Source organism: Triticum urartu, chromosome 7 (assembly GCF_003073215.2).
Source record: "Triticum urartu cultivar G1812 chromosome 7, Tu2.1, whole genome shotgun sequence".
NCBI lineage: Eukaryota > Viridiplantae > Streptophyta > Magnoliopsida > Poales > Poaceae > Triticum > Triticum urartu.
In genome coordinates, this window is record NC_053028.1 from 277,489,885 (window position 1) to 277,561,135 (window position 71,251).

The 71,251-nt window shown below is 46.7% G+C and overlaps 4 protein-coding genes and 1 long non-coding RNA gene across 5 annotated transcripts; 3 read left to right on the forward strand and 2 right to left on the reverse strand.

The window, feature by feature from the left end:
- Window positions 1–12,550: 12,550 nt before the first annotated feature.
- On the reverse strand, window positions 12,551–14,039 carry LOC125521612 (actin cytoskeleton-regulatory complex protein pan1-like). The gene is made up of 2 exons (XM_048686671.1): window positions 12,918–14,039; window positions 12,551–12,819 (listed from the first exon to the last, which is right to left on the reverse strand). Exons 1-2 carry the CDS (start codon window positions 13,431–13,433, stop codon window positions 12,745–12,747), a joined length of 591 nt encoding a protein of 196 aa, XP_048542628.1. The 5' UTR covers window positions 13,434–14,039; the 3' UTR covers window positions 12,551–12,744.
- A 1,791-nt stretch (window positions 14,040–15,830) lies between these two features.
- LOC125520724 (ER lumen protein-retaining receptor erd-2.2-like) lies at window positions 15,831–19,636 on the forward strand. Its single transcript, XM_048685714.1, has 6 exons — window positions 15,831–16,234; window positions 17,856–18,055; window positions 18,292–18,432; window positions 18,516–18,596; window positions 19,143–19,267; window positions 19,344–19,636. Exons 1-6 carry the CDS (start codon window positions 16,012–16,014, stop codon window positions 19,390–19,392), a joined length of 819 nt encoding a protein of 272 aa, XP_048541671.1. The 5' UTR covers window positions 15,831–16,011; the 3' UTR covers window positions 19,393–19,636.
- A 26,187-nt stretch (window positions 19,637–45,823) lies between these two features.
- On the forward strand, window positions 45,824–48,817 carry LOC125521913 (E3 ubiquitin ligase BIG BROTHER-related-like). The gene is made up of 7 exons (XM_048686973.1): window positions 45,824–46,168; window positions 46,255–46,543; window positions 46,634–46,698; window positions 47,484–47,525; window positions 47,671–47,792; window positions 47,879–47,987; window positions 48,412–48,817. The coding sequence occupies exons 1-7, from the start codon at window positions 45,983–45,985 to the stop codon at window positions 48,463–48,465; spliced, it is 867 nt and encodes a 288-aa protein (XP_048542930.1). The 5' UTR covers window positions 45,824–45,982; the 3' UTR covers window positions 48,466–48,817.
- Window positions 48,818–59,919: 11,102 nt separating this feature from the next.
- LOC125523077 lies at window positions 59,920–63,053 on the reverse strand. Its single transcript, XR_007290097.1, has 2 exons — window positions 62,694–63,053; window positions 59,920–60,824 (listed from the first exon to the last, which is right to left on the reverse strand). It is a non-coding gene; the product is annotated as an uncharacterized LOC125523077 (long non-coding RNA).
- A 6,740-nt stretch (window positions 63,054–69,793) lies between these two features.
- Window positions 69,794–70,540, forward strand: LOC125523505 (chaperone protein dnaJ 11, chloroplastic-like). The gene has a single exon (XM_048688534.1). The coding sequence runs from the start codon at window positions 69,905–69,907 to the stop codon at window positions 70,328–70,330; it is 426 nt and encodes a 141-aa protein (XP_048544491.1). The 5' UTR covers window positions 69,794–69,904; the 3' UTR covers window positions 70,331–70,540.
- Window positions 70,541–71,251: the final 711 nt, after the last annotated feature.

Below are 71,251 nucleotides of genomic sequence, written 5' to 3' on the forward strand. Positions count from 1 at the left end.
TTCCACCCTTTACCAAGTATATAGATGCATTAATTAAATAAGATAAATTGTGATATCCCAACAAGTAAACATGTTCCAACAAGGAACAACATCTCCATGTTCCAACATGGAACAAACTTCAATCTTCACCTGCAACTAACAACGCTATAAGAGGGGCTGAGCAAAGCGGTAACATAGCCAATCAACGGTTTGCTAGGACATGGTGGGTTAGAGGTTTGACATGGCAATTTGGGAGGCTAACAAGCAAAAGGTAGGCATCGTAGCATTGGCATAGCAAAAGAGTGAGCAGAGCATACTAGCAAGCAAAGATAGAAGTGATTTCGAGGGTATGGTCATCTTGCCTGAGATCCCGCAAGGAAGAAGAACGAGTCCATGAAGAAGACAAACGGACGAGTCGAACGATCCTCACAAACACGACGTTATCGGAACCAACCCGAAGAAGCAACACCGGAAAGAAGCAAACAACATAGTAAACAACCACACTAACATGGCATGATGCACAACGAGTATGATGCATGTCCGGTTTAATGAAACATGGCATGGCAAAGTGCAACAAACAACACTACAAATTAAGTGGAGCTCAATATGCAACGAGTTGCATATTGACGAAACACCACGACACGTTATTTAGTTTGATCTCGTTTATGTACTCAACAATATTAAATGTTGGTTAACATGGCAAGAGGGTGAAGCAAAGTAAAACTACCTATCTAGTCAAGTTTAAATGAGGCTGGAAGCAACGAACAACAATTCCGAAAACTCCTCATGAGCATAAATTAGGTTTGGTAATGTTCTTCCCTAAACAATATTTTAGAGTTGTTAAACATGCAAGATGATGCCACCATGTTAAACTAGGCAAAATTCTACCCCATTTACATATAAAGTTTGTTAAAAACGGAGCTACGGTTATTTAGTTATGAATTAAATCATTTTAGCATGGCATAGGGGCAAATATATGCAAACAGCATCTTAAATATTTTAAACATGGGTGAAAATGACATATTATGAAACTAGATGCAATTCTAAGCATTTTTCATATTAAGTTTATTTTAATACGATGCATCGTTTGTGAGTTACAATATGCATGATCATGAAGGGGTTTTCTGTAAAACAACAGTCTCTGGATAATGTCTAAAATCACAGGCAAGGAAAAAAACACATCACGGGCCGAAACTACTGGGCGCAGGACATTAGCAGTAGCCGAATGGGGCCAAGCCCAAGCAGGAACAGAGGAGGGGCGTTGGGGATCTGCTCACCATGGGCCAAGGCCCGGTCGGTGAAGAGGGAGGCCGGCAGGGGGCGACGCTGGGCCTGGAGGCGGTTGAGGTCTGGGCTCGTCCCGCTCCTCGATCCCGCCTGGATCGAGCAAGGGGGTGCGGGGGCCGCGGTCAACGGTTGAAGGGGAGGTGGCCCATGTGCGTGTGGCGGCGGATCCGGGCATGGGGAGAGGCGTGATGCAGCGGGGCGGCGCTGCTTGGTCTCCGGCGGCGACGGCAGACCATGAGGCGGGGCGATTGGGTCAGCGCGCAGGGACAACGGAAAAACGGCGCGGAGGACGAGAAGAGGCGCACACGGGAGGGGCTCCATGGGTCTTGGGAGCGTGCCCGAGTTCAAGCAGCGACGAAGAAGGGGAGGTTCGAGGCGCCGGGGAACCACGGCGCTGGGGCGGATCCAACCGGAAAAGAGGTCGGGGACGACGAGGCTGGACGAGGCCCACGCTCGAGGTGGTGACGGGGAAGACGGCGCGGGTCGAGGTTGTTGCAGCTGGGGCTCCGGACTGCTGCTTCTTGGGTGGCCGGCGACCACCAGCGCGAGGACGACGAGGAACACCGGCGAGCTTGCTCCGGGACGAGGCGGATCAGCGAGAGGAGACCGACGCGCGAGGAAGGGGCTCAGCTGCAGGAGAGGCCCGGCTGGGCAGCTCGTGGAGGAGGGATCAACCAGAAGGCAGGGGCGGCAGCGACCTGAGGAAGAAGGAGGCGCTGCGGGGATTCAGGGCGGCTCGGATGTAGTGGTTGGCTCGCTGTGGAAAACGAGGGAGCATGGGTGATCTGGATCCCGAGGAAGATGGTGGCGACGGTGGGATGGATCCCTAAAATTTAGGGATTTGGTCTGAAATTAGACTAGGGGTGGACTATAAATATACCTCACGGATTAGGTTAGGGGCTATCTTGACCCTATGATCGCAATCGGACGATCGCGAATAAAATAGCTAGGAAGTCCAAATAAGAAAACGGTGACGTTTTGTAGATGTTTGGGGATGATCTGGACACAACGGTGGCGACAGTCCGGGTCGGGTTCGGGACAACTTTCAGACGCGCGCGAGGGGGCTGCGGGCTGACGAGAGAGGTTAGGTTGGACCTGGCGGGGGGGGTAGTGAGCTATGTAGACGGTCTCGCACTGAGAGAAGAGAAGAGAGGGAGGCCCGGCGACTGTTTCCGGAGACCGAAAACGTTCGACGTTAGACCAGCTATATTGCCGCTATAGTTAATCGTTGGGGAATCAAACGATCTCCGAATGCGATGAAACTTGACAGGCGGTCTATCTACACTATAATAAGACCACACTTCAACTCTTCATCCCATTCCGAGAACATTTCCCGGCCACTTATAAAATAATATTTTGGACATGCCGCGGGCGCGTGCAAGTGTATTTGGGCTCAGAACGGACAACAGACGGAACAAGGAGGCCGGGACGGATGCAAGTTTTGAAAACATGATGATGCAATGCACATGATGACATGACAAGATGCAACACGCAAGCGAAAGACAACACAACAACAGCGAATAACTGGAGGACACCTGGCACATCGGTCTTGGGGCGTTACACTTACACATAGGAACATGTATAAGTCATGAAGAAAGCAATAGCAACATACTAAACGATCGGGTGCTAAGCTAATGGAATGGGTCATGTCAATCACATCATTCTCCTAATGATGTGATCCTGTTAATCAAATGACAACACATGTCTATGGTTAGGAAACATAACCATCTTTGATTAACGAGCTAGTCAAGTAGAGGCACACTAGTGACGTTTAGTTTGTCTATGTATTCACACAAGTATTATGTTTCCAGATAATACAATTCTAGCATGAATAATAAACATTTATCATGATATAAGGAAATAAATAATAACTTTATTATTGCCTCTAGGGCATATTTCCTTCAATATTTAGTAAGTGCTTGAACGAACCCTTAATAAAGGGGACAGCAAAGAAGCCGGCTAACAGAATTATGTCTGCAGGTATGCTGACGGGTCGTCCCGCGGAGGAGATGCCCGGGTCTACGGGTGATCTTCTATCCGAGCTCTCGCAACTGCACGAACAAGTTCGACAGGTGATGCATGGTATTGCCTAGGCCTTGTGGCCATCCGTCTCCCTGCTAGAAGGCGTTGGAGAGCTTGTGGAAAAGCTCAAGGGAGCACGGCGACGCTTCCGATTATGGAAGATATCTGCCTGCCGTCAAGGTGCCAGGAAAGCCTGGGCCATGGTGAAGACGCGGTATACCAAGGCTGACCCAAATCACATGGCCGAGGTCGGACCTGTGGGGCCCGACGGGAAAGAGATCCCCGTTAGCTTAGTCTAAGGCAAGTAGAATTAGCCGCAAAGTATTCCCAATAGGATTGTAGGCTAGACCGCCTGTTGGATGGTATAGAAGAGGAATTTAGCCAGTCTACATGACTATGTAATTAAAATGACATGTATAATGCCTTCTAGCCGGATTGTAGATCATTTGTCATGGCGGACCTTTTCGCTTCAACCTTGGGACCCGATAGTCCGGAGTGTATCCGAATACCCGCTCAGTTATATAAGAACCGGGGTATGCATGGAGACCAGGTGTAGGGGTCCTTAGTGCTTGAACAGACAAGTGCCCAACTAGTTATGTTATATTACATGGGTAGTAAGAAACATCTTCCAGGGAGAATAGTTCCGTTAAGGGTTCCTTTCCCTGGGTACGCATGCCCTAAAATGCATGTCCGGACTGCGAGAGGAAATGCAGGAAAAAACATCTGGGGGCACATATGGAAAATAAATAAATCAAAATCATCTTTTGTTCACCGACCGAATATTCCCTTAAGAACGCTAGCTTTCGGCTTCACCCAGTCTGAGGTACACATCCGGCTGACCCAGCAGTAACAATCGCAGAGGTGCTCCCCTTATGCCCTAGCCGAATTAACGGGAACGTAGGGCATAAATACAAGAGCCAGGCAACCCAGCTTGGCCAAAACTTAAGTCATATCGATGCATATAATGGCGAAGAAAAGGTACGTGTGGAAGAATAACACATGTGCTGGGCATGAAGCCCAGATGGATAATTAAGCTTCTGTGTAAGAAGCCCCCAGGTATAATGAGCGCGGTTAGCGCATCCATAATGTGAAAACGAGGCACAAGCTGGCCCTTGAAGGCCGTGAGGAAGAATAAAAGAAAGAAAGAGAAAAAAGACAGATAATATATTCAAAAAATGGACAGAGGAAGGAGACAAACATAGAGTCCGGCGCTAGGCGTAGAATCTTCGGAGCCTGGCTGCGTTCCATGGGTTCGCCTCAAGTCGATTATTCGATGCATCCCGCAGACGGTACGCTCCACCGGTCAAAACTTGGTCAATAATTAAGGGACCTTCCCATTTGGGATCGAGCTTGGACTTTTTCTTCTCCGGCAGGCGTACAACTAATTCGCCAATGTTATAAGTTTTGACCCGTACTTCTCTGCTTTGGTATCTGCGAGCCTGTTGTTGATAAAATGCGGAACGGGCTTTTGCCACGTCGCGCTCCTCCTCTAGGGTGTCTAGACTGTCCTGCCGATCGAGCTCGGCTTCTCTTTCTTCGTACATGCGCACTCGAGTTGAGTCATGAATTATGTCACAGGGTAGGACTACCTCTGCGCCATACACCATAAAGAAGGGTGTATATCCAGTACTATGATTCGGCGTGGTCCGCAGCCCCCAGAGTACGGAGTCGAGCTCCTCTACCCAGTGCATGTTAGACTCCGTTAAGGACCGCACTAATCTGGGTTTAATGCCGCTCATGATAAGACCATTTGCTCGCTCAACTTGGCCGTTGGTTTGTGGGTGATAGACGGAAGCATAATCGAGCTTGATGCCCATGTTGCTGCACTAGAGTTTTACCTCGTCGGCCGTGAAATTTGTGCCGTTGTCAGTGATGATGTTGTGAGGGACGCCATAACGGTCTACGACCCCGGATATGAAGTCTATCACCGGTCTGGATTCGGCTGTCTTAACAGGTTTGGCTTCTATCCATTTGGTGAATTTATCCACCATGACCAGTAAGTATTTTTTCTTATGGGTTCCCCCTTTAAGGGGTCCAACCATGTCAAGCCCCCAGACCACGAAAGGCCAGGTAATGGGGATTGTTTGGAGGGCGATGTGTGGCATATGGCTTTGGTTTGCAAAAGGCTGGCAACCGGCGCAGCGTTGGACCAAGTCCTGTGCGTCTGCCAGGGCCGTCGGCTAATAAAAACCTGTACGGAAGGCCTTCCTTACAAGGGCCCGGGCTGCGGCGTGGTGGCCGCCAAGTCCGGCGTGAATTTCTGCCAAAAGCTTCCGCCCTTCCTCTTCGAAGATGCACCTTTGAAGGACTCCGGTAGTGCTTTTCTTATATAGCTCTCCCTCGTGGACCCTGTAGGCTTTAGATCGCCGCACTATGCAGCGTGCCTCATTTTGGTCCTCGGGAAGTTCCTGCCTAGTTAGGTAGGCCAGGAATGGTTCTGTCCTCTAAGTGCATGATCCAATTGGAGTATGTGTCGTACTCTTTAGGGAGTTTGGCTTCCGTCCATTCGGCGACAAAGTCAGCCAATACTTGCGATTTAATGGCTCGCCGAGGTTTGTATGTTATGTCGAACGGGAGGAGCTCAATGGCCCATTTGGCAATCCGGCCCGTAGCGTCGCGGTTGTTTATAATATCGTTAAGTGGCACTTCCGAGGCTACTGTAATCGAACACTCTTGAAAGTAGTGTCGCGGCTTCCGGGATGCCATGAATACCGCATAGGCTATCTTTTGATAATGTGGGTACCGTGATATGCATGGAGTGAGGACAGTGGATACATAGTATACCGGTTTTTAAAGAGGGAATTTATGTCCGTCAGCTTCTCGTTCGACGACGAGCACTGCGCTTACCACTTGATGAGTTGCCGCAATGTACAACAGCATTGGTTCGCCAATGTTTGGCGCGGCCAGGATTGGGTTGGTTGCCAGTATGGTTTTTATTTCTTCCAGTCCACCTGTGGCAGCGTCCGTCCACTCGAAGTGTTCGGTGCGCCGAAGGAGGCGATAAAGGGGTAATGCCTTTTCTCCTAAGCGGGAGATAAAGCGGCTTAGGGCCGCCACACATCCAGTTAGTTTCTGGATTTGTTTGAGGTCCGTTGGGATAGCCAACTATGACAGAGCTCGGATTTTGGTCGGATTAGCTTCAGTCCCTCTACTGGAGACAATGAAGCCCAGGAGCTTTCCTGCTGGTATGCCGAAAACGCATTTTTCCGGATTGAGCTTGATGTCGTATGTTCGGAGGTTGTCGAACATGAGCCTTAAGTCATCTATCAGAGAGTTGACGTGTTTGGTTTTAACGACCACATCATCTACGTATGCCTCTACTGTTTTGCCGATCTGTTTCTCCAGACATGTCTGGATCATGCGCTGATATGTTGCGCCGGTGTTTTTGAGCCCAAAAGGCATTGTGTTGAAACAGAAGGGGCCGTATGGTGTTATAAATGCCGTTGCATCTTGGTCGGACTCCGCCATCTTGATTTTCTGGTAGCCGTAGTATGCGTCGAGGAAACACAGTGACTCGTGTCCTGCGGTAGCGTCAATTATTCGATCAATGCGGGGGAGGGGGAAGGGATCCTTTGGGCAAGCCTTGTTGAGGTCCTTGAAATCGACACATAGGCGCCAGGATTTGTCCTTCTTTGGTACCATCACCAGGTTTGCTAGCCAGTCCAGGTGTTTTATTTCTCTAATGAATCCGACCTCCAATAACTTGGCTAGTTCCTCTCCCATGGCTTGTCTCTTAGGTTCAGAGAAACGCCGAAGAGCCTGCTTGACCGGCTTGAATCCCTTTAGGATATTGAGGCTGTGCTCGGCCAGCCTGCGTGGGATTCCTGGCATGTCTCAGGGGTGTCAGGCGAATATGTCCCAATTTTCACGCAGGAAATCACGTAGTGCGGCGTCCACGGCGGGGTTTAACTGTGCCCCGATGGAGGCTGTTTTTGTAGGGTCCGTTGGGTGGACTTGGAATTTGACTATTTCATCCGCTGGTTTAAATGAGGTGGACTTGGATCTCTTGTCAAGTATTATGTCGTCCCTATCCACCATGGAGCGTAGCGCAGTTAATTCCTCGGCCGAAAGGGCTTCGGATAATGCTTCGAGGGCCAATGCGACTGTTTTATTTTTGGCGCGGAGTGCTGTGTCCGGATCACTAGCGAGAGTGATGATTCCGTTGGGTCCGGGCATTTTGAGCTTCATGTACCCATAATGGGGTATGGCTTGGAAGATCGTGGACGCCGCCCGTCCTAGAAGGGCGTGATATCCACTACTGAACGGGGCCACTTGGAATGTAATTTCTTCGGACCTATAGTTCTCCGGCGTGCCGAATACCACATCTAGTGTGATTTTCCCAGCACAGCGTGCTTCCCGACTGGGGATGATTCCTCTGAAGGTTGTGCTGCTTTGCTCAATGCGGTTCCAGTCTATTTCCATTTTTTGAAGAGTTTCCTCGTAGATGAGGTTTAATCCACTGCCGCCGTCCATGAGTACTTTGGTGAGTCGAAAGCCGTCCACAATTGGACTGAGGACCGGCGCAGTTGGTGCTCGAGCAGTTCGGAATTTAGGTTCGTCACTGGCATTGAAGGTAATAGCCGTGTCACTCCATGGATTCATTGCTGCTACGTGGCAGATTTCGGCGAGGCTGCGGAGTGTTCGCTTGCGCCTATTATTTGATGCGAAGGTTTCAAAAACTATTAATACCGTATTGTTATCCACGGGATGGTGCTCTGTGGTATTTGGGATGAGAAGATCCTCACCACTTTTGGCCACCTGCCGAAGTATCCAACATGCTCTAAGGCTGTGCGTTGGTATGGTATCCGCTGTGCTATGAATTTTGCAGGGTCCGTTAAGCCATCCCTCCAATACGGTTCCATGCCCTGTAGAGGGTTTTTGCTTCTTTGTAATTAACTCCGGTGTCTTATGATAGTGCACCCTTTTACCTCGGACTGGGTGTATATTCGGAGCCGGATTATCCCAAAATTTCGTTTCGGTTTTCGAGGCACTTTCCATCGCACAGTACTTTCGTACTATGGACGCCAAGTCTGCGAAGCGTGATATGTCACGGCGACTTATGGCATTAAGGATTCCCTTGTCTGTGCAGTTATTGCAGAAAAGTGAGACTGCATCTTCCTCGCGGCAGTCCTTAACCTTGTTCATCACAAGGAGGAATCTGGCCCAATAATGATGTACTGTTTCATGGGGCTCTTGCCTGATGTGGGAAAGATCGTTTATGTCTGGGTGGGTGGGTGGTTTTGAGTCCGAACCCCTACCCGATCTGAGACCCAGGGGCCGAGGAGTTTCCGATCTTGGAAGTTCGGATTCCGGGATGTTGCCCGATGAGTCTGGCCCGTTGCCTGAATCTAGGTTCAGGGTTTGGGTGATGTCCTCCCGTAAATGGGTATCCGGCTTGGAGAGCTCAGGAATTCAGACATAGTTAGTCCTCAAGATAGAGGAGGAATCGCCGCATTGTTCCTCCACCACCGCAACATGATGGGTGACCGATGGAGAGTTAATCTCCCTTTGATCGGGTTTAAGCCCAATCCGATCATAGTCCATAGCGACTCCCAAGGCGGCGATGCGATCCAAGAGCTCGTTTAGGGAAGAGAGCTCCATTGGATCCATCTGCTCGGCGAATTCCGAGCCGACGTGGAGGTTGTTTTCGATGACCCGAGAAGTCATCGTCGGTGCAGCAGCCGAACAGGCGGTCATGACGAAACTGCCTAGCAGGAGAGTTTGGCCGACAGCCAGGGCTCCCCCGGCGGCCGGCGGTAATGTTGTTTTTAACAACGAGATGAGGCATCCTTCCTTATGGCGACGTCACAGATGAACTCTCAATGAAAGCAGCAATGTCGATGTCAAAACCGGCGGATCTCGGGTAGGGGGTCCCAAACTGTGTGTCTAAGGCGGATGGTAACAGGAGGCAGGGGACACGATGTTTTACCCAGGTTCGGGCCCTCTTGATGGAGGTAAAACCCTACGTCCTGATTGATTATTCTTGATAATATGAGTAGTACAAGAGTTGATCTACCACGAGATCGGAGAGGCTAAACCCTAGAAGCTAGCCTATGGTATGATTGTATGTTGTCCTACGGACTAAAACCCTCTGGTTTATATAGACACCGGAGGGGGCTAGGGTTACACAAGGTCGGTTACAAAGGAGGAGATATATATATCCGTATTTCCTAGCTTGCCTTCTACGCCAAGTAGAGTCCCATCCGGACACGGGACGAAGTCTTCAATCTTGTATCTTCATAATCCAACAGTCCGACCAAAGGATATAATCCGGCTGTCAATATGCTTGAACAATATGCTTGAGTATTTAAGCAAAAATAGACTATTTCTTTGAACAATATAGAAGTCGAAATGTCCATGCTATAAAGAAAGAAATATTATATGGCATGTTAGGCAGCATTCCACATCAAAAATTCTGTTTTTTATCACTTCCCTACTCGAGGACGAGTAGGAGTTAAGCTTGGGGATGCTGATACATCTCCAACGTATCTATAATTTTTGATTGTTCCATGCTATTATATTATCAATCTTGGATGTTTTATAATCATTTTATAGTCATTTTATACCATTTTTTGTTACTAACCCATTGACATAGTGCCAAGTGCCAGTTGTTGTTTTTCCATGTTTTTTACATCGTAGAAAATCAATATCAAACGGAGTCCAAATGCCATGAAACTTTACGAAGAATTTTTTATGGGCCAAAAGGAACACAACGGGCCCTGGCTGCGCCTGGGGGGTGCCCTGAGGAAGGCACAACCCACCAGGGCGCGCCAGGAGGCCCATGCGCGCCTTGGTGGGTTGTGCCCACCTCGGGTGCCCCCCGGACCGCCTCTTTGCTCTATAAATACCCCAATATTCCCAAAACCCTAGGTGAGTCGACGAAATATTCATCCAGCCGCCGCAGAGTCCAGAACCACCAGATCCAATCTAGACACCATCTCAGATGGGGTTCACCACCTCCATTGGTGCCTCTCCGATAATGCGTGAGTAGTTCTTTGTAGATCTTCGGGTCCGTAGTTAGTAGCTAGATGGCTTCATCTTCCTCTCTTGATTCTCAATACAATGGTCTCTTGGAGATCCATATGATGTAACTCTTTTGCGATGTGTTTGTTGGGATCGATGAACTTTGAGTTTATGATCAGATCTATCTTTCTATATCTATGAAAGTAATTGAGTTTCTTTGATCTCTTTTATGCATGATTGCATATAGCCTCGTATTTCTTCTCCGATATTTGAGTTTTGTTTGGCCAACTTGATCTATTTTATCTTGCAATGGGAAGAGGTGCTTTGTAGTGGGTTCGATCTTACGGTGCTTGATCCCAGTGATAGAAGGGGAACCAACATGTATGTATCGTTGCTACTAAGGATAAAATGATGGGGTCTATCTCTACATAGATAGATCTTGTTTACATCATGTCATCGTTCTTATTGCATTACTCCGTTTCTCCATGAACTTAATACACTAGATACATGTTGTATAGCGGTCGATGTATGGAGTAATAGCAGTAGATGCAGGTAGGAGTCGGTATACTAATTTTGGACGTGATTCCTATGTAATGATCATTGCCTGGATATCGTCATGAGTATTTGAAGTTCTATCAATTGCCCAACAGTAATTTGTTCACCCACCATTTGCTATTTTCCTCGAGATAAGCCACTAGTGAAACCTACGGCCTCCGGGTCTCTTTCTCATATTATTTACCTTTGCAATCTATTTTTCTTTGCATTTATTTTCAGATCTACTAAACAAAAAACCCAAAAATACCTTGCTGCAATTTATTTATATTTATTTATTTGGCATTCGATCTATCAATATACTACAAATTTACCTCACGTACGTTTGCCTATCTTGAGGCGCCGTACCCCAGAAGGAATTGACAACCCCTTTAACACATCGGGTTGCGAGAAATTGTTATTTGTGTGCAGCTGTTGTTTACGTTGTGTTGCTTGGTTCTCCTACTGGTTCGATAACCTTGGTTTCATATCTGAGAGAAATACCTACCACCGATGTGCTGCATCATCCCTTCCTCTTTGGGAAAATACCGACGTAGCTTCAAGCGACATCATCCACCCTCCCCCGTTTGACCTCGCCGTCAACACTCGCCGCAGATGCTCGCCATCGACGCCTGCAAGAAAAAAAAAGGTTGTAAAAAAGAGCTATCTGCGGAGGCCCCCATTGAATCATTTGAAAAAGGTGGTTCCAGCAAAACAAGGCACGGTTGTAGCAAAAATTGTTGGTCCATTAAAAGAACGAACTCCGATGGAAGCAATTTTTGGGGCTACTTCTAGCAAAATAAAGATATGGTTGTAGCAAAAATTTACTCGTCCAGCAAGAACAAACTCCGATGGAAGCAATTTTTGGGGCTACTTCTAGCAAAATAAAGATATGGTTGTAGCAAAAATTTGCTGGTCCAGCAAGAACAACTCTGATGAAAGCAATTTTTGGGGATACTTCCAGGAGAACACTCCGCCAGTTCCAGCAAACCTGGTCCATGGTTGCAGCAGCACCCGGCCAAACTCTAGTCCAACTTGCCATGGCGACCTCCGTGGCTCGTCGAGGTGAACCCCCACAGCTTTCCGCCATCACTGGTTCCAGCAAAACCAGTATGTGGTTGCAGCTCTCACCCCAGCCAGTTGTAGCATTTGCGTGCTCCATCGTCAAGCCTGCCGGTTGAGGTAGTAGCTCACCGCTGATGCCGGGATGTAGTCACTGACGTGCTCGCCGTAACTTCTCGCCGTCGGCGCCCTGAGCAGCGAGGAAACAGCTGTAGATGGGAGGGATGTCGGGGCTATGGGGGAACGTCGCAGGGAGCGTGTGGAGGTGAAACGAGAGGAGGAAGATGAGAATGAACCGGAAAGGGATGAATAAGGTTGGATGCGGTTTGCACGGGCCTACGTCGGGGGAGACGTGGCTATATGTGTGTGGGTGTTGTGCGTGACGAGGCACGAAGTCGGCCCAGCGTTCGGCCGGCGCGCTGACGTAAAACATTTCCCTAAAAATTAATAATTTCTCGTTGCTGCCCTTAGCAGTATCCGTGGCATGCCAACCACTCAAGGAATATTCTACTCAATCTGACAGGCTAATGGCTGACACACGGGGTAGTTGGTTTAGTGAGAGGGCATGAGATTACATCAGAACTCAAATACCACAATCCGTCGTATTCACAGAACAAACAAGAGTAGTAGTATTTCTCAAAGAGCAAGAGAATAGATACTTGAAGAAATTAGAAAAAATCACACAGAAGGTGCCTTCATATTCTGAGTGGCAACCATGACGCGACAGGCGCATTATGAGATATATTATATAATTCTTGGCATAATAGACTAGATTAGTTTGAAGTTTTTATATTTGAGCACAGTATAATAATAGATGCTCGTATACACGCCCACACACTTATTTTATTGGACTTCCTCGTATGCTGGATGAAGATTTGACCATGCGCGTGACCCAGCCGATCAGTACGCGCTAATTAGCCTGAACCACGCGCGTCCGTGTTCCTTGATAAATATAGATGATAACATCATATTTATCTAGACAAAATATATAATATAGTTAGTAATTAATAATGAAAAGGAGACATATAACAACATAGCTAGTTACTCATTTTATAAAGTAACATCACACATACCAAAACAATACTCCCTCCATCCGATGAAAAATGTATATATAGAAATTTTAGTACAAGCCGTGTGCTCCCGCGCGGGCGGCCCGGAAGAAACCCTAGCCGATGTCGACTCCTCCACCACTCATCCCCATTCTCCTTCAGCCGCCACGTGAGGGCATCCCCGAGCAAAGCCCGTGCGGTGGCGGCAGGGACGGTGTTTCCCTTCCTCTCGTCCGGGCGTGGCGGCGCAGGGCGTGATCTGGCGGCAGGGATTCGCGCGCGACCTGCGGTGGCACAGTGCGGCGGCGCGGGCGGAGGAGACTCGCGTGCGTCCAGCGGTGGCACAGTGCAGCGGCGCGGACGATACAGAGACACGGGGGGCTGGTCGCCCGAGGAACCTGCCGCTGCTGTCCATGGGAGCTTCGGCGCCAGATCTGGCTCCTTGGGGGCGGCGGCTACCCCATCCGACGGTCCCATGGCTACGACGGGGCACGACGGAGCGATGTAGACGTGCTGGACAGCGTACCGCTCTGGCGGCATGGTGGCCTGGGTGTGCTGTCTTGCTTGATCTGGGCAGATCCTCTGCTTCAGATCTGGCTTCTTGGGCAGCGGCTCGCACGGCCGTAGGTCATCGGGGCTGCGGCTGGGGGGTCGGCGGGGTCTGTTGTGGTGGCGGTTGAGTGTAGTGGTTGGCGGAGAGGGATTGTGTGCAGGCGGCGGCAAGGTCCTTCCTGACTCCGGTATGTGTAGGTGCTCGAGGTAAGCGATTGTGGCTTCGGACGCCTTCTTCTGGACGTAACGAGGACGCTCACTGTGGTCCGGAAGCTAGGTAAGGAGGCCTGCGTTGCCAGACTCGGCGGCTGGCCACGCGGAGAAGAGGAGGATGGGATGCTCCAGGCGGAAGCCTGTTGTCGACCTTGTCGGCCACAATGACGATGACGCCTTAGGTGCGCGCTGGGAGTTATGCGCCATTTGCAAAACTACCTATATGTGGCGCCTGAAGCGCCGAGTAGGAATTGCGTGACATTTGTGCCGAACTGCACGTTTCTAGAAAAGTTGTAATCTCTAGAACATTTTCTTGAGAATTTTTTTCTAGAACATTTAACCAGCCATGAAACAGCTGCACGTTTATGAATCTTTTCTAGTATTCATGAATTTTTTTCTACGCGTTTGAGAAGTTCATGAATTTTAAAAAGTTTACGAATTAAAAAAATAGTGAACTGAGAAAAGTTAACGGTTTTAGAAAATGCCGGCGAAGTACAAAAAGTTCATGAAATACTAATAAGGGCACGGATTTTTAAAAAATTCACGAATAAGAAAATGTTCACTGAATTGAAAAATGATCATGCATTTGAATGAAAAGTTCACGAATATAAACAAGTTCATGAATTTTAAAGAATAAGTTCACAAACTTGAAAAAGATCACGAGTTTGCAAAAAAAAGTTCATGAATTTGCACAAATTCGCTATTTAAAAAATCATGAAATTGAAAAAAAGTTGACGAATTTGAAACAAGTTCATGAATACAAAAAAAGGTCACAAATTTGAAAGAAAAAATTGCGAATAAAAAAATGTTTAGTAATTTAAAAGAAAAGGTTCACAAATTTGAAAACAGTTCATGAGTTTGAAAAGTGGTTCATGAATTTGAAATATGTTTGGGATTTTTTACAAACTGAAAAAAAAAGTTCACGAAAATGGGAAAATGAGAGAATGGAAAACGAAACATAAAAAGGAAAAAAAAACTAAGAAAACTCGGTCAAAAGCTTTTAGAAGTTTCACAAAACCGGCAGGAAACTTCTAGAATCCTCATAAAGCCTGATGGTGTACATGGGCATGGGTCGGCCTATTTTCTATGCAGGTGCGCGCTGGGAGTTGTGCGCCATTTGCAAAACAAACTATATGCGGCGCCTGAAGCACCGAATAGGAATTGCATAGCATTTGTGCCGAACCACATGTGTCTAAAAAGGTTGTAATCTGTAGAACATTTTATTGAGAAATTTTTTCTAGAACATTTAATCAGCCACGAAACTGCTGCACAGGAACAGCAATCGGCGCAACGCTGAAATTGGGCCACTAAACAGAGGCTGGCGGCACACTGCGAGAATGGACGAGACGCAGCAAGTAAAAAACGCTCATTGTCTTCGGCTGTCCACAGCGAGCCGCGCTGGGCACGGCATGGCACACTGGTGCCGCGGCCGACGGCGACGCGCCTCCCCCTTCACACGGCGCGATGAGGCGGGTGGTGCGGTACACCGGCCCGTCCGGCACGGCTACGTATACGTACGACAATCCGCGGCAAGCTGGCCAAGAACCGGGCCCCGGATGACAGACAGCGCGTTGGAGTTTTGTACTAGCTCATCCATTGGTGGAGGTCGCCGTCTCGCCAGGCTCCGCACTCCACTCCACGAGGTCGGTCCTCGAGGCCTCCGTGCGGTGCGAGTCGCCGTCGTCGCGCCCTCCCCACTCCGCGCTAGGTCCTCGGGGCGCATTAACAATTCCAACACGCTCAAGTCAACACACCGGATCGTTCAGCTCAGCCGATCGGTTCAGGTAGATCGGTCAGATGGCTTAACCCGGCCTACTCCCATCGAATCGACCGACCCACTCGCCACGCCGGACCCCCCACCTACGCGAACCAAACTCGCACCAGTAGGAAGCATATCCTCAAATGCAAATACGGATTAATTGCGTTTATTCTATTGCCTATCTATCTATCCATTAATTGGAAAAAGGAGGCGAGTTATAATACTACCAAAATCTGCTATGAAGCGGTGACTCATCAAAGCAAAGATAAGCATCGCATTTATCCTACGTTTCCATATACTAGCAACCTGCCTCAAAAAAAAAAGGTAACCTGCCTGATCTCCCGAGGCGACGACACGAAACGGTTGCAGCTGCACCAAACCCAGCCCGACCCGTCCGGGCCTTTACTCCACCACCACAGTATCAGTACCGCACCCATCCATCCTCCTCTCCTGCAAAACCAAAGGCCAGACCCAGACCCAGACCGCTCACGCCGCACCGCACGCGCTGCACGGGCACCCAACACAAGCCCTTCTCCGATCGTGCTCTCTCGCCGCCGGTAGCAGTCTAGCAGAGCAGCGGGGAGGAGCTCCGAGATGAGGGCGCCGCGGAGGCCGATGGCGGTCGTGCTCAGCTGGGTGCGGAGGCAGCCGCCCAAGGTCAAGGCCTTCCTCGCCGTCGTCGCGGGCATGACCGCGCTCGTCTTCATCCGCTTCATCGTCCACGACCACGACAACCTCTTCGTCGCCGCCGAGGCCGCGCACGCGCTCGGCATCGCCGTGCTCATCTACAAGCTCACCAAGGAGAAGACCTGCGCTGGTTCGCTCTCTTCTCTTCTGTTGCCCCCTCTTTCCCCAAAGCTATCCTCTCGATCCGTCCAGCTAGCTTCACTTCACCGCGGTCTGATCTGATTTTTCCAAAGTTCCTTCCTTTCTGGGTCACCTTTGTGCTGAAAACATATGGATTTTTTTCTTTCCTTTTGGAATCATGAACCTGATTTATCCTCGGACCTAGGTACTTCTGTTCTTTTGTGGGGGTGAGGCATATGAAATTATTAATCCACTGTTTTGCTATGAGAGGTAACTGTTACTTGGACACTGTCTGCGACTTACGCTGCGTGGTGCATTGCAAGGAAGTGGAATATTACTACTCCGTACATGCTGATTTGGGGAACGCTGAAATTCTTGTGTGGTCATTTCGCTGAATGTGTGCAAAGTGAGCAAAAAGCATGTTCCTGTTCCATCCAACTGCCCTGCCCCGTTCGCGTGTCTGTAGCTGCATCTGTGTACTTTAGAGGCCCTGCTGCGAAATGCAGGCAATTCATGCTGTATGCTCGTTCTATGAATGTGGTTCCATAAGATTCTAGCAGATTGTTCTGATCAGTATGGTGTATGTGATAGTGCATAAAGTGTTTGTTTGGACCATTTCATCTCTTGGCGCTTCAGTCCAGTCCCTACTGGAACACCTGTCTCTCTCATGGACTTGCTGTTCGTAAGAAACTTTCCTGCTTTATTTGTTGGAATGACTTTGTCCCTAGATGCTATTTTGATGAAAAAAGGGTCCGTGGATGGTACTATTTGCATGAGAAGAAGAACCAACAAACATGTTGTTCATACAACATCAGCATCATTCCATTCTTGTAATTTGTGTTTCTGATCCTTATTAGGAACATATGTGTGCCCCTTTTGTTCTTCGCCTGTTTAAGATGCATGTTTTCTTTGCGGAAAGTGAGCTCCTTTGTTCTTCGTCTGTTTAAGATGCATGTTTTCTTCGTGAAACGAAGCAGCTCAAGCAGAGCTAGAAACGGAAGCCAAAGCAGCAGCATCTTCCTTCTTCTAGACAGTGAGCTAGGAATTTTTAGTTGATCTGCTCTTATGTTTGCTGCTGGGGTTTAGGTAACTGTGGCTATTAAGAAACATGAACCACTCCTCTTTTTTTTCTGCATGTCACTAAAGGATTTCGGTTTTTCTTAGTGTGTCTGCTGCTCATATTGCTGCCTGTCTTTTAGCTGTTTGAATGTTATGATTAGGTTTCTGTTTCATCACCTGATACAAGATACAAGGAAATTTCTATGCTCAAGCTCTGAAAATTTTGTATACAGCTATGCACATGGATAATTTGTATGGTCACAGAATCTGCCTTCTCACATATCTCTGGTACTTTACATTGTATAGAGGTTGCGTCATTTAATTCGGATCGGAGGGAGTAATAAAGTTTCTTACATAATGGAATCTATGTACCATGTTTTCATTAACAAGAAACTGGGTCTCTACTGATAGTGAAGTGCATACAGATGACTGATCTGCTGTAATAAAACACACTAACTGCCATATCAGTGTGATAAACTTGCTTATTTTTTCTTTGGTGTAGTTTGATCGTGACAATTGCTTTGTAATCTATATACATGCTCTAACTTCCCCTCTTTCTTAAATTCTCGCAGGACTTTCACTCAAGTCTCAGGATTTGACAGCACTGTTCCTGGCCGTTAGGTTGTACTGCAGCTTTGTTATGGAGTATGACATCCATACAATACTGGATTCAGCTACACTAGTAGCTACTCTTTTTGTCATTTACATGATTCGGTTCAGACTGAGGTCAACTTATATGCTGGACAAGGACAATTTTGCATTGTACTACGTGGTAAGAATTCAACATCTATAAACTATAAAACTGTGAGGATTTAGGCCATTAGACATTAGTTGATTAGGGAGTCTTATTTCCTGGTTGTATGTTGTAGGTCCACAAGATGTCAGTATCACTTTTAGAAAGAGTTGTATCTTTGCCCCTTGTGGTAGCTAGTTTTGCATGTTAATCTGTTTATCTTGTGAACTTCCTCTTATTGCCGCCAATACCAACTCACTAGACTTACTGTCCAGGTTGTACCATGTTGTGTGCTGGCATTTATTGCTCATCCTTCGACATCACATATCATGATCAATAGGATCTGCTGGGCCTTCTGTGTTTACTTGGAAGCTGTTTCAGTGCTGCCCCAGTTGCGCTTGATGCAGAATACAAAGGTAACTGTTAAAACATACATAGGCCCTTGGATGCAGAATTGAACGGTCAAATTTATCTAACTTTAAGATATGTTTTTGAGCAGATTGTTGAACCATTCACAGCTCATTATGTGTTTGCATTGGGAGTGGCAAGGTTCCTTAGCTGTGCACACTGGGTCCTTCAGGTTCTTTACTCTATCTTTTTCTTATTTAAAATGTGCAATTTTAGTCTCTGTTACGCCAAAGCGCCAATACAAACTGCCTTCTGACGACACATAATGAAATATTCCAAAAGAGTGGTAGAAAGTCCAGATACTTTGGTGAACAAAGCAGAACAGTGAAAACATAGTTTTACTACACATAAAATAAAATGGTATCTCTCACTGATGTTTACTGTTTACACCATTAAGTAGAAGTTCACATAATCAAATGTTTTTATTGAGGTAAATTTTCCATTTGTTGCCATCATGACCACCCATGTTCATGCCTGATTTAACATATCCTAGGAAATCATAATTTTACCTAGTTGCATGTTGGATGGTATCGGTATCTTCTCAGTGTCTGCACACTTGGCTGCATCATTGTTTAAGAAATATGTTACTTTTAATGCATGGAATAATAGCATGCTTATCCATGGGGTTTGAAAATATAGTAGACTATATCCATGTTGCAGAATTCATTCATGACTGTGTGGGTCCATCTAAACCAAGTAATGGTACTCGCCTTTTTAGGTCTTGGATACTCGTGGCAGATTATTGACTGCTCTGGGCTATGGCTTTTGGCCATCGATGGTTCTCCTCTCTGAAATCGTCCAGACGTTCATCCTTGCAGATTTCTGCTACTACTATGTGAAGAGGTACATAATCTTAGCATCTGCTATCACTTTGGCAAACCGTTTAACATGTGTTAACCAGTGAATTGTTGTTGTGCAGTCTTGCTGGTGGACAACTAGTGCTGCGACTTCCTTCTGGGGTGGTGTAAAATCTGCATCATGATGGACAACTCATCTGTTTGGTGCTGTGTCTTACTGTTGAACAGTGGCTCTGCTTCTGGCGCCCAACCTTCGCTCTTCCCATGTGGGATGGATTCAAGAGTCTTGTTTGCCTTTTCTTTTTCAGTTATAAACTGTTTGGTGAAAATTGTACCAGAGACTCTTGGTCGTGAAATGTAGGCTGTTGAGAATACTATCTATAGCTGACTATTTATCCAGACTAGTTTTCAAGTACTTGCCTCCTTACATGCTCAGTCATCCCAGTTTCGGATTGGGGAGGCCATGAGATACTCGCTTTTCGATGGTCATGTTCTCTTTCATTTGTGTTGATCTTGGTGTTGCAGCTCTGAGCATTGGTTCCAGCTGAGCCAACATCTCCAGTTTTTGTATGGGCTGGCGTGGATTCTGCTGAATTCGCAGTGCCGTCAATGAAACTGAAGAGTTGTTGTTCAGGCTATAGGTTGGTCATCGGCGGGATTCGTCTTGTTTCACTGAGAAAAGGTGTGATTTTGCTTAGTTTTATCTGTCAGTGCAATTTTTCCTAGTTCAATCTTTTGTCAATACTCCACAGTTTCATCACTAAGAGCAACTCCAAAGGGCCGACCCATTTCGTCCGTCTGCTCCGTTTGGGTCGGCGCGGACAAAAATGGCGGCCCAACACGCCGACCCAAACCCAAATCGTGTCCGCGCCGACGCATTTGCGGCCCAAATTTGCGTCTCAAATGCGTCGGCGCGGACGCCGAACGGACGCTTCGCGCGCCTTCTCGCTGTTCGCCGCATCCCCACATGGCGGTCGTCCAACTACCCGCTGCCCACACGGTCAGCTTAATTTATGACGATGGGCCCACGCATCAGCAACGGCGCTCGTTCTTTTTTAAGCCGACCGTGCGGCGGGATCGTCCTCATCCAAACTAGCCGTCCCCATCTGCCCACCCTTGCTCCCTCGTCGCTGGCAAACCCTAGCCATCGCAACCACATCGACGATGGGCCTCTTCTCCGGCGCCAGCGGCAGCAAGGCCAAGGGCAAGTCCCCCGCCACCCCTTTCCCCTCCGAGTTTCTCCCACCTCCGCCGGCGCCTCGCCGGCAGAGGCAGCGCGTCAACGTGCTAGTGCACCAGGCGGAGTGGCACTGGCAGAACCGCCAGCCGCTGCCGTATCCCGACGTGACGCTGCCGCACGACTGGCATCTGGATCCAGATAGGATCCCAGTGCCGGCGGCGCCGCGGTCGGCTCGTGCTCACGCGGAGGAGGTGCGGCCCTGGCGGGCGCTGCTGACGGCGGAGCAGCGCCGCGACTCCGCCTACGCAACCGACTCGCCCAACTGGGCGAGGTGGTTCGCCTTCGAGCACGAGGAGGCGAGGCGCCGGGGCGTGCGCGAGGTTGACCGGAGGCCAACGCCGTTGGTCGTCCGCGAGGAGGACCAGGCGGCCCTTGCGGCCGTCTACCGTGAGAGCGAAGAGGACGAACGGCGCAGAGCGGAGGCGGCGGAGGCGAAAGGCAATGGCGGAAGCCCTTGCCCTCTCCGCGGCGGGCGACAACATGGTGCCGCTGGTGGCCCCGCCGTCCCCCATCAAGCTGGAGCCGCAGCCCGAGCCCGAGCCCATCGCGCGCTTCTCCTGGAATGGAGTGGTGCGCGAGTGGGTGTCCGCACCACCGGTCTGGCTGGGGGCGACGCCGGCGCAGGAGCAGACCTACCTCGAGATGTGGCGCCAGCGCCGGCTGGCAGAGGAGCGCCGGCAAGGCGAGTACGAGGAGATGCTCGAACGCGACCTCGAGGAGGAGGCGCGCGAGGCCGAGGAGGAGGCGCGCCAGGCCGCGGCTGCACAGGCGGCCGCACAGCCCCCCGCTCCGGCACTGCCTGCGCCGGCACAGCCCGACATGGCAGCGCTCTGGAACACGATGTTCGCCTGGGCCGGGCCGGCGCCGACGCTCATCGAACTCACGGACCCCGAGGACGACGACGCCGCCGCCTAGGGCAGCGCGCCGCCTCGTAGTTTAGGCTGTTTTTATTTTTTAAAATACAAATGTGGACGCGTGGACTCTCGCTGGCCTTCGTGGCCGGCTTTAATGTTTAATTAATGTAGTTTTCCTTTTTTTAAATATGCATGCGTTCATTTTTTTTGGCGCCGTCTAAATGGGTCGCAGGCCAGCGTTGGGCGCAGATGCCGACCCAAATGCGGAAGCGGGCATCCGTGTCCGTCTGACTGACCCAAACGGACAAAAAGCGGACAAAATCGACGTCCGTTTGGGTCGGCCCGTTGGAGTTGCTCTAACAGCTTCAATGATTTCAACATTTTTGGCAAGGTTTGGTGGTGGTAATCTTTTAAGGCATCTTTTATTACCCGCCATACATTATAAATCCCGTGGTGTTAAAGAGTATGGGCACGATATGCTCTTCCATTTTATTTATGAGATCAGAACGCCCAGCTGCCCCTGATGAAACGGCAAACTTAACCTGCCGTGCACATCAGATGATGCAGTAGGATTCGTCTCCCTGCTTGCAGTTGAGGTGGCGGAAAACCAGTCCATGCCAACACCTCGTCGAGAATATTAAATCCATGGCGCAGCTGTGCAAGAAACCGACGAGATGGCGCCGATATGTACTTGCAATGCAATCCAATGCTTTACTTGCCGTGAGCAGGACGGCTGCTTCTACCTTGCCGGCCGGCAAGTTTGAAGTCCGCGTCTCCGCGAGACGGCAACGCTCGTCTTGCGTTCCGTTTCAAACATCTCGCCACGATATGCATAGTCACGGACGGCGAGGATCTTAAGTTGTCATAGTCAATGATGATGATGGTTAAAACTTCCAAGGAAAAAACTTCAAATTGGGATGGCAATCCTCCCGATACATAGGGCCAGTTTTTTTCGGCGATTTTCTCAGAATCACCCCCTCACTAGCTTCTGACAGAATCGCCATTTCATTTTTTTTATAATCCTATTTAATTAAGATCTAATTAGCTAGGATTGTAAAAAACATATGAAGTGGTGATTCTAGAAGAAACTGGGGGGGGGGGGGGGGGGTGATTCTGGTAGAATCGCTGAAAAGAACTGGCCCATAGTCACGGACGGCTGCTCGCGAATCTATACGAAGTACTCCCTCCAATTCTTTTTAGTCTCAATATAAGTTTTGTTTAAAGTTAAAGTATCTCTAATTTAACCAAACTTATAGAAAAAAATATCAACATTCATAGTACTAAATCAACATTCGTAAACAAGGGAGGGAGTACATACAGTCTAAATCAAACATGTCTATATGCATTTGATTTACAAAAGAGTTAGAGCATTTTATATTTATGAACGAAAGGAGTACATATACCAGTAAAAACTACTAAAAAACTAATCACTGGCAGGAGGATGGGGCTCTCACAACTTGCTTGACATCAGGCGCGCTGCCACCTAGATCTTCTCTGTCTGACCTCCGGTCCTGTAGCTGCGACCGGATCCGAAACCCCGTAGCGGCCTCTATCCACCCCACATGTTGCCCAAGCTTCACCTTCGACTTCGGCGTCACCCCGTCTCCTGGCAACTCCAGGCGTTTACTACATTAACGCTCCGACGCTCCGGAACGAAGCTGAGGTTTTGTCATGGATGCGCCTTCACGCATGCTGCCAGCCGCGTCAGTTATTCTATGCCCCCGCCAACGTCTCCGCCTCCACGCTCGTCGTGGCTGTCCTACTCACTCATGGAGGTCCTACCCCGCCATTGGAGGATGACGGGTGATGCACTCGCACAACTTTGCCTACGCCGCCTTTCCACCCCCGATCCGGCCACCGCCTAGGTACCCTCCTCCCTTGCCGACGTCGTCCGTGATGGACACCATGCATGGCAAGTGTTCGGCGAGATGCCATAGCCATTTTTTTTACGGTCTCATTGTTTACTTTGAAGCTAACACAGTGGATTCAGATGAGGAGTACTTCTACGCCGAGTTTATGGATTCATCCTTGTCAGACGATGAAACGACGATGATGAGCGCGATTCTTGAAGACATGGAGCATGTTCTAAACTTCAAGGCTTAATCGAAGAGACATCGGGTGTTGAACTAACAGAGGCAAGGGACATATGATGTTGTACGTTGACTACTTTGCCCTTGATGCGCTAATTGAAACCTATTTCCATCGTCAATTTCAGATGCAACGACATGTGTTTGAACACATCTACCGAGTTGTTAGGGCCTATGTGTGACGCCCCCGATTCAATCGTACACTAATCATACACGCAAACGTGTACGATCAAGATCAGGGACTCACGAGAAGATATCACAACACAACTCTACAAATAAAATAAGTCATACAAGCATCATATTACAAGCCAGGGGCCTCGAGGGCTCGAATACAAGAGCTCGATCATAGACGAGTCAGCGGAAGCAACAATATCTGAGTACAGACATAAGTTAGACAAGTTTGCCTTAAGAAGGCTAGCACAAACAGGGATACAGATCGAAAGAGGCGCAGGCCTCCTGCCTGGGATCCTCCTAACTACTCCTGGTCGCCGTCAGCGGGCTGCACGTAGTAGTAGGCACCTCCCGAGTAGTAGTAGTCGTCGTCGACGATGGCGTCTGGCTCCTGGACTCCAACGTCTGGTCGCAGCAATCGGGTAGAAGGGAAAGGGGAAAAGAGGGAGAAAGCAACCATGAGTACTCATCCAAAGTACTCGCAAACAAGGAGCTACATTACATATGAATGCATTGGTATCAACTGGAATAAGGCTATCATATGTGGACTGAACTGCAGAATGCCGGAATAAGGGGGGATAGCTAGTCCTTTCGAAGACTACGCTTCTGGTAACCATCTTGCAGCAGGAGAAGAGAGTAGATGGTAAGTTCACCAAGTAACATCGCATAGCAAAACCCTAACCATTGATCCTCCCCTCCTCGCCCTGTGAGAGAGTGATCACCGGTTGTATCTGGCACTTGGAAGGGTGTGTTTTATTAAGTATCCGGTTCTAGCTGTCATAAGGTCAATGTACAACTCCAAGTCTTCCTGTTACCAAAGATCACGGCTATTCGAATAGTTTAACTTCCCTGCAGGGGTGCACCACATTTCCCAACACGCTCGATCCCCTTTATCCGGACACACTTTTCTGGGTCATGCCCGGCCTCGGAAGATCAACACGTCGCAGCCCCACCTAGACCAACAGAGAGGTCAGCACGCCGGTCTAAACCTAACCGCCCAGGGGTCTGGGCCCATCGCCCTTAGCACACCTGCACATTGCGTGGGCGGCCGGAAGCAGACCTAGCCTAGCAGGCGTTCCAGTCCAATCCGGCGCGCGCCGCTCAGTTGCTGACGTCACGAAGGCTTCGGCTGATACCACGACGTCGAGTGCCCATAAATGTCCCCGCGTAGATGGTTAGTGCGTATAGGCCAGTGGCCAGACTCAGGTCAAATACCAAGATCTCGTTAAACGTGTTATCTTGAAATAACCACGAACGCCCACCAGGGCCAGGCCCACCTCTCTCCTAGGTGGTCTCAACCTGCCATGTTGCTCCGCCTCAAAGTCCCACTCGCGGGTACTCCTACGAGCCGACCCGTCTTTGTTCACCACATGTATCATATATAAAGTATATAGTATATACCCGTGATCACCTCCCGAGTGATCATGGCCCGATAGTATAGCATGGCAGACGGACAAGAATGTAGGGCCACTGATGATAAACTAGCATCCTATACTAAGCATTAGGATTGCAGGTAAAGGTAACAACAGTAGTAGCAAGGACAGGCTATGCATCAGGGTAGGATTAACGGAAAGCAGTACCATGCTACACTACTCTAATGCAAGCAGTATAGAGGAGAGTAGGCGATATCTGGTGATCAAGGGGAGGGCTTGCCTAGTTGCTCTGGCAAGAGAGAGTGGTCGTCAACTCCGTAGTCGTACTGGGTAGCAGCGGCGTCGGTCTCGGTGTCTAGCGAGAGAAGAGGGGGAAGAAACAATAAATATAATGCAAACAAATGCATGACGATGCATGACATGACAAAGCGTGATGCTAGGTGTGCCCTAACGCGGTACGAGGTGGTACCGGTGAAGGGGGAAAACATCCGGGAAAGTATTCCCGGTGTTTCGCGTTTTCGGACAGATGAACCGGAGGGGGAAAGTTGCGTGTTTGGTATGCTAGGGATGTTTGGCGGACGAACGGGTTGCGTATCCAGGTTCGTCTCGTCGTTCTGAGTAACTTTCATGTTGAAAATAATTTAATCCGAGTTACAGATTAAAAGATATGATTTTCTAAAGATTTTATTAATTTCTGGAATTTAATTAATTATTTAAATTAATTCGAAAATGAATTTATGACATCAGCATGATGTCATGCTGACGTCAGCAGTCAACAGGGGTTGACTGGTCAACCTGACAAGTGGGTCCCATTGGTCAGAGACACATGTTAATTATTCAAATTTAATTAATCTAATTAGAATTAATTATGGGTGGGCCCCACTATCATTGACTGATTAATTAATTAATTAATTAACAGTTTAATTAGTTTAATTAGTTGATTAGCTTAATTAATCAAAATTAATTAAGTTAATTAATTAATTGATTAATATTTTATTATTATTACTTTTTGTTTCTTTTTTTGTTATAAATAGCACAGGGGCATGGGCCCCGTTCGTCATTGGGCCAAAGACTAATTAGGTGGGGGTTAAGTTAATGGGGATTAGCCCCCAAATTATTGGACCGGGCCCAGCGATAGTGGCCGGCGGCCACAGCCCGCACGTAGCCACTGGCCGAGGCCAGGGCGCGGCGAGGCCGGCTGGTCAGCGCGGCCGCGAGCAGGAGTGAGCAGGGGGGCGGGGTGGGGGGCAAAGCTGGCGAGGAGGGGTGGTTGGGGCGCCGCTGCCGGCGCTAGCAACGGTCGGAGGCGGGCTCTGGAGCGGAGCTCCAGCGGGGCTAGGCAGAGCAACTGATGCGGAAGCAGCGGCGCAGCTGGGTGGAAGCAGCGTAGCATGGGGGCGCGGTCTCACGCGGAGGGCGTCGACGAGCGGCGCTCGGCGGCAAGGACGGCAGTGAGCGGCAGCAGCTGCAGCAAGCATCAGCGCAACAGCAATCTTCAGCGGCAGCGGTAGGCGCTAGCAACGGCGAGCGAGGCGAGGGCTGCGGCAATGCGCGAGCTGGCACGCACGGGGGCACGACCAGGGAGTGTCCAGGGTGGCCAGGACGCAACGGGAGCACGGGCACGACACGGTGACCGCGGGCGGGGGAGAGAGGAGAGGCCGGGGGCCTCACCCGCGTTGGAGGGACGACGGGCGCCGTGGCTTGGGGGAAGCCGGTCGAGGGAGAGGTCGGGGAGGTCCATGGCGGGGACGACGCGGCGGAGCAGGAGGCAGGCCGGCGGGGTAGATGACGAGGTGGAGGCGGCGGCGTCGCGGCGAGGTGCGACGGCGGCGGGGCCGGGCGACATGCGGCGTCGGGCAGTGAGCGACGAGGCGAGGGGATGGAGGAGCACGGCGACGGCAGTGGCTCCGGCGAGGGAAGGCCTCCGTGCGTCGGCATCGGCGGGGTCGTCGCCCCGATCCGGATCGGGATCGGGGGTGGAAGAGTTGACCGAGGAGGGAGTGAGAGAGAGGGGATCGGCTAGGTTAGGGTTTGGGGTGGGTTATGTAGGCCGATGTGGGAGGTGGGCCGGCCTAGGTTGTGGCCTGGTGGGCCGGGGCCCATCAGGGGTTTCGTTTTATTCATTTATTCTTTTGGTTTAGTTTTCCCTTTATTTATTTGTTTCCTTTTTACTCTTCAATTTATATTAATTTTGTAAAAATATAATTTCAACTCCTAATTTAGCATTGCCACTAAACCCACTATCACAAAAGGTTTTACCCAGAACAAAATAGTTTAGAATTTTATATAATACAAAAGGTATTTAATTGATTGTTTTACCTAGAGTTTTATTTATCTTGAATAGTTAAACATTTTTTGATAGAGTGGTTTCTTCACCATATTCACTTATGAATTATTTGGAACCACCCGAACATTTTAGTTTTAATGTTTCAAAACTTTGATGTTTGGCTTTAATCCAAATTTGAATTTGAATCGGTTTTTGAACTAAAGCGAGATCAACAACAGTAATCGAGGTGACGTGGCATCATTAGCGTGGAATTACTGTAGCTTAATTATCCGGGCGTCACAATTCTCCTCCACTACAATAAATCTCGTCCCGAGATTTAAGAGGGGAAGTGCGGGGAAGGGATTTGGTTACGAAATTATAACGAGCGCACTCGATCTTGGTTGCTCTTCTCGGAGCGGTCGATCCACTATGTTGATGTCTTCATTTCTCTTCTTCAGGTCATCATGATGAAGTCGGCATCCTTTCTTCAGGAACTCCACCGTAATTACGAAAGGGTAAGAAGGGAAAACTCTATAAGGATGGATTCTAACAAGATCGAGCATCAGACTGTTAACTCTGGGAAGAAGCATAAGTATCTCTCGAATTGAATCTTAAGAAGATATCGAGAGCAAAGTAAGAAGGTACCATGAGAAGTTTCAAATGGATAGGCAATCGTTCGATGCCTAATCAGAAGGTGAAAGGGTTTCAGGGCAATGAGAATAGGTATTGCGTCCCATACCAGAATAGATCACCAGACAGGTGGTCCGTGAATTGCATATGAAGTCAAGCGCGAGGAACAACCTTGGGAACAGGTGGTGTACATGAGAGTCAGGTTTCGATCCTGCGGAACTGTGGGTTATGGGCTCACCATGTGGGTTAAAAGTAGGAAGGCGGTGATGTCTTGCACGATCATGCAAGTGAGGCATGTCAGAGGGTAGCCTGTCAGTTATATGTCAGCAACAACGTCGGTACCAAGGGTGAGGGACAAGGAGAACCATTTTCCTGCTCATTGAAATGAGGCGGACCAATAGGCAAAGTTCTCGTCCATCGGTGGTTACCGGAATGTCATCAACAATAGTAACAGGGTCTGACTGATAAGGTGGTACACCGAGGTGTTTTCGTAAGCAGGAAAATATTACTGCTTAGATCATATAGATCACCAGAAAGGTTAAACCAAACAATGGAAAGGAATATATCATTATCAGATTAGACAGAACAATGGAAAGGAAAATGTGTTGGAACACATATCCCATGGGTATATCCTTCCCAAGGACAAGTAGAGCATGATATCCATGACAGGATATAACGTAGAAAACCATTTAGGTAAGGGGGAGAGGAAGTTCATGACATTACCCAAACAACAGTGTTTGAATAATTGATAAACGAATTTAGCATGGTGCTTCAAAATGTTCTTATCAATGATCAGAGTACCACAGACATGCTTTGAGATAGCATTGACATGGTCATCAGGTGAAGATCAGACTTTGGAAACACAAAGGATCCATCAGGAATAATTTGTAGAATAAGTATTACAATTTCCTCATGGAAGAATGGATGACCTTGCTGAAAAAGGAATCTATAACAATAGGGCCTCCGGCCAGGTGTGCTAGGCACGACATCACCGTACCGAGTCACATAGAGACCAATGTTTTAACTCTTAGAAATATGTTCCAACCATCATATCTGACCGAGGTTCAAATCCGATTGGTGTCAGGATAACTTAGACTTAGGATGCCTGAGAAGAAAGGTGCAACACAAATTGTCGAGATGACATTGTAAGATTCTTGAGAATTGAACTATGGAAGCGAGTTCCACAACAAGAGTTCATCATTAAACCAAGGAGAGGGTGAGGAGGTGGTTGATGGACTCAGCGACAAATCATTGAGATTTTCAAAAGATGGATTTCCACAATTATTGAACAAGGAGATAACATTAGTCAGATCAAATGATATAATGATGTATGCTCGAGAAAAACATACACAGTTAAACATTGGTTGAAAGGTGCACCCGAAATATGGGCTTAAGTAGCATGATCAATGTTAGAATGGTGGTTCGATAACCAATGGTCTAAGAACGAACTGTTGACCATTAACTTCAAAGCAATAGGGTCGCTAGAAGTTTTGAATTCACACATCATAGTTTAATTGTCGGTATTCTGGTTTGAAACAACACGGGGACCAAGAAAGAATGGTGGTGGTGAGAAGTATTACAATATCAAGACTTCATAGTTGGGGGCAATTATCTCAACATTCTTGACATAACCGATGGTAATACTCCAAGGTAAAGAAGAACAAATGTTGGATAGCAAGGAACTCAAGGTATAACACAGAACACGAACAAGTTTGTGTTGGAGGGAAGGCAATAAAGTGGTCGATGACAACACAAATCATCATGGGCAAGGATGGTATTTCTCATCATGAATTCAATTGATATCCTGGAAGAGCTCCGAATGCTGATGATGATCACTACACATTTGTCGAGAGATTTCAAGATGTAATCGACCAGTGATGGCATCAAGTCAAAAGAATGATGAAGCAAGAGGTTATTGGAACCACAGTTAAGACACAAACTCGAACTCAAGCTTGTTGTTTAAGGTGAAAGGGTATGACGAGGAAATTCGACGTAAGCTTAGCTATCGTCGTAAATTTATGCTCCGAGAATAAGGACCAGGTAGCACAATTAAAATCATCGTGACAATGATATAGCCAAATATGCTAGGAATGGCGTGACCGGGTACAAACTCGTACTTAAAGAATATTACTGAAAAGTTGTTGAACCGTAGTGCGGACTCGGTTCAGATATCGGTGTCTTTGAGTGTTTAATGACTCAGAGCCCGTCAAAAATTGGAACCAGTGGGATGAAGTACTCATAAGAAGCTATGCAGTTCCATGATAATCTCGAGATACCAGGGGGTAATACTCGACGACAGATCAAAGTAGAGGTTGGACTAGGGTAATGCTCTGTAGAAGACAAGTGCTTAAACTTGCACGAGAAATGGTATTTAAAGGAGAACATGGTCGGAGTCCACGATCATAAAGGATCGAACCACGAAACAAGATGAACTTATAACAAGGGGGTAATTATTTTTACGAGCAGCTTCCATGCTAAGTTATACATCGTGTCCATGGGCATGAACGCAAGGTTCAAGGTCGACTCCCACTTCTTCAATTTATAACCTTCCATTCACTTCTCGCTTTGATAAAGGCATTAGTGTTGAAAGTTTTACCCGGTGAAATACCAGATGAGTATGACTCGTGAAAACTTCTGAGTTCACACATATAAAGGAAGGCATAGGTTCAACCCGTCAGGGTATCATGGAAACATATACCACAAGCTTCAATAGTAAATAACACAAGCTCGATAGTAGAGCATGGTTGACAAAAACAGAGAATACTATTTACCTAAGGCATTATGTATCAGGGAAAGAACTTCTCGAGGTTTTTGTTGTTGGAGAACGTTGCAGAAAACAAAAAATTTCCTACGGTTTCACCAAGATCCATCTATGAGTTCATCTAGCAACGAGTGATCGGATTGCATCTACATACCTTTGTAGATCACACGTGGAAGCGTTCAAAGAACGGGGATGAGGAAGTCGTACTCGACGTGATCCAAATCACCAGAGATCCTAGCACCGAACGGACGGCACCTCCGTGTTCAACACACGTACGGTCAGCGTGACGTCTCCTCCTTCTTGATCCAGCAAGGGGGAAGGAGAGGTTGATGAAGATCCAGCAGCACGACGGCGTGGTGGTGGATGCAGCAGTCACCGCAGCAGGGCTTCGCTGTTCTTCTGCGAGAGGGAGAGGTGTAGCAGGGGAGAGGGAGGCGCCAAGACTCAAAGGTGCGGCTGCCCCTCCCTCCCCCCTTTATATAGGCTCCCCAAGGGGGGGCGCCGGCCCTAGGATATGGGATCTCCTAGGGGGGGCGGCGGCCAAGGGTGGAGTGGCCCCCAAGGCAAGTGGGGCGCCCCCCCCCCCACCCTAGGGTTTCCAACCCTAGGCGCAGGGGGTGGGCCAAGGGGGCGCACCAGCCCACTATGGGCTGGTTTCCCCCCCACTTCAGCCCATGGGGCCCTCCGGGATGGGTGGTCCCACCCGGTGGACCCCCGGGACCCATCCGGTGGTCCCGGTACAATACCGGTGACCCCCGAAACTCTCCCGATGGCCGAAACTGCACTTCCTATATATAATTCTTCACCTCCGGACCATTCCGGAACTCCTCGTGACGTCCGGGATCTCATCCGGGACTCCGAACAACTTTCGGGTTACTGCATATTCATATCTCTACAACCCTAGCGTCACCGAACCTTAAGTGTGTAGACCCTACGGGTTCGGGAGACATGTAGACATGACCGAGATGGCTCTCCGGTCAATAACCAACAGCGGGATCTGGATACCCATGTTGGCTCCCACATGCTCCTCGATGATCTCATCGGATGAACCACGATGTCGAGGATTCAAGCAACCCCGTATACAATTCCCTTTGTCAATCGGTACGTTACTTGCCCGAGATTCGATCGTCGGTATCCCAATACCTCGTTCAATCTCGTTACCGGCAAGTCACTTTACTCGTACCGTAATGCATGATCCCGTGACCAGACACTTGGTCACTTTGAGCTCATTATGATGATGCATTACCGAGTGGGCCCAGAGATACCTCTCCGTCATATGGAGTGACAAATCCCAGTCTTGATCCGTTTCAACCCAACAGACACTTTCGGAGATACCCGTAGTATACCTTTATAGTCACCCAGTTATGTTGTGACGTTTGGTACACCCAAAGCACTCCTATGGTATCCGGGAGTTACACGATCTCATGGTCTAAGGAAAAGATACTTGACATTGGAAAAACTCTAGCAAATGAACTATACGATCTTGTGCTATGTTTAGGATTGGGTCTTGTCCATCACATCATTCTCCTAATGATGTGATATCATTATCAATGACATCCAATGTCCATAGTCAGGAAACCATGACTATTTGTTGATCAACGAGCTAGTCAACTATAGGCTTACTAGGGACATGTTGGTGTCTATGTATTCACACATGTATTACGATTTCCGGATAACACAATTATAGCATGAATAAAAGACAATTATCATGAACAAGGAAATATAATAATAATCCTTTTATTATTGCCTCTAGGGCATATTTCCAACCGTCTCCCACTTGCACTAGAGTCAATAATCTAGTTACATTGTGATGAATCGAACACCCATGGAATTCTGGTGTTGATCATGTTTTGCTCTAGGGAGAGGTTTAGTCAAAGGATCTGCTACATTCAGGTCCGTATGTACTTTACAAATATCTATGTCTCCATCTTGAACATTTTCACAAATGGAGTTGAAGCGACGCTTGATGTGCCTGGTCTTCTTGTGAAACCTGGGCTCCTTGGCAAGTGCAATAGCCCTAGTGTTGTCACAGAAGAGTTTGATCGGCCCCGACGCATTGGGTATGACTCCTAGGTCGGTGATGAACTCCTTCACCCAAATTGCTTCATGCGCTACCTCCGAGGCTGCCATGTACTCCGCTTCACATGTAGATCCCGCCACGACGCTCTGCTTGCAACTGCACCAGCTTACTGCCCCACCATTCAAAATATACACGTATCCGGTTTGTGACTTAGAGTCATCCAGATCTGTGTCGAAGCTAGCGTCGACGTAACCCTTTACGACAAGCTCTTCGTCACCTCCATAAACGAGAAACATTTCCTTAGTCCTTTTTAGGTACTTGAGGATATTCTTGACCGCTGTCCAGTGTTCCTTGCCAGGATTACTTTGGTACCTACCTACCAAACTTACGGCAAGGTTTACATCAGGTCTGGTACACAGCATGGCATACATAATAGAACCTATGGCTGAGGCATAGGGGATGACACTCATCTCTTCTATATCTTCTACCGTGGTCGGACATTGAGCTGAGCTCAATTTCACACCTTGCAAAACAGGCAAGAACCCCTTCTTAGACTGATCCATATTGAACTTCTTCAATATCTTATCAAGGTATGTGCTTTGTGAAAGACCTATGAGGCATCTTGATCTATCTCTATAGATCTTGATGCCTAATATATAAGCAGCTTCTCCAAGGTCCTTCATTGAAAAACTCTTATTCAAGTAGGCCTTAATGCTGTCCAAAAGCTCTATATCATTTCCCATCAAAAGTATGTCATCTACATATAATATGAGAAATGCTACAGAGCTCCCACTCACTTTCTTGTAAACGAAGGCTTCTCCATAAGTCTGCATAAACCCAAACGCTTTGATCATCTCATCAAAGCGAATGTTCCAACTCCGAGATGCTTGCACCAGCCCATAAATCGAGCGTTGGAGCTTGCACACCTTGTCAGCATTCTTAGGATCGACAAAACCTTCCGGCTGCATCATATACAATTCTTCCTTAAGGAAACCATTAAGGAATGCCATTTTGACGTCCATTTGCCATATCTCATAATCATAGTATGCGGCAATTGCTAACATAATTCGGACGGACTTCAGCTTCGCTACGGGAGAGAAAGTCTCATCGTAGTCAACCCCTTGAACTTGCCGATAACCCTTAGCGACAAGTCGAGCTTTATAGATGGTAACATTACCATCCGCGTCCGTCTTCTTCTTAAAGATCCATTTGTTTTCTATCGCTCGTCGATCATCGGGCAAGTCTGTCAAAGTCCATACTTTGTTTTCATACATGGATCCTATCTCGGATTGCATGGCTTCAAGCCATTTGTTGGAATCTGGGCCCGCCATCGCTTCTTCATAGTTCGAAGGTTCACCATTGTCTAACAACATGATTTCCAAGAAAGGGTTGCCGTACCACTCTGGTGCGGAACGTGTCCTTGTGGACCTACGAAGTTCAGTAGAAACTTGATCTGAAGTTTCATGACCATCATCATTAACTTCCTCTCTATTCGGTACAGGCACCTCAGGAACATTTTCTTGAGTTGCGCCATTTTCCGGTTCAAGAGGTAATACTTCATCAAGTTCTACTTTCCTCCCACTTACTTCTTTCGAGAGAAACTCCTTCTCTAGAAAGGATCCATTCTTGGCAACAAAGATCTTGCCTTCGTATCTGAGGTAGAACGTATACCCAATAGTTTCTTTAGGGTATCCTATGAAGACGCATTTTTCCGACTTGGGTTCGAGCTTTTCAGGTTGAAGTTTCTTGACATAAGCATCGCATCCCCAAACTTTTAGAAACGACAGCTTAGGCTTCTTCCCAAACCATAATTCATACGGTGTCGTCTCAATGGATTTCGACGGAGCCCTATTTAAAGTGAATGCGGCAGTCTCTAAAGCATAGCCCCAAAATGATAGCGGTAAATCGGTAAGAGACATCATAGATCGCACCATATCTAATAGAGTGCGATTACGATGTTCGGACACACCATTACGCTGAGGTGTTCCAGGCGGCGTGAGTTTTGAAACTATTCCACATTTTCGTAAGTGTGTGCCAAATTCGTGACTCAAGTATTCTCCCCCACGATCTGATCGCAAGAACTTGATTTTCCTGTCACGTTGATTCTCAACCTCACTCTGAAATTCCTTGAACCTTTCAAAGGTCTCAGACTTGTGTTTCATTAAGTAGACATACCCATATCTACTCAAGTCATCAGTGAGGGTGAGAACATAACGATAACCACCGCGAGCCTCAACACTCATTGGACCGCACACATCAGTATGTATGATTTCCAATAAGTTGGTTGCTCGCTCCATTGTTCCTGAGAACGGAGTCTTGCTCATTTTACCCATGAGGCATGGTTCGCATGTGTCAAATGATTCGTAATCAAGAGACTCTAAAAGTCCATCTGCATGGAGCTTCTTCATGCGTTTGACACCTATGTGACCAAGGCGGCAGTGCCACAAGTATGTGGGACTATCATTATCAACCTTACATCTTTTGGTACTCACACTATGAATATGTGTAGCATTACGCTCGAGATTCATTAAGAATAAACCATTCACCATCGGAGCATGACCATAAAACATATCTCTCATATAAATAGAACAACCATTATTCTCGGATTTAAATGAGTAGCCATCTCGTATTAAACGAGATCCTGATACAATGTTCATGCTCAAACTTGGCACTAAATAACAATTATTGAGGTTCAAAACTAATCCCGTAGGTAAATGTAGAGATAGCGTGCCGACGGCGATCACATCGACCTTGGAACCATTCCCGACGCGCATCGTCACCTCGTCGTCGCCAGTCTCCGCTTATTCCGCAGCTCCTGCTTTGAGTTACAAATGTGAGAAACTGCACCGGTATCAAATACCCAGGAGCTACTACGAGTACTGGTAAGGTACACATCAATTACATGTATATCACATATACCTTTCGTTTTGCCGGCCTTCTTTTCCGCTAAGTATTTGGGGCAGTTCCGCTTCCAGTGACCACTCTCCTTGCAATAAAAGCACTCAGTCTCGGGCTTGGGTCCATTCTTTGGCTTCTTACCGGCAGCTTGCTTGCCGGGCGCGGCAACTCCCTTGCCGTCCTTCTTGAAGTTCTTCTTACCCTTGCCTTTCTTGAACTTAGTGGTTTTATTCACCATCAACACTTGATGTTCCTTTTTGACTTCTACCTATGCTGATTTCAGCATTGCAAATACTTCAGGAATGGTCTTTTCCATCCCCTGCATATTGAAGTTCATCACAAAGCTCTTGTAGCTCGGTGGAAGCGACTGAAGGATTCTGTCAATGACCGCGTCATCCGGGAGATTAACTCCCAGCTGAGTCAAGCGGTTATGCAACCCAGACATTTTGAGTATGTGCTCGCTGCCAGAACTATTTTCCTCCATCTTACAGCTGAAGAACTTGTCAGAGACTTCATATCTCTCGACCCGGGCATGAGCTTGAAAAACCATTTTCAGCTCTTCGAACATCTCATATGCTCCGTGTCTCTCAAAACGCTTTTGGAGCCCCGGTTCTAAGCTGTAAAGCATGCCGCACTGAACGAGCGAGTAATCATCAGCACGTGTCTGCCAAGCGTTCATAACGTCTTGGTTCTGTGGGACGGGTGCGTCACCTAGCGGTGCTTCTAGGACATAATCTTTCTTGGCAGCTATGAGGATGATCCTCAGGTTCTGGACCCAGTCCGTATAGTTGCTGCCATCGTCTTTCAGCTTGGTTTTCTCTAGGAACGCGTTGAAGTTGAGGACAACGTGGGCCATTTGATCTACAAGACATATTATAAAGATTTTAGACTAAGTTCATAATAATTAAGTTCATCTATTTAATGAACTCCCACTCAGATAGACATCCCTCCAGTCATCTAAGTATAACATGATCTGAGTTAACTAGGCCGTGTCCGATCATCACGTGAGACGGACTAGTCAACATCGGTGAACATCTTCATGTTGATCGTATCTTCTATACGACTCATGCTCGACCTTTCGGTCTTCTGTGTTCCGAGGCCATGTCTGTACATGCTAGGCTCGTCAAGTCAACCTAAGTGTTTGCATGTGTAAATCTGTCTTACACCTGTTGTATGTGAACGTTGGAATCTATCACACCCGATCATCACGTGGTGCTTCAAAACAACGAACTGTCGCAACGGCGCACAGTTAGGGGGAACACTTTCTTGAAATTATTATGAGGGATCATCTTATTTACTACCGTCGTTCTAAGTAAACAAGATGCAAAAACATGATAAACATCACATGCAATCAAATAATAATAGTGACATGATATGGCCAATATCACATAGCTCCTTTGATCTCCATCTTGGGGCTCCATGATCATCTTGTCACCGGCATGACACCATGATCTCCATCATCATGATCTCCATCATTGTGTCTCCATGAAGTTGCTCACCAACTATTACTTCTACTACCATGGCTAACACGTTTAGCAATAAAGTAAAGTAATTTACATGGCGTTTCTCAATGACACGCAGGTCATACAAAAAATAAAGACAACTCCTATGGCTCCTGCCGGTTGTCATACTCATCGACATGCAAGTCGTGATTCCTATTACAATAGCATGAACATCTCATACATCACATATATATCATTCATCATTCATCACAACTTTGGCCATATCACATCACAAAACACTTGCTGCAAAAACAAGTTAGACGTCCTCTAATTGTTGTTGCAAGTTTTACGTGGCTGCAATAGGGTTCTAGCAAGAACGTTTCCTTACCTACGTGAAAGCCACAACGTGATTTGTCAACTTCTATTTACCCTTCATAAGGACCCTTTTCATCGAATCCGCTCCAACTAAAGTGGGAGAGACAGACACCCGCCAGCCACCTTATGCAACTAGTGCATGTCAGTCGGTGGAACCGGTCTCACGTAAGCGTACGTGTAAGGTTGGTCCGGGCTGCTTCATCCCACAATACTGCTGAAGCAAAATAAGACTAGTAGCGGCAATAAAGTTGACAACATCTACGCCCACAACAATTTGTGTTCTACTCGTGCAAAAAGAACTACGCATAGACCTGGCTCATGATGCCACTGTTGGAGAACGTTGCAGAAAACAAAAAATTTCCTACGGTTTCACCATGATCCATCTATGAGTTCATCTAGCAGCGAGTGATCGGATTGCATCTACATACCTTTGTAGATCACGCGTGGAAGCGTTCAAAGAACGGGGATGAGGAAGTCGTACTCGACGTGATCCAAATCACCAGAGATCCTAGCGCCGAACGGACGGCACCTCCGTGTTCAACACACGTACGGTCAGCGTGACGTCTCCTCCTTCTTGATCCAGCAAGGGGGAAGGAGAGGTTGATGAAGATCCAGCAACACGACGGCGTGGTGGTGGATGCAGCAGTCACCGCAGCAGGGCTTCGCTGTTCTTCTGCGAGAGGGAGAGGAGTAGCAGGGGAGAGGGAGGCGCCAAGACTCAAAGGTGCGGCTGCCCCTCCCTCCCCCCTTTATATAGGCTCCCCAAGGGGGGGCGCCGGCCCTAGGATATGGGATCTCCTAGGGGGGGCGGCAGCCAAGGGTGGAGTGGCCCCCAAGGCAAGTGGGCCCCCCCCCACCCTAGGGTTTCCAACCCTAGGCGCAGGGGGTGGGCCAAGGGGGCGCACTAGCCCACTATGGGCTGGTTTCCCTCCCCACTTCAGCCCATGGGGCCCTCCGGGATGGGTGGTCCCACCCGGTGGACCCCCGGGACCCATCCGGTGGTCTCGGTACAATACCGGTGACCCCCGAAACTCTCCCGATGGCCGAAACTGCACTTCCTATATATAATTCTTCACCTCCGGACCATTCCGGAACTCCTCGTGACGTCCGGGATCTCATCCGGGACTCCGAACAACTTTCGGGTTACTGCATATTCATATCTCTACAACCCTAGCGTCACCGAACCTTAAGTGTGTAGACCCTACGGGTTCGGGAGACATGTAGACATGACCGAGATGGCTCTCCAGTCAATAACCAACAGCGGGATCTGGATACCCATGTTGGCTCCCACATGCTCCTCGATGATCTCATCGGATGAACCACGATGTCGAGGATTCAAGCAACCCCGTATACAATTCCCTTTGTCAATCAGTACGTTACTTGCCCGAGATTGGATCGTCGGTATCCCAATACCTTGTTCAATCTCGTTACCGGCAAGTCACTTTACTCGTACCGTAATGCATGATCCCGTGACCAGACACTTGGTCACTTTGAGCTCATTATGATGATGCATTACCGAGTGGGCCCAGAGATACCTCTCCGTCATACGGAGTGACAAATCCCAGTCTTGATCCGTTTCAACCCAACAGACACTTTCGGAGATACCCGTAGTATACCTTTATATTCACCCAGTTACGTTGTGACGTTTGGTACACCCAAAGCACTCCTACGGTATCCGGGAGTTACACGATCTCATGGTCTAAGGAAAAGATACTTGACATTGGAAAAACTCTAGCAAATGAACTATACGATCTTGTGCTATGTTTAGGATTGGGTCTTTTCCATCACATCATTCTCCTAATGATGTGATCTCGTTATCAATGACATCCAATGTCCATAGTCAGGAAACCATGACTATCTGTTGATCAACGAGCTAGTCAACTAGAGGCTTACTAGGGACATGTTGGTGTCTATGTATTCACACATGTATTACGATTTCCAGATAACACAATTATAGCATGAATAAAAGACAATTATCATGAACAAGGAAATATAATAATAATCCTTTGATTATTGCCTCTAGGGCATATTTCCAACATTTGTATACGAAGGACGCTGTCGGATGATATTTCAACAAATGATCCGACGGTCCATGGTGGAGCTGATGTGAGCATCGGCACACAACCAGAGGAAGAAACAATGCGAAGGCACTGGACTACAGAAGCAATTAACTAATTCAAAGTTTAATTGCCAAGGAATTATGATTTCCAAATCAAGGGATTAGAAGCAAACGCTCTGATTTAGGATGGATAAGCTAAGCTGGCTTAGGGGTACAATCGACGGGAATTTGATTGGTCGAGAACCAGCTCCAGTTAAAAACGACGACTGAGCCGGAAGGATGAATTATAGGAACTGATTGAGGATTGCGAGCATTCACAACATATTGAATCAACAGACTCAAAATGATAATGACAAAGGATGTCAATAAGATTACTAGACTTATGGGATTAACCATAATGCAAGTAAGCAAGAATTTCAAGAGCAAAAGGCTCCAAAGGATTTTCGGAAGATCGAATGGTATTTTGAAGACTTCTGTGAATTGCTTGAATCAACTGGGTATGAGCGATACTCAACAAGTGCGAGGATTTATCCGTAGGGGTATTCATGTGACAAAGAACTGCAAGTCGGTAGGCACCAAGTATTCATCTGGAGTAAGGGGCTCTCCGGGTGGAAGTAGTTATGAGAACCTAGAGTCGGCATTAGTAAAAATCATTTAACCCGAATAGAAAAGAGATCAGAGTCGCAGAGTATAGGTCGAGGAATAAAAGATCCTAATACCACCCAGATGGCGACGTGGGCCCGTAAGGCACACAGCCATGTTAGTAAAAGTTTTTATAATGTCTAGACTTGACTTCGGCCAAGGAGTGTGGAAGGGGGATTCCTACAAGCAGTCGGCTCTGATACCAACTTGTGACGCCCCCGATTCAATCGTACACTAATCATACACGCAAACGTGTACAATCAAGATCAGGGACTCACGGGAAGATATCACAACACAACTCTACAAATAAAATAAGTCATACAAGCATCATATTACAAGCCAGGGGCCTCGAGGGCTCGAATACAAGAGCTCGATCATAGACGAGTCAGCGGAAGCAACAATATCTGAGTACAGACATAAGTTAGACAAGTTTGCCTTAAGAAGGCTAGCACAAACAGGGATATAGATCGAAAGAGGCACAAGCCTCCTGCCTGGGATCCTCCTAACTACTCCTGGTCGCCGTCAACGGGCTGCATGTAGTAGTAGGCACCTCCCGAGTAGTAGTAGTCGTCGTCGATGGTGGCGTCTGGCTCCTGGACTCCAACGTCTGGTCGCAGCAATCGGGTAGAAGGGAAAGGGGAAAAGAGGGAGAAAGCAACCGTGAGTACTCATCCAAAGTACTCGCAAGCAAGGAGCTACACTACATATGAATGCATTGGTATCAACTGGAATAAGGCTATCATATGTGGACTGAACTGCAGAATGCCGGAATAAGGGGGGATAGCTAGTCCTTTCGAAGACTACGCTTCCGGTAACCTCCATCTTGCAGCAGAAAAAGAGAGTAGATGGTAAGTTCACCAAGTAACATCGCATAGCAAAACCCTAACCGATGATCCTCCCCTCGTCGCCCTGTGAGAGAGCGATCACCGGTTGTATCTGGCACTTGGAAGGGTGTGTTTTATTAAGTATCTGGTTCTAGTTGTCATAAGGTCAAGGTACAACTCCAAGTCGTCCTGTTACCGAAGATCACGGCTATTCGAATAGTTTAACTTCCCCGCAGGGGTGCACCACATTTCCCAACACGCTCGATCCCCTTTGTCCGGACACACTTTTCTGGGTCATGCCCGGCCTCGGAAGATCAACACGTCGCAGCCCCACCTAGACCAACAGAGAGGTCAGCACGCCAGTCTAAACCTAAGCGCCCAGGGGTCTGGGCCCATTGCCCTTAGCACACCTACACGTTGCGTGGGTGGCCGGAAGTAGACCTAGCCTAGCAGGCGTTCCAGTCCAATCCGGCGCGCGCCGCTCAGTTGCTGACGTCACGAAGGCTTCGGCTGATACCACGACGTCGAGTGCCCATAACTGTCCCTGCGTAGATGGTTAGTGCGTATAGGCCAGTGGCCAGACTCAGATCAAATACCAAGATCTCGTTAAATGTGTTATCTTGAAATAACCGCGAACGCCGACCAGGGCCAGGCCCACCTCTCTCCTAGGTGGTCTCAACCTGCCCTATCGCTCCGCCTCAAAGTTCCACTCGCGGGTACTCCTACGAGCCGACCCGTCTTTGTTCACCACATGTATCATATATAAAGTATATAGTATATACCCGTGATCACCTCCCGAGTGATCATGGCCCGATAGTATAGCATGGCAGACGGACAAGAATGTAGGGCCTTTGATGATAAACTAGCATCCTATACTAAGCATTAGGATTGCAGGTAAAGGTAACAACAGTAGTAGCAAGGACAGGCTATGCATCAGGGTAGGATTAACGGAAAGCAGTAACATGCTACACTACTCTAATGCAAGCAGTATAGAAGAGAGTAGGCGATATCTGGTGATCAAGGGGAGGGCTTGCCTGGTTGCTCTGGCAAGAGAGAGTGGTCGTCAACTCCGTAGTCGTACTGGGTAGCAGCGGCGTCGGTCTCGGTGTCTAGCGAGAGAAGAGGGGGAAGAAACAATAAATATAATGCAAACAAATGCATGACGATGCATGACATGATAAAGCGTAATGCTAGGTGTGCCCTAACGCGGTACGAGGTGGTACCGGTGAAGGGGGAAAACATCCGGGAAAGTATTCCCGGTGTTTCGCGTTTTCGGACAGATGAACCGGAGGGGGAAAGTTGCGTGTCGGTATGCTAGGGATGCGTGGCGGACGAACGGGTTGTGTATCCGGGTTTGTCTCGTCGTTCTGAGCAACTTTCATGTTGAAAATAATTTAATCCGAGTTACGGATTAAAAGATATGATTTTCTAAAGATTTTATTAATTTCTGGAATTTAATTAATTATTTAACTTAATTTGAAAATGGATTTATGACATCAGCATGATGTCATGCTGACGTCAGCAGTCAACAGGGGTTGACTGGTCAACCTGACCAGTGGGTCCCACTGGTCAGAGACACATGTTAATTATTCAAATTTAGTTAATCTAATTTGAATTAATTATGGGTGGGCCCCACTGTCATTGACTGATTAATTAATTAATTAACAATTTAATTAGTTTAATTAGTTGATTAGCTTAATTAATCAAAATTAATTAAGTTAATTAATTAATTAATATTTTATTATTATTACTTTTTGTTTCTTTTTTTGTTCTAAATAGCACAGGGGCATGGGCCCCGTTCGTCATTGGGCCAAACACTAATTAGGTGGGGGGTTAAGTTAATGGGGATTGGCCCCCAAATTATTGGACCGGGCCCAGCGGTAGTGGCCGGCGGCCACAGCCCGCACGTAGCACTGGCTGAGGCCAGGGCGCGGCGAGGCCGACTGGTCAGCGCGGCTGTGAGCGGGAGTGAGAAGGGGGGCGGGGGGGGCAAAGCTGGCGAGGAGGGGTGGTTGGGGCGCCGCTGCCGGCGCTAGCAACGGTCGGAGGCGGGCTCTGGAGCGGAGCTCTAGCAGGGCTAGGCAGAGCAACTAATGCGGAAGCAGCGGCACAGCTGGGTGGAAGCAGCGTAGCATGGGGGCGCGGTCTCACGCGGAGGGCGTCGAGGAGCGGCGCTCGGCGACAAGGACGGCAGTGAGCGGCAGCAGCTGCAGCAAGCATCAGCGCAACAGCAATCTTCAGCGGCAGCGGTAGGCGCTAGCAACGGCGAGCGAGGCGAGGGCTGCGGCAACGCGCGAGCTGGCACGCACGGGGGCACGACCAGGGAGTGCCCAGGGCGGCCAGGACGCAACGGGAGCACATGCATGACACGGTGACTGTGGGCGGGGGAGAGAGGAGAGGCCGGGGGCCTCACCCGCGTTGGAGGGATGATGGGCGCTGTGGCGTGGGGGAAGCCGGTCGAGGGAGAGGTCGGGGAGGTCCATGGCGGGGACGACGCGGCGGAGCAGGAGGCAGGCCGGCGGGGTAGACGACGAGGTGGAGGCGGCGGCGTCGCGGCGAGGTGCGACGGCGGCGGGGCCGGGCGACATGCGACGTCGGGCAGTGAGCAACGAGGCGAGGGGATGGAGGAGCACAGCGTCGGCAGTGGCTCCGGCGAGGGAAGGCCTCCGTGCGTCGGCATCGGCGGGGTCATCGCCCCGATCCGGATCGGGATCGGGGGTGGAAGAGTTGACCGAGGAGGGAGTGAGAGAGAGGGGATCGGCTAGGTTAGGGTTTGGGGTGGGTTAAGTAGGCCGATGTGGGAGGTGGACCGGCCTGGGTTGTGGCCTGGTGGGCCGGGGCCCATCAGGGGTTTCGTTTTATTCATTTATTCTTTTGGTTTAGTTTTCCCTTTATTTATTTGTTTCCTTTTTACTCTTCAATTTATATTAATTTTGTAAAAAATATAATTTCAACTCCTAATTTAGCATTGCCACTAAACCCACTATCACAAAAGGTTTTACCCAGAACAAAATAGTTTAGAATTTTATATAATACAAAAGGTATTTAATTAATTGTTTTACCTAGAGTTATATTTATCTTGAATAGTTAAACATTTTTTGATAGTGTGGTTTCTTCACCATATTCACTTATGAATTATTTGGAACCACCCGAACATTTTAGTTTTAAAGTTTCAAAACTTTGATGTCTGCCTTTAATTCAAATTTGAATTTGAATCGGTTTTTGAACTAAAGCGAGATCAACAACAGTAATCGAGGTGACGTGGCATCATTAGCGTGGAATTACTGTAGCTTAATTATCCGGGCGTCACACTATGATGAATAACATTGGGTTCTCTAATTACTAGTGTACGGCTCTATGAGGATGCTTCTATATGGCACGCGAGCAAACTCATAGGATGAGTACCTCGACATGTCTAAAAACACATGCCTCAAAGCATGTTTAGATTTGCTACTAAAGTGATCAAGGTGTTTGAACCGGAGTACTTGAGAGAACCAAATGCCATAGACATAACAAGGCTCATGGCACTTGGAGAATAAAGAGGGCTTCGGGTATGCTTGAATCACTAGATTGCATGCACTGAAAATGGAAGAACTATCCATATTCTCAACAGGGCCAATACGAAGGCCACTGTAAAAATACCACCATCATTTTTGAAGCAATTACATTACAGGATGTATGAATTTGACAATATTTCTTTAGCATACCTGAGCCTCACAGTGACATCAACGTGCCACAACAGTCTTCATTGTTTTGCAAGGTTGTGTGCGGGCGAACTACTGCATGCACTATACCATCAATGATCATGATTATAACATGAGATATTGTGTTTATGATGGTATCTATCCTCTATGGGTGACCTTCGTCAAGACCATTTGTGAGTCAAGGGATGACGAAAAAATCACGTAGTCTAAAAACAAGGAGCTACAAATGATGTTGAGAGGGCATTTGAAGTGCATCAAGACCATTTTGTAACTGTTTGGGGACCTGCTAAACTATGAGATGTAGACGTATTGTGGGATAGGACGACAACTTGTGTGGTCGCCAAGGTCTAAAATTTCAAGAGATGGATGATCATATCCAGCTTCTGAAATAGAATAGATAACGTTTGAGGATTTTCTGCAAATGCATCATTAAATTCGCAATCGAGAAACTCATGATTAGTTTCGGGATGATTTGGTTCAACATCTATGGGAGTTTCAGGGAGACACCTCGAACATGTGTCTGAATATGTTATGGATCGAGGAGTATTTATTTTTTATTATTTTTAGTACTCCGGGCATAGGAATAAAATTTAGCTGGTAAACTTTTGGTGCATACGGTTGGATGGCTGGCACCCTGCCTACTATCCATGACAGACACGTCTGAACATTTTCTGTGGATATTTAGTGTCGTATGTTTGGTGATGTGTTGGAGTTGTTCTTAGTTTGAGATGTGGATGCCCGATTTTAAAGTTGAGGGTTGACTTTTAAATCGTGTGGCAAGTTGAGAGTTGCAATATGAACATTTCTCTTTACATTGGATAATTGTGCATGAGCAACAAGATATAACAATTCCAGTACTTTAGTCGGTGATTACATGTTTGTATTAATGTGATTGTGTAAATAATTATTTATAAAATCCCTACCCATGATTTACCAACCTAAATAGAAATTACTTATTTGGTAAAAATTTATCGAATTATCATTTTTGATAAGTCAATAAAGGTGTGACAATTAAGACGGATTTCAAAAAGGAAAAAAAGACAGATATAAAAGAAAAAATGGAAATGAAGAGAAGGAGGGAAAATTTATGTAACATTGACGAAACACTCTGTCTAAAGAAATAGAAAAAGGAGTCCCCTGACCGACTCGGTCCCAACCAGATACTGTACTTCCTGCATTTCAAGAAAAAAAAAACAGATACCTCATGTTTTAAGGTTATACTATAAAAAAAAGATACCTCCTGTTCAAACCCACGGCAAAACGTTTGCCTCGTCCTCATATAGCTACCGCGTCCGCGTGCGGGTGCGGTGCGCCTGAGATTGCTTAACGTTGCCACTATTGAATTTCTGCTTCCTTCTCGTCGTTCCCTTCTCCTTCTCGTCTCCGATCCCTAACTGCTCCCTCTCTCCCTCCCCATGGAGGGCCCCAAGGGAAACGGCGGCGAGAAGCCCAGCGCGGACCAAAACCATAGCCCCAATACTCCCGCCGCAGCCGGGGCCGGAGGGGACGACGTGTCGGCCGCCGCGGTAGGGAGGCGGCCGTTCACCGCCTTAAGCCAGGAGGAGGCCGACCTCGCCCTCGCGCGCGTCCTCCAGGAGCAGGTAAGCGTCCAGATCTACCGGGGTCGGTTCCGCCGCCGATGCTTCGTGGTTTAATTAATCTGGGGTTGCCGCGCTCGGTGCCGCAGGAGCGGGCGTACATGATGCTGAGCGCGCACGGCGGGGACGGCAGCGACTACGATGCCTCGGACGCTGGGAGCTACGACTACTACGAAGAGGAAGTGGAAGGGATCGAAGGCGACGAGGGGAGCGACTACGAGGAGGAGGGGGACGAGGACGAGGAGGTGGGCGACGCGGAGGGGCCCGAATTGGACCCCGCGCGGTACGAGGACGACGAGGCGTATGCGCGGGCCCTGCAGGATGCCGAGGAGCGCGAGGTCGCCCAGCGGCTCATGGCGCTCGCTGGGATCACTGATTGTGAGTGCCGGAGACAAGACTTTTCGAAATTCAGTCACGTTTTCTCCCGGTCCCCTTTTTGGGTGTTGATTAGTCTCTTTGTTTCTTCAGTAGGGGAAGAGATGGAGCATGATGTTGAAGATGGCGAAGATGAGGAAGATGGGGATAGCGCACAGGTGACAGTACATTCCATTGTTACAATCAAATGTTTATTGACGTGTATGCTTAGGCAACCATGCAGTTTCTCTCTCAAGATTAGATTTATTATTTTATTCAGGATAGCTTCAAGTTTGTGTCTAACTAAAATCGTATGCACTAGTTTTTTGGCCCAGTTTTTCAACCTGGATAGCTGAATGTTTCAAGCACATATCAGTTAATTGCTCATGTTAGGGTTTGCATTGTATCTTCATTATTGCCTTCTACTCATCATCTATGTATTTTGCAGTGATCTTGTCTAGAATAAATAATTTCATGCCATTGATCGGATTCAGTAGTTGGTGGCTAAAACCTAGAACTGCTCTACATGTAGTAAAATAATGTGGATTGGGTTAACACGGTGGTATATTTGCGCCTTCACTCCATTGTCTGTCGTTTGTAAATATACAGAAGACCAGTATAGAATTTGGTATGTAATTTTCCAATCTTTTTTTAATAAGGAAGGGAAAGCATCCTAGCATCCTCAAATGCCCACAACCATATCGTTTATTAGAGTTTTGAATGAAATTTTCCTTTCATCATGATCTTTTTATTGTGAATAAGCATATTGTTGCTGGCATCCAGGACTAGGAACTGCTGAAAGTAATCTTATGAATCTATCAATATCCGTTCCATACGACCAATTTGTATTTTTGTCAATGTGATAGTCTTGTTTTCTTGTTATAATCAATTAATTATAAACAATCTTCCAAGCATGAAGTTGGTACCTGACATTTTCAGTATTTGTGCTTATGTCAAACTTTAGGATGCATGGGAAGATGTTGATCCAGACGAATACTCGTATGAGGTAAGTTCTCTATTTTGTACTAGAAGAAGTGGTTATTATTTGCATTTATATCTGCATATGAAGATTTAAGATTCTTTTCTATTAAACCAGACTGAACTTCAAGATTCACCGTTACAATATTAATTAATAGTTTTGGTGTTCTTAGGAGCTGGTTGCATTGGGTGAAGTGGTTGGTACGGAAAGCAGAGGTGTTTCTGCCGATACTTTGGCTTCATTGCCTTCAGTAACTTACCAAGCAGAAGATAATCAAGACAGCAACATGGAACAGTATGTACATGATTTAAAACCTTTTATATTTTCAAAATTTTGTCTATAGTCATTAAATGTTCTGATACGTGAAGTTCATTTTGCAGATGTGTTATTTGCCGTGTGGAATTTGAGGAAAGTGAATCATTGGTTGCACTTCCTTGCAAGCATTCATATCATTCTGACTGCATAAAACAGTGGCTGCAGTTAAACAAGGTACAGCCAGCACCCCCTGTTCTTCCTTCCATAGCCGGAAAAATGTCCACCAATCTCTTATAAAAGAAAAGGAAGAAAGGACCTATTGTCACACAATAAGTTCTCTTAATTCCTCCATCAAATGCGATTTCATAAACTTTTTCTCCACCATCAGCCTGCATGATGCCAATCCTCATGAAGTCCTGTTTTGCATGATAAAGCAACCATAAACAGCAATTTTATACACAGTAAGACCTTTTTCTTGTGTGACGTGGACTCTGGAAACGCCTTAAATTAAGTTACAGAGGGAGTATTAGATATTGAAGTATGCGTATACCATCTATATTTTTCCTCTAATAGCTTAATTTGTAGAGGGAATTTGTTATTAATGGCGCATGATGAAACTGAATACTAGAAAACTGTTTCGGCCATTGCTATGTTGCAGGTATGCCCTATGTGCAGTGCAGAAGTTTCTACACCGGGTAACAACGAGGCATGACATTCTATTGTGGTCGTAATGATGGGCGAATAATGGGAAGAAATAGGGACAGCATATATTTTCTGATGCCGGTGAGATTTAAGCACCAGGAGCTGTTGTATTGTCCAAAGAAACTAGCAAACAAGCCTCGAGTTCGTCTCTCTGCTTTTCAGCCCAGCAGACTCGGGACACATGTACTTCTGGACTAAACCGTGATGCTGCTTTGTGTATCCTGTTAGGGGCTCATGGTCCATGTATGATCATTGATGTAAAATAGCTTAAATTTATAGCCATTCTTTGTTAGACGCTAGTTGCCCATTGTGATTCGTGGATGTAAAATAATCATTATATTTATAGTCATTCTTTTACACTATCGCCTGACTACATGCTTGAAAGATGACAGCGTTGCTGAAAAATGCTGGATGGTGCGCTGATGCTTGCCCAAGCTCTGAAATGATGGTATCGGTTTTCCAGATGCAACATGCCACTCTGAGGCCTCATTTGGTTGCATAGTGAAAACATTCCAGGGTGTAATCCCACGAGGGGGGCTTTTTCCATGGCCATAGCAAATCCTCTCCCACCACGGGGGGAGATCCGCACGTGAGTTTGGAGGCAAGGGGGAGGGGAGGGAATCACGTCAGGGAAGCGCCAGATTTCTTAGAAAAGAAATGTAGTATTCAAAAACCATGAGAACTATTTCTTTTTTTCTTTTGTTTTTCAGTAAGTAAATTTCTAATTTCCATGCAAAATTCAAAAATGAAAGAACAATGGAGAATAATTCTGTAATTTCAAGGATAAACCAGGAAATATGAAACATGCCTAATCAGGAAAAAACACTTCAGTCCACATCACACACTCTAACCATAATGTAGCGACCAGACCTCAAACGGTTCAATCTGTGTGCTCTGGTGTCATCCCTGTATCAGTAATGCTGACACCACACAGTACTTGAAAAATTTATAACAGAGTAGCAATCACACACTTATTACATCGAGTGTCTCAAAAGAGAAATTATTACAATAAATATGGCTTAAAGCCATCTAATAACGATAACAGCGGAAGACTTGGAAGATAAGTGAGTCCATCAACTCCAATGGCATCACTGAGTATAGAACCACGACCTAAAAGCACCTTACTCGTCGTCTGAAAAGTCAGTAACATGAACGTTGCAGCCCGAAACGGATCAGCACATGAAATATGCTGGCAATGTAACACATAGAGAGTAATGAAAGATTAAAGCTATTCTACATGCATATATGGCTGGTGGAAAGCTCTATGGTTACAGTTTTGCGTAAAGCCAATTTTTCCCTACTGCAAAGAATACATTTTTATTTATCCTTCATGGTGGTTGTTAAACATTGAGAATGGTTGACAACATTCTCAATCCCAATTAAGAAACATCATTAAAACCCAACAATATTAATTAGAGTAACATGATGAGATTCACATGATAATCCAAGTACTAGATACTCAAGATGTCCATAACCGGGGACACGACTAATCATGATTAGTTTATACACTCTGCAGAGGTTTGCGCACTTTTCCCCACAAGACTTGATCTCCTCCGTTGGGATTCTCGCACTACATGGTGTTTGAGAAACAGATGACCGAGACATAGTCTTTCAGAAGCGCTAGCACCTTACGATCGGGTAGACCGTTACACCTACTTTCCCCTACATCTGCTAGTCTACCACTGTAAGAGTTCGCACAACTTAGTCAACTATACTAGAGTCCATAGTAGCTTGTGGCTGCATACAGAAGTTTCTAGCATGAATAATCTCATGATCCCTTTGAGCCTGGGTGGCGGTCCAAAAGAAAACAGGCAATCGCCGGAATACCCAGGTGCCTCAATCCATCCAGATGTGTATTTAAGTTGCCATCTTAGATAAACCATTAATTTAACAAACTCACATCTTTCATGGATTTCACTCACCCAATCCACGTCTACTAGCATAGCATGGCATATCAAGCAAACGTAGAAGTAACTCCCAAAGGTTTGATAATAAACAGGTAATAGGTAGTACCTCAACTACTTCCCAAACCCACAATTTAATTAGATCTTAATCATGCAATGTGTGAGGATTGATCTAATGCAATAAAAACTGGGTAGTACGAGGTATGATCAAAGTGTTACTTGCCTTGCTGGTGATCCGTGAAACCTAGCGATTCGAAGTAGCAAGCGGCGCACTCCGGATACTCTATCGCAAACAAACAAGTATACAATAAGTACTTAACTAATGCATAGGTAAAACTCGAATAAGAGATCTAACCAGAAAGTTCAACTTCAGAACTCCGGTTGGCAAAAAGAATCAAATCGAACGAAGCAACAAAAGACAAACAGCAAAAGAAAAAGGCTTCATTTACTATTCTGGATCTAGGGTAATTTTTACAGAGGCAAAAACTTATTTGAGTTGGTTAAACGGAAAGAGGGTTTCGAGAAGAAACTCCAGGCGCTTGAATCGCCTGATTCCGATAAACGAGCGAAAAGTTATACTAGAACGAAAATCGGATCAGGAATCGCGATCAGAAAAATCGCGGATTTAATCCGAGAAAAAGAAAAACGATGAACAGATTATCGAACAAACGTTCTTTATCTGGATCTAAACGATGAACGCGTTCGTTAAAACGAACGAACGAGCGAACGCTCGCTAATTAGCTAAACCGAAAAAAACGATCTAAAAAACGAATCTAAAAAAACGAACAAAAAACCGGACGGTTTTCTTGAGGAAAACCGCCGGCGGCGGGGCAGCGGTCAACCTCCGGCGGGGCGGCAAGGTCGGCGGGCGGCGGCTCCGGGCGGCGGCGGGGCGATCCGGCTGCGCGGCAGCGGCGGCGTCAGGGGCGGCGGGATCGGGCGCTAGGGTTTGGGGCGGCTCGGGCTGGGCTCTTCGGCTAAAGGCCGGCCGGGCCGGGTGTTCTGGTCGGACACGGCCCGGTAGGTCGGCTCGATACTTTTTATATAATTACGCTTTGAAAAAAAAACAAAAGGAATATTAAACGGACTTCGAAAATTTCGAAATAAATTTTTCATGGCTTCTAAAATCAAGCCGCACAGGATGAACATTTATTTGGGGCCTAAATGCAATTTTGAAAAACACGCATTTTTCCTAAATTCAAATAAAATAGCAAATAAAATCAAAATAAAATCTTATTTGATTTTTTTATTAAATCCTTAATATTTATTTATTTTGGGAAAGTCATTTTATTCCCTCTCTCATATTTTGATAATAGAAATAATTAAAGATAAAATAAATAAAATCAAATGATCCTATTTTCAATATTTGAGAAAACTCAAATATGAAAATAACGAAATCCCCAACTCTCTTCGAGGGTCCTTTGAGTTGCCTAGAATTTCTAGGATCAACCAAAATGCAATAAAATATAATATGCAATGATGATCTATTGTATAACATTCCAAATTGAAAATTTGGGATGTTACAAACCTACCCCCTTAAGATGAATCTCGCCCTCGAGATTCGGGTTGACTAGAAAATAGGTGAGGGTGGTCCTTCAGCAAATCTTCCTCTCGCTCCCAGGTGGCTTCATTCTTCGTGTGGTGGCTTCACTGAACTTTGCAAAACTTAATAACCTTGCTGCGGATGACTCGGCTGGCATATTCAAGAATCTTGACTGGTTTCTCCTCATAGGTCAAATCACTGTCCAACTGAATCGCTTCCAGCAGCATTGTGTCTCTCAGCGGTATATCAGCCATCTATGCATGGCACTTCTTCAATTGGGAAACGTGGAACACGTCGTGAACTCCTGACAATCCTTCGGGCAATTCCAACTTGTAGGCTACTTCTCTCATACGCTCCAAAACTTTGTATGGTCCTACAAAATATGGCGCTAACTTTCCCTTAACTCCAAAACGTTTAACTCCTCGAAGTGGAGATACTCGAAGATAAACTCGGTCTTCGACTTCGTAAACTGTCTCCTTGCGTTTAGAATCTGCGTAGCTCTTCTGCCTGGACTGAGCTACCTTGAGCCTATCGCGAATCAATTTTACTTTCTGTTCAGACTCCTTAATCAGATCCGGTCCAAACAACTAACGGTCTCCAACTTCATCCCACGACAATGGGGTCCTACACCTCCTTCCGTACAAGGCTTCGAAAGGGGCCATCTTCAAACTGGATTGATAACTGTTGTTATAAGAGAACTCTGCATATGGAAAATTCTCGTCCCAACTAGATCCGTAATCTAGCGCACAAGCTCTTAGCATGTCCTCCAAAATCTGATTGACTTTTTCGGTCTGTCCATCTGTCTGCGGATGGAAAGCTGTACTAAACTCTAGCCTGGTACCTAAAGTTTCATGCAACTGATTCCAGAACTTTGAGGTAACTGGGTTCCTCTATCTGATACAATGCTCCTTGAAACTCCATGCAAATATACGATCCTGATCATGTATATCTTTGCCAACTTGGCACTAGTATAGGTAGTCTTCACTGGGATGAAATGAGCTACCTTTGTCAAACGATCGACTACAACTCATATCGAGTCATAGCCTGAACGTGTTCTGGGCAATCCTGTAATAAAATCCATGCCTGACTTATTCCACTTCCATTCGGGTATCGGCAATGACTGTAGCAATCCTGCTGGCTTCTGATGCTCTGCCTTTACACTCTAACATACATCACAAACTGCTACATACTCCGCAATATTCTTCTTCATTCTGGTCCACCAGAAAGTATCCTTAAAATCCAAATACATCTTGGTATTTTTTGGGTGAATCGAATATGGTGAATCATGGGCCTCTTGCAGAATTAACTTCCTGATCTCCGGGTCATTAGGCACATAAACACGGTCTTCAAACCATAAGGTATCGTGCTCATCCTCACAAAATCCTTTAGTTTTTCCTTTGCTCATTTTCTCCTTAATAGAAGCGATCTCCTTGTCAGTCTTCTAGACTTCTCTGATCTTATCCATCAAAGTAGACTGAATCTCCAATGCTGCTACATAACCTCTCGGGACTATCTCTAAACATAGCTCACGAAGATTTTCGGCTAACTCTCTTGGTAAATCTCCCGTCATTAGGGTGTTGACATGGCTTTTACGGCTCAACGCGTCAGCTACTACGTTAGCCTTTCCTGAGTGATAATGCAATCTCATATCATAATCCTTGATGAGTTCCAACAATCTCCTTTGCCTGAGATTCAACTCCTTCTGCGTGAAAATATACTTCAAACTCTTGTGATCTGTGTACACCTCACAATGATTTCCAATGAGAAAGTGTCTCCAGGTTTTCAATGCATGCACTACGACTGCTAACTCCAAATCATGTGTAGCATAATTCAACTCATGAGGCTTGAGCTGTCGTGAGGCATATGAAACAACTCTTCCTTCCTGCATAAGCACTGCTCCAAGTCCTCGACGTGAAGCGTCACAATACACCTCATAATCCTTGGTCTGATCTGCCAAAATCAACACAGGTGATGTAACCAAACGTTTCTTCAACTCCTGGAAACTGGCCTCACATTCCTCGGTCCATATAAACTTGGTATCCTTCTTCAACAATTTTGTCATAGGCTTCGCAATCTTCGAGAAATTTTCAATAAATCTCCGGTAGTATCCTGCGAGTCCAAGAAAACTTCGGATCTCTCCAACTGTTGTTGGCGCTTCCCAATTTGTTACAGTGTCAACCTTGGTGGGATCTACTGCTATACCTTCTCCGGATATAACGTGTCCGAGAAATCCAACTTCCTTCAACCAAAACTCACATTTGCTAAACTTAGCATATAACTGATGTTCTCTGAATTTACCAAGTACCAAACGCAAATGCTCCTTATGCTCCTCTTCATTCTTCGAGTAAACTAGGATATTATCAATGAACACCACGACGAACTTATCCAAAAACTCCATAAACACTTTGTTCATCATGTTCATAAAGTATGCATGTGCGTTAGTCAGACCAAATGACATAACGGTATACTCGTACAGCCCATACCTGGTGGTAAAAGTCGTCTTAGGTATATCCTGTTCTCGAATCTTCAACTGATCGTATTCTGATCGCAGATCGATCTTGGAAAATACCTTAGCTCCTTGCAATCGATCAAACAGATCATTAATCATCGGTAGTGGGTACTTGTTCTTGATGGTTACTTCATTCAATCCTCGATAATCAACAACCATCCTTAACGATCCATCCTTCTTTTCCACTAGAAGTACTGGCGATCTCCAAGGTGAAGAACTTGGGCGAATATAACCTTTATCCAGTAACTCCTTAATCTGCTTCTTAATCTTTTCCAAATCCTTTGCGGGCATCCTATATGGTCTCTTAGATATTGGCCCTGTGCCTGGCAAAAACTCAATCAAAAACTCAATATCTCTATCCGATGGCATGCTTGGCAACTCTTCTGAAAATACATCAGGGAAATCCTTCACTACTGGTACTTCCTCCTGCACAACTCCTGTTAAGCAATTTACTTGAGTCCTCTTCGGCACATGCCGGGATACATACTTGATCCTTCTCCCTTCTGGTGTGGTAAGCAAAATTGACTTACTAGCGCAATCGATGTTTCCTCCATACATCGACAGCCAATCCATACCCAGAATTAAATCCAAACCTTATGATTCCAAAATGATCAAATCCGAGGGAAACACATGCCCACCTATACTCAATGGCACTTGAAAACATCCCTTACTAGCCATATACTCCGCTCCTGGTGAGCTTACTAACATAGGTGTTATAAGAACTTTGGTGGGCAGGTTATACTTATCCACAAATCCCCTTGATATGTATGAATGCGATGCACCAGTATAAAAAAAGTGCAATAAATGACTTAACCAAAAACTTACCGATTACTGCATCCGTCTGCTCTTCAACCTCTTCCACGTTAACGTGGTTCACCTGTCCCCTATTGAAAGGGTTCGACTTCTTCCCAGAGCTTCCATTGCCATTTCCGTTCTGGGATTCAGGACATTCATTGGCATAATGACCGGTCTTCTGGCACTTAAAGCAAGTGACTTGGCTCAGGTCTCTCTTGGCTGGGGTTGATGGGTTGGTGCGGTTCTGGCCGTTGCTTCCTCCATTCCCATTATCATTCTTGGTGCCATTGTGATTGTGCGAGCTACCTCCTTCATGGGTATGCTGAAAATTTCCTCCCGGTCTAGGGGTAAAACGTGGCTTCTGCTGAGCTTCTGAATTGTACTTCCCTTGTCCATACTTCCTCTTGCGGTTCTCAATCTGCTGCTGCTTCCCTTCAATCATGAGAGCACGATCTACCAACTCCTGGTAGTTGTTGAAGGTTGCTATCATCAACTGCATGCTCAGCTCATCATTCAGTCCTTCCAGAAACTTCTCTTACTTAGCTGCATCCGTAGCAACGTCATCTGGGGCATAACGTTCTAACTTACTAAAGTCCTCCAAATACTGGCCAACTGTCCGTCCTCCTTGGCGCAAGTTGCGAAACTCTCGCTTCTTCATGGACATAGCTGCTGCTGAAACATGGGCAGTACGGAAAGCCTGCTGGAACTGGTCCCATGTGACAGTGTCGATAGGGAAAGTGGCGGTGAAATTCTCCCACCATGATGATGCGGGTCCTTCAAGCTAATGTGCGGCAAACTTCACCTTTTCCGCATCTGTGCATCCTGTCGTGGTCAACTCCCTTGCTATCTTGCGGAGCCAATCATCTGCTACTATAGGCTCGGTGCTACTAGAAAACACCAGCGGATTCAGCCTAAGAAAACGGGCTAAGTGATCAATAGGTCGTGGTGGTGGTGGTGGGTTGTTGTTGTTGTTCCCCTGATTCTGATTCTGGACTAGCAACTGCATCAATGTGTTCTGCTTCTGGATCAACTGGGTGAGCTCCAGTGGGAAGGTAAATCCGGGGTCACGTCTCGGAGGCATCTGAGGTTTTAGAAAAAATGAGATTTAAGAATAGAGAGGGGTCTAGAGAGAAAACACTACCCATATGCACATGAGGCAAAAGCAACAATTCACTTCATTCAATCAAACAAGGGCATAAAATCGATCTAACTATCGCAAAAGTGCTCGGACTGCTATATTTACATGGTGAACTACTACTACTGATGGGGTGGTCTACTAGAAATATTCTTTGGTTGCAGACTCCATGATATCTGCTCCAGCTTCATCCACATAGTCATCATCGCTATCATCTGGATCCGAGTCGGTGTCGTCGATGATGATGTAGTCTTCCGGGCGAATCTCCTTGGGTTCTTCGTCTTCTTCTACTAGTGTAGGGCCTCCCATAAATATTCCAATCTTCTTGATCAGATCGTCATTCTTCTCCACTAATAATTCGATTTCCTCTTCATAATCTTCACGTGTAGCCTTGAGTTCTTCCTCTAGTTCCTTGATTCTGCAACGCCTTCTTCAGATCTATCATGTCGGCGCACATCTGGTTCTCCTGACGTCGAATGTGCTGGTTTAACTCTTGGATAAAAGCTGCAATTGATCTATCCTTCTGGGTGCTGATCATCTCCCAGTACTCATCTCGGCGCCCACAAATCTGGTAGATAGTATCCTTGAGATCATTGCGGTAAACTTCTCCAATGCGTCCCATGACGATGTGAACTGCCATGCTCTTTCCTAGATTCCAAGTTGGTGCATCAAAATAAAACTCTATGGGTTTAGTGACTGGCATGAACGTCCTTCCTGAAACTTGAACTTGAATCAACCAGCGCTCTTCTTCAGGTAAATTGGCGTTGTAGGCCCCGGTGAAGCTTGCTACTCCTATGTTCAGGTATCTAGTGACTTCCTTCAAGTGACGTCCAAAGGGTGTATCTTCATCCGGTTGCGTGAACTTGTTCCTCGCATCCGCCAACCTAAAAGGGTAGAAAAGATGAGAGGTCAGAATGAGAAGAGAGTGAATAGTGATCTAGGGCTTTAGCTTAATGGTCGTGTCCTATAGTCAGCGTATGCTCCGATACCATCTTGTAGCGACCAGACCTCAGACGGTCCAATCTTTGTGCTCCGGTGTCATCCTTGGACCAGTAATGCTGACACCACATAGTACTTGAAGGATTTATAACAGAGTAGCAATCACACACTTATTACATCGAGTGTCTCAAAAGAGAAATTATTACAATAAATATGGCTTAAGGCCATCTAATATGATAACAGCGGAAGGCTTGGAAGATAAGTGAGTCCATCAACTCCAACGGCATCACTGAGTATAGAACCACGACCTAAAAGTACCTTACTCGTCGTCTGAAAAGTCTGCAACATGAACGTTGCAGCCCGAAACGGGTCAGCACATGGAATATGCTAGCAATGTAACACATAGAGAGTAATGGAAGATTAAAGCTATTCTACATGCATATATGGCTGGTGGAAAGCTCTATGGTTACAGTTTTGCGTAAAGCCATCTTTTCCCTACTGCAAAGAATACATTTTTATTTATCCTTCATGGTGGTTGTTAAACATTGAGAATGGTTGACAACATTCTCAATCCCAATTAAGAAACATCATTAAAACCCAACAATATTAATTAGAGTAACATGATGAGATTCACATGATAATCCAAGTACTAGATACTCAAGATGTCCATAACCGGGGACACGACTAATCATGATTAGTTTATACACTCTGCAGAGGTTTGCGCACTTTTCCCCACAAGACTCGATCTCCTCCGTTGGGATTCTCGCACTACATGGTGTTTGAGAAACAGATGACCGAGACATAGTCTTTCAGAAGCGCTAGCACCTTACGATCGGGTAGACCGTTACACCTACTTTCCCCTACATCTGCTAGTCTACCACTGTAAGAGTTCGCACAACTTAGTCAACTATACTAGAGTCCATAGTAGCTTGTGGCTGCATACAGAAGTTTCTATCATGAATAATCTCATGATCCCTTTGAGCCTGGGTGGCGGTCCAAAAGAAAACAGGCAATCGCCGGAATACCTAGGTGCCTCAATCCACCCAGATGTGTATTTAAGTTGCCACCATAGATAAACCATTAATTTAACAAACTCACATCTGTCATGGATTTCACTCACCCAATCCATGTCTACTAGCATAGCATGGCATATCAAGCAAACGTAGAAGTAACTCCCAAAGGTTTGATAATAAACAGGTAATAGGTACTACCTCAACTACTTCCGAAACCCACAATTTAATTAGATCCTAATCATGCAATGTGTGAGAATTGATCTAATGCAATAAAACTGGGTAGTAGGAGGTATGATCAAAGTGTTACTTGGCTTGCTGATGATCCGTGAAACCTAGCGATTCTAGCGATTCGAAGTAGCAAGCGGGGCACTCTGGGTACTCTATCGCAAACAAACAAGCATACAATAAATACTCAACTAATGCAAAGGTAAAACTCGAATAAGAGATCTAACCAGAAAGTTCAACTTAAGAACTCCGATTGGCAAAAAGAATCAAATCGAACGAAGCAACGAAAGACAAAGACAAAAGAAAAAGGCTTCGTTTACTATTCTAGATCTAGGGCAATTTTTACAGAGGCAAAAACTTATTTGAGCTGGTTAAACGGAAAGAGAGTTTCGAGACGAAACTCCAGGCACTTGAATCGCCTGATTCCGATAAACGAGCGAAAAGTTATACTAGAACGAAAATCGGATCAGGAATCGCGATCAGAAAAATCGCGGATTTAATCCGATAAAAATAAAAACGACGAACAGATTATCGAACGAACGTTCGTTATCTGGATCTAAACGATGAACGCGTTCATTAAAACAAACTAACGAGCGAACGCTCGCTAATTAGCTAAACCGAAAAACCGATCTAAAAAAACGAATCTAAAAAAACCAAATGAAAAACCGGACGGAAAACCAAACAGTTTTCTCAAGGAAAACCGCCGGCGGCGGGGCAGCAGTCAACCTCCGGCGGGGCGGCGGCTCCGAGCGGCGGCGACGGGGCGGCAATGCAGCGCGCGAGGCGAGGCGGCGGCGGCGGTGTCAGGGGCGACAGGATTGGGCGCTAGGGTTTGGGGCGACTCGGGCTGGGCTCCCCGGCTTATAAAGGCCGGCCGGGCCGGGTGTCCTGATCGGACACGGCCCGATAGGTCGATTCGACTTTTTTTTATAATTACGCTCAGAAAAAAACCAAAAGGAATACTAAACGGACTCCAAAAATTCTGAAATAAAATTTCCCCGACTTCTAAAATCAAGCCGCACAGGATGAATATTTATTTTGGGCCTAAATGCAATTTTGAAAAACATGCATTTTTCTTAAATTCAAATATAATAGCAAATAAAACCAAAGTAAAATCTTATTTGATTTTTTTATCAAATCCTCAATATTTCTTTATTTTGGGAAAGTCATTTTATTCACTCTCTCATATTTTGATAATAGAAATAATTGAAGATAAAATAAATAAAATCAAATGATCCTATTTTGAAAATTTAAGAAAACTCAAATATGAAAATAACGAAATCCCCAACTCTCTCCGAGGGTCCTTGAGTTGCGTAGAATTTCTAGAATCAAATGCAATAAAATATGATATGCAATGATGATCTATTGTATAACATTCCAAATTGGGATGTTACACATAAATAACACAACATCATGGATTAATTTTGGTGCGGTAATCATGGTTTAACAATTTTTTTGAGAAAAGGCATCAGCTGGCCAGATTACAAACAAACGCCCTCATGCAAAAGAAAGAACAACACGGCGGTAAGATACATAAACGATGGACAACACCAAACTACTCCTCACACGCTACGGAAACTAGAGATAATCAAAAGAGAACAAAGCCGAAGATAACGAGGACCTCCTCCAAGAATGCTGCACCAGGAACAATATCACACTAGTTCGGAGGAGAGAGGGGGCGACACCAGCGGGGCATATGTTGTCGCCATGCACCTACGGGCCCCGGCACGGCACTCCCGTCCATTATCTTCGTAGAAGGCCACTACCTCCTTGCCTGGATTGAAGGTGTCGCACCATCGCAAGATGAGATGGATGCTGCAGGAAGATGGCCACATAGAGAGGGTCAACACATCCCCAACGAGACGCCGGAGGCTCTCCTTGAGCAGAACATCGCCGCTGCACACATCCAACACCGGAGGGGGAAGTTTCACGTTAGGACAAGAGGGCCACACCGCCGCCGCCACCCAACACCCACAAGCACCACTCGACCACAAGGCTCACAAAGCGGCGCCTTCAAGAAGGGAACGACGCCAAGAGCACCGCCGCCGCCCAACAAAGTTAGGGCTTTCGCCCGGGAGACCTAGGGGCAAGGGAAGTGAGGGGATCAGTCCATACCGGGCAGGGGAGGTGAGGGGATCAGTCCATACCGCCGCCTCCAAGGAGGGTAACAACACATATAGTTCTACTAAAAAGATGTGCATATGTGACTGATCCATGGGGAAATGTGTTGTCATTGGAATAATCACTCTACTAAAACTTTCACCATCAACTTCTTTGGACATTTTCATTGGTTAGCTTTAGGAAACCTGCAAAAAGAAAAGGAACAATATAGTTACTATAAAATATCACATTTTAATATATATAAGCACATATGCATGGTTTTCAATGAAATAGATGCAAACATAATAAGTCAGACTGATTTGTGTTCTACGGAGTAATAAATAAAATATTGTTCCCTTTGATTCCTAGACGACCACGGCATGAAAGCCATCATTTGGCAAGAAAAGAATGTTACACTGAAGCCAGCTTGAAAATAGTCCTCAAAGCTTTTCAATTGTATAAACACTATTCTAATTGTGTAATATTCAGAATAATATACACTGTGTCGTGTCAGTTTCCTAGGAGTGGCAACATTAAGATCAACACCCAGATGCATATATCTAATCAGCACAAGATCCATATATACCTCATTAGCCCACATCTGCAGAGATGACTATCTAATCAGCACAAGATACATATATACCTCATTAGCCCACATGTGCAGAGATGACTATCTAATCAGCACACAACCAGATGCATATTTCCAAGAAAACTTACAGTACGGTGTTAGCATACATGTGCTTATATGAATCCAACTACATTTTCAGCTAGCAATAACAAGTAACAATCGAGCAACTGGTACCACACCACTTAAATCAACAACAAAAAAACAACCGTGTCATGGATGAACCTAGAATCAGCCTACCGAAAGCATGAATGAAGAATATATTGCTGGATGAAAAAATAGCCAACAAAGCTTATGAGTTTGTGTTCACGGTCTCTCCCAAGAAAGAAAACGATGCCAACAAAGCCTCTAGATAAGTAATGAAAGTAGAGTGGTAATCTTTAAGGTATAGGGCTACAGATTATTTCGGGGGACAACCTTCAAAAATTCTTGATGGATGAAGGGCCAAGAACACAACTGCTCTGGATCTTAGTGTACGAAATAAAATAGAAACATTCCTTGGAAGATCCCAATAAAACTAACCACAAAGATGAGGTGCATTAGCTACTAGGCTTGGTCCCAACAAAACTAAGTAAACTAATTTCAAATAAAACCAGCAGACAAAGATTCATCATGTAAACGGTCATCTCGCAAAAAAGGGGCAAAACTAGTCTGTAACTAGGATATCAAAAAGGGTCAAAACTAGTCTTCATTACAGTAATGAAATAAAGTTCTAAAGCACACACAAAAATTAGCAGCTACACCTTTCAGCTCAAGCAACAAGTAATCTGAAAGTTGGCATATGGATTTATATTTCAATGACATACATTCATAGTTGAGAAGAACTGATTAAGTATGCACTTCCATAAAAAGCATATGAAACAACAGTACTACAAATGTTTCATAAGAAACAGTTTGTCATCAATGATAAGTATTACATATTAAACAATGGTCACAACGTCAAGAAACCTAGGAGAACTGAAAAGGAAACAAAATCAATGCATATGAAACATTGGTCTGATATATATTTCAGTTCCCTACGCGCTACGGAAGAACTACTATTGACCAATGCATATGAAACTTGTGTGAAGCAACATCAGTAGAAAAATATAACAATCATTTTCTATTTCTTCTAATATACTAAGCATTGCTTACATTTCTTTCATTTTCTAATATCCAACACTGATGCATCAATCCTACCTCCTTCTGGACAAGTAGTTTGTACAAGCAAATAAAACATTCCTAGATCTAGCATTGTGTAGTTCTTCTGGACAGCCACTAAAACATCAGCAACCAAATATTGTGTACTGATGTAGGTGTTCACTGGTGATTAACAATGGTGGGAATGATCTGAGAGAACGAGGCGGTGCTCACTTCCTGGATATGGATGTTCAAGTTCATCAGTGACGGTGAAGGCATGAACTCGAGAAAGATAGAGGTTGCAGAGGGGGAGAAGGAGGAGGGGGCTAACCTTGACCGGAGGAGGTAGAAAACAACCACAAAACCATCACCGTCGTGGTCGCCGAAGGGGGTCGAAGCTTCGAGGTGGAGGGGAGATCCGGGGAAGGCGGACGATGACGGCTGCGGTCCGTCGCCGTCGCTGGAGGGGAGGATGTTGGATCCTGAACACCGGAGGGAGGGGTCGGGGGGCGTCGCTTCTGTCGTCGGCGGAAGGAGCTCGGAGGCGGCGGCGGCGGATCTTGGTCGACGGTGCGTTGTTCACTCGTGTGCCACTCGAGCCGTGGCTTTCCTCCCCGACCTGTCGGGTCGTGGCTTTCCTTCCCGTGGTAAGGTCGTGGGTCGGGCAGGGTTAACCCTCGGAGGATGCGGTCCAAATGACCATCTCGATTTCCCTGGGCCAACTCGGCCCGTGGTTCTTTGGCCTGGGGAAACAACGGGGATCCTTCGGGGATGCCTTGCAACCAAACGAGGCCTGAAAGGTTTTGATATTTTGAACTTTTTAATGTGTTTCCGTGGTTCACTGTGAAAAAGGGATGCTCAGACTTCAGAGTGATTTGGCCATTTGAGGCTTGAAAATTTGAGTCTTCTATAATAAACAAGTGTTCTTGGTACGCCGCCGCCAATTATAAACCGTCGTGTGCAGTACAGGGAACATAATGTGAAGGTTTAAACAGTTGAAAAGAAACACATCTACTCAAACAATCTAAAGGATACAGGAATTGCTTATAATTAGTAAGAAAAAGTTTTCGGTACTGCTTGTTTTATTTGATGGTATCACAATGGTACCGCAACATGGATCTGAGGAGGCATGGGCTCGGTGTCATGGCAAAGGGTCTGCAGGCCAAAAGAGCTAGGCGGGCTCGGTGTGTTGGATCAGAGGAGGCATGGGCTGGTTTGAGATATGTTGGGAGTGGCTCAGACGGACCGATCCCACCAGACCTTGGCAAGCTTTACCGATGACAAGCGACCCGCAAGTTCAGACGGCGTTTACCAGCTTGGTCCACTGGCGACTAGGCTCAGGCGACAAGGTGCTATTTTCGAAAGATAGATGGATGGACGGAGCCACGATCGATGAGATTGCCGTGGGTATCAACACACTAATCCGCACCCAAACTGTCAACAGAAGATCGGTGAAGGAGGGTTTGCTGAACCATAGATGGGCATCTGACATTACAGGAGAGCTTTCCATAGATGGCATGGTTCAGCTGATCCGGTTGTGAGATCATGTTGTTCATTTAGCTCGACCCTAACCAGCAGGATGTGGCGACTTGGCCCTGGAACGAGCGTGGCGTCTACACTTCAGCATCGGCTTACAAGATGCTTTTCATGGGTATGATAAAGGCTGCCTTCGCGAGCTGGATCTGGAAGTGTTGGGCGCCACTAATCATGAAAATATTCATGTGGCTGGCGATCCAATATCGCGTATGGACCTCTGGCCAGAGGCTTAGACATGGTCTGCAAGAAGAGCGAGCAACATGCTTCCTTTGCGACCAAGAGGAGGACACTGTTGACCACATCATGCTCTAGTGTGCATATTCCAGGCAAGTTTGGTTCATGACATTCACCAAGACCAGGATAGATCCATTGCTTACGCCCGAGGGTACCGAATCTTTGGAGAAATGGCGGGGCACTACACGCAAGCGCATCCCCCAAGCACGCCGCAAAGATTTTTACTCGCTGGTGATCTTGGTATGTTGGAGCCTTTGGAAACAAAGGAACGACCGTGTGTTTCGCAATGCAGCTAGTTTGATGAGTGCTACGGACCTGGAAACAAAAAATATTTGAGGAGCTACGTATGTGGACCTAGCAGGAGGGAGAGGAGTAAGGGTGTGGTGTGAGTAGTAGCTTTGGGTGGCAGGAGCTGGAGCTGGAGTGGTAATTTGCCTTGGGCGTTCTGTGGCTTTCAGGCTTCCTAATTTTGTACATACTTTTTCTATCTTCTATAAAGTTATGATACGCAATTTGCATACTCTAAAAAAACGGTATCACAACTTTTTAACCATTTTTTATGAATCATAAGAACCGGGCCGGATGTCTAAAATCCCTCAAACTGGTTCGGATGTCCGAAATCCCTCAAAGCGGCACCAAATCGAGGGGAGGTTTGTGGAAGTCTGGACGTTCGTCGGGTAGGACTCCAATAACACGGGCCCATCAAAAATGAGGCGGAGCCTGCTCAACAATTTCGTCACTCTTTTCCCACAACATGTTGTCTTTTCCCACTGCCTCCGCCCCGTTCACTGCCCCCTTGTCCCGCTGACCGCCGCCGCAATGGAGCCATCCGAGGAGCGGATAATGATGTTAGACCAAACAATTTTTTTAAATGTTCAACATGTATTCATGAAAATGTTCAAAACAAGTATTTTAAAAAACGTACATCGTGTATTTAAATATATTCAACGTGTATCATAAAAATGTTCCACATGTTGGGGAACGTAGTATTTAAAAAAAATTCTACGATCACGCAAGATCTATCTTGGTGATGCATAGCAATGAGAGGGGAGAGTGTGTCCGCGTACCCTCGTAGTCCGAAAGCGGAAGCGTTTAGTAACGTGGTTGATGTAGTCGAACGTCTTCGCGATCCAACCAATTCTAGCACCGAACGTACGGCACCTCCATGTTCAACACATGTTCAACACGATGACGTCCCTCGAACTCTTGATCTAGTTGAGGACGAGGGAGAGTTCCATCAGCACAACGGCGTGGCGACGGTGATGATGAAGTTACCGGCGCAGGGCTTCGCCTAAGCACTACGACGATATGACCGAGGCGGGTAACTGTGAAGGAGGACACCGCACACGGCTAAGAGAATACTTGGTGTGCCTTTGGGATGCCCCCCTCCCACGTATATAAAGGAGGGGGGAAGAGGAGGCCGACCTAAGGAGGGCGCGCCAAGGGGGGGGAGTCCTACTTGGACTCCCGGTCCAAGTAGGATTCCCCCCCACCCTTTCCTATTCCAACTAGGAGAAGGAGGGAAGGAGGAAGAGGGGAGAAGGAAAGAGGGGGGCGCCGCCCCCTCCTGGTCCAATTCGGACAAGCCATGGGGGGGCACCCCTTGAGGCCCTTCTCTCCTTCCCCCTAAAGCCCATTAAGGCCCATTACTCCCCCGGGGGTTCCGGTAACCTCCCGGTACTCCGAAAAATACCCGAAACACTTCAGAACCATTCCGGTGTCCGAATATAACCTTCCAATATATCAATTACCTCTCGACCATTTCTAGACTCCTTGTCATGTCTGTGATCTCATCCGGGACTCCGAACAAACTTCGGTCATCAAATCACATAACTCATAATACAAATCGTCATTGAACGTTAAGCGTGCGGACCCTACGGGTTCGAGAACTATGTAGACATGACCGAGACACATCTCCGGTTAACAACCAATAGTGGGACCTAGATGCTCATATTGGATCCTACATATTCTACGAAGATCTTTATCGGTCAAACCGCATAACAACATACGTTGTTCCCTTTGTCATCGGTATGTTACGTGCTCGAGATTCGATCATCGATATCATCATACCTAGTTCAATCTCGTTACCGGCAAGTCTCTTTACTCGTTTTGTAATGCATCATCCTGTAACCAACTCATTAGTCACATTGCTTGCAAGGCTTATAATGATGTGCATTACCGAGAGGGCCCAGAGATACCTCTCTAATACTCGGAGTGACAAATCCTAGTTTTGATCTATGCCAACTCAACAAACACCATCGGAGATACCTGTAGAGCATCTTTATAATCATCCAGTTACGTTGTGACGTTTGATAGCACACAAGGTGTTCCTCCAGTATTCGGGAGTTGCATAATCTCAGTCAGAGGAACATGTATAAGTCATGAAATAAGCAATAGAAATAAAACTAAATGATCATTATGCTAAGCTAACGGATGGGTCTTGTCCATCACATCATTCTCTAATGATGTGATCCCGTTCATCAAGTGACAACACATGTCTATGGTCAGAAAACTTAACCATCTTTGATTAAGGAGCTAGTCTAGTAGAGGCATACTAGGGACACTCTGTTTGTCTATGTATTCACACAAGTACTAAGTTGCCGGTTAATACAATTCTAGTATGAATAATAAACATTTATCATGATATAAGGAAATATAAATAACAACTTTATTATTGCCTCCAGGGCATATTTCCTTCACCACGTGTATATTACAAATGTACAATGTGTATTAAAAAATAGACATGTGTTGAAATGAAAATAAAAATAAAAAACCCAGAGAAAAACGGTAAAGAAACGCCAAAAACCGAAGAAAAGCCGGTGAAGAAAAAAGGAAAAAGGTAAGAAAAACACCGACAAAAACTAGAGCTAGAGGCGTTACACTAGTGGGTTGACCCACTCCCTCGCGGCTAGAGGCGAGACCGAGTTACGTCTAGCGACGGACGAGAAATAGGCCTACCGCTCGCGAAGAGCGATACATAGGGCGTGTTTGGTTGTCATCTACGAATTTGTCTGCATTGCATACATATCCCAATTGGGCTTGGCTAAGGGAAAACAGGCAAAAAATCAAAATCTGCACCTCGTTTGGTTGCCTGCATCGAGGCTGCCTACACCAGTGGATTGGTTTGGCACGCCGTTCGGTGTCCTGCATTGTTTCCACTCATGTAGCTACACATTGTATGGTTGCATACACGTGATATGATTGAGAGTTAACACTTACCGTTAACACGCAAGTTACACTAGAGTGCCTCACGACTGCTGTGGACGGTGACCGTGGCGCCGTGTCCGACATGATGGAGTCGCGGGCGAGCGTTACAGTTAACACAGAGTTGCACTAGAGTGCCTCGCAACTGCGGTGGGCGGTGACCGTGGCGTCGCGTGCGACATGACGGTGTCACGGGCGAGCGGTCCTATCGGTGCTGCGGTGAACTAGTTGTCAGCGTCGTCGCCGCGAAGAAAGTTCGTGCAGAGGAGTGCTGAGGTAGAGGATGGGGAAGGAGAAATGTAGTGCCTGTTAGACCACATTGACTGTGGTGGACGGTGACCGTGGCACCGCATCCAACACGACGAGCACGGAGTCATGGGTGAGCGACCCCGTCAACGTCACGATGAACTAGTTGCTAGCGTCGTCACCACGGAGAAAGTCCAGCGAAGGGGGGAATAGAAGGGCGCTGAGGCAGATGCATGACAGAGGAGAAAAAATACAGTGCAAATGCCATGGCAGCATCAGTGTAGTAGGACAAGGAATAGGAGGCCGAAAGGAACGGCGTCGGGGACGGCACCGGTGTAGTAGGACGCCGTGAGGAGGCCGAGAGGAACAATGCCAACGATGGCGTCAGTGTAGTACGATGTGGGCGAGAAGGCCGAGAGGAAAAACATCGAAGATGGCGTTAGTGTAGTACGATGCGGGTGAAGAGGCCGAGAGGAAGATCACGCCGTCGGTGGTGACAGTGTAGCAAGACACTAGAGAGGAGGTCGAGAGGAACAACGCCGACGATGGTGCTAGTGTAATAGGACGCGGGAGAGGAGGCCGAGAGTGGGATTAGAAGGGATGAAGAAGATTAAGGAGTGTCATTGAAATATATCACACGCATATGCATATGTATAGTTCGTGAGGAAGATATAGATCTACTCGTCTGAGATTGTCGAAACAGAAAGAAAACATGCAGCATGAAAGTCGTGTGAAACTGTGAGATGAAGCTACTGGTGAACGGAAATTTCAAACGGTCAACTGTGCGCGATGAATGTAACAAAATTTGTCCAAAATAGCTTCAAACATGAACACAAAATTAAACATTTACAATGAATGAACCACGAACCAGTCATCTGAATGGAACCACAACATCGTAGTGTTTTTTTGTTCATGTAAACCTTACATCGAATCGAAGCACTGTTGTGTAGATTAGAATGGACTAATAAAAGTAGACGAGATTAGGAGTTAAATGAACAGACATGTGCATCTTCAAGTACACCCATACACGAGACAAAACAAGATTTCATCACTAGACCAACCCACCTGCGCTCGACTGCATCCCTCGAGCCTAGTTCGCTGAAAACTGCCGATTTAGCGTTCCGACCAAGATAGACCCGGAGGTGGATTAAGGTTCGTGCTATGCAGACCCAACAGTGAATGCATGCAACTAAACATACCAAATTCTTTTCACACATATGTCTTTTCTTTTGATGGAAAGATCTTTATGGCTAGCTTTATTAAACTCAAATAATGCACATCATCTACTCAAAATTTAGCGATAGTACTGGAGGTGCATCGATCCATAAGAAAGGGGTGTTTGCACGCCCCCACTCCACTAGCTCATGAGCAACTACATTTGATTCTTTATTACGATGCTCAATAGTAACCTCCCTAAACTTTTATAATGACTCTATGCAATTATCTAAAATTGTAGCCACCACCATAGAATATACCTCATTCAGATGTATAGCATCGACCATGATAGAATTGTCCGTCCTTACCAAAACATTATTGCACCCCATGTTTTGAATTAACTTTAGCCTTTTAAATAATGCCGCCGCTTCCGCAAAGACAACATCTGCCACATGCTCAAGACGAAGTGCATGCAGCCTATCAAACCCGCCCATAATGTTTTAGGTGACTTGATTTTCCTGGCTCGCAGGAACGCGGTCCGGCCCGGCCCAGCCCTGTGGACGAGGACGTTTGCTTTGGTATGTCGACAGCGACAGCTTGCTTCTAGATGTCCTCAGAAGGGCAAAAGAAAATCTGGCTTCTAGATGGAAATTAGGGCCGACGCACACACCGCCAGAATTCGGTGTGCTCTCCGCCGTACTAGGAGCAAGAAGTCGGCCGAACCCGCGGGCGCGCGTCCCTATCGTGTCGCGTTGCCCCACCCGCGCGCCAGCCATTCAGTGGGCACCGCCGCGCCCAAACCCAAAACAGCCAGGATATTATTATATTAATCCCGAATCGACGTGGAGATCCCGGCCCTTGCCTTGCGCGAGGCGAACAGGCATGGCTATGGTAGGCACCCACGGCCACATGACGCCGACGTGCACCTCGCTCGCTCCCTCTGTCGACCCACGGGACCACGCCCCAGCCAGATCACGATGATGCCGCCGCTGACTCACAGCCCCGACCTCCCACAAAAACAAATATCAATCAGCGCGAAGCAGTCCGCTGCGTTATAAAAACAAACCCGGCCGGAAGCCAACCGCATTCCCGTCTCACCTGCCTACTTTTCCTCTGCTCCCCCAACCCATCCTCCGTTCTCTCTTCTCAGATTTGTGGGTTCGTGTCATGATTTCACCGCCCCCGGTGATGCAATCCTCCGCGGCGAGGCCCGCGCTGGCCGGGTTCCGCCAGGCCGCCGCCTGCTCCAGCTCCCGCCGGTCGGTCCGGTGCGCGGTGGCCGTCGCGTCGGCGGCGCCGGCCGGGAGGTGCACGCTGTACGAGGTGCTCGGGCTGCGGGCCGGCGCCACGGGCGGCGAGATCAAGGCCGCGTACCGGCGACTGGCTCGGGAGCGGCACCCGGACGTGGCCGGCGCGGCCGGCGACGACTTCATCCGCCTGCACGACGCCTACGCCACGCTCTCCGACCCGGACGCCCGCGCGCGCTACGACCGCGACGTCGTCGTGCAGGCCTACGCGCAGCCGCCCGCTTCCAGGCCGAACGGCGTCTGGGGCCGGCCTCGCCGCACGTGGGAGACAGACCAGTGCTGGTAGGTCCGACCTCCATCGATCCAGAGCTTCGGCCTTGTGAATAGCCACCACTATAGCAGCGCTCTTCCCCACGCGCGGCCATGGCCGCTCACCATAGATTTTTTGTTACGGTGACCCAACCATGCGTCTGTACATGTAAATCCCCACCTCTTCTTGATCTTCTGAATGTTCAGTCATCTTCAGAATCAAAAATTAACCTGTGTTAATATGCAATAGCAGCATCAATCTGATACTGTACATTTCGGGTCGACATTGTTTTCCGGCGACCGAAGCCGTCTCTGTTTCTTGGCTGGCAAACCAGGATTGACGACGACGTGCTACCGTCGGGTTGTTTATTCGATGCCAGCCAACGATTGCCAATTGGGTGGGTGGCCTCAAATTTCCCTCCCCTGTCAAGGTCAAACGTGATCATCGACAACCGACGCCTCTGTCGGTCCACCTCTTCAATATACCACTAGCAATTGGTCCACCTCTTCAATATACCACTAGCAATTTGGATAAGGATTTTACTGATGCGTTGGCCTCTGTTAAGATTAAAATATGTGTCTAGGTCATATTTAGATGTGATTTAGTTATTGCATATCTAAATGAGTGAATCAAGCATAAGGCTGCCCGTAATAGAAGTATCATAGGTAGTATCATGCATGCCAACTAAGCAAGTTTGATAAGGTGGCACAGAATTAAATGAAGAAAGAGAGGCTTGAGTATCATATTAAATGATGTGTTATTTTGTGTCATGCATGTCAATAAATGTAGTTCTCTATGATACCAACTTATGATACTATGCATTAGGGACGTAGTATCAATATGAGGCTAGTCATAGTGGGAGTAATTTAGGTAGTAACATAGCGCATTTTAAATTTTTTTTGCTTATGTGACAAGTAGTTAATGAGAGGTGGTAACATAATATGTTAATGTAACATA

What these genes read in the sequence shown, in the direction of transcription:
- LOC125520724 (XM_048685714.1), top strand. Translation starts at nt 16,012, where the DNA reads ATGAGGGCGCCGCGGAGGCCGATGGCGGTCGTGCTCAGCTGGGTGCGG. An exon ending in GCTTGATGCAGAATACAAAG is followed by an intron (nt 18,433 to 18,515) that starts GTAACTGTTAAA and finishes GTTTTTGAGCAG; the next exon opens with ATTGTTGAACCATTCACAGC. An exon ending in GTGCACACTGGGTCCTTCAG is followed by an intron (nt 18,597 to 19,142) that starts GTTCTTTACTCT and finishes TCGCCTTTTTAG; the next exon opens with GTCTTGGATACTCGTGGCAG.
- LOC125521913 (XM_048686973.1), top strand. Translation starts at nt 45,983, where the DNA reads ATGGAGGGCCCCAAGGGAAACGGCGGCGAGAAGCCCAGCGCGGACCAA. An exon ending in GCTCGCTGGGATCACTGATT is followed by an intron (nt 46,544 to 46,633) that starts GTGAGTGCCGGA and finishes TTGTTTCTTCAG; the next exon opens with TAGGGGAAGAGATGGAGCAT. An exon ending in CAGACGAATACTCGTATGAG is followed by an intron (nt 47,526 to 47,670) that starts GTAAGTTCTCTA and finishes TGGTGTTCTTAG; the next exon opens with GAGCTGGTTGCATTGGGTGA.
- LOC125523505 (XM_048688534.1), top strand. Translation starts at nt 69,905, where the DNA reads ATGATTTCACCGCCCCCGGTGATGCAATCCTCCGCGGCGAGGCCCGCG.
- LOC125521612 (XM_048686671.1), bottom strand. Translation starts at nt 13,433, where the DNA reads ATGCCGCCAGAGCGGTACGCTGTCCAGCACGTCTACATCGCTCCGTCG. An exon ending in ATGGAGGGAGTATTGTTTTG is followed by an intron (nt 12,820 to 12,917) that starts GTATGTGTGATG and finishes TATTTTGTCTAG; the next exon opens with ATAAATATGATGTTATCATC.